Below are 62,828 nucleotides of genomic sequence, written 5' to 3' on the forward strand. Positions count from 1 at the left end.
GCAAGAACAGTGTGAACATTTTTTCGGGAATAGAGCTCAAGAATTGCCTTCAGGACGGTTTCAAGTCAGGATGTCCTTTAGAGCTGACCGTAAATTACTCGGTCTTATTGCAAGAGATTTGAATTCAAAAATTGGGATGATTCGATTCCATTAGCATTCCTCGGTAAGTAAACATAGAGTCGACTGCTAAATGTCTCCGACGTTGGTAACGAGTTGAGTCGACGATTTGAGAAAATTGCATTTTTGACAGACTGAAATCATATTGCATTGGGTAAAAATGCAACTTTCTTCATTACAAACCTTTGTCGCAAATAGAATGTCCAAAACACAAGAACTGATTGACAATGTACATTGGCGACATGTAAACAAAACAAAATCCTGGGAATCAAGTGTCTCGGGGTTGTAACGTGGATGAATTGAATAATTCGATATGGTTTGGCGGTACCCAGTACCTCCTGGAAGACCCCACTTTATGGCCAATTAACACTCACTTCCAGATCTCCCCAGAAGACAAAGCAGTAGAGAAGAAAAACCCTGTCACAGTTTATGTAAATGTGAAAGATAACACAATAATCGACCTGGTCGGAAAATACTCTTCTCATCAAAAGTTGCGATGTCTAATTCCCATTAGTCTTCTTCTTCTTTACTGACGCGGTTATAGCCGAGTTAACAGCACGCCAGTCGTTTCTTCTTTTCGCAAGGTGGCGCCAATTGCAGATTCCAAGCGAAGCCATGTTCTTCTCCACCTGATCCGACCAATGGAGTGGACGTCTTCCTCTTCCTCTGCTTCACCCGAGGGGTACTTCATCGAATACTTTCATAGCTGGAGTGTTTTCGTCCATTCGGACGACATGATCTAGCCAGCGTAGCGGTCTTTTAATTCGCTGAACTATGCCGTCGCATATCTCACGCCCGGAACAGACTGCAAGCGGCATCTGTCAAATATTAAAATACACACGTTCTTACGGACACAGTTATGCAGTAGCACCGGTTAGCAAGAGATATTCAGCGTTGGATTCTGAGGCTGATGGTGTTGATACTGGTTTCAAAATAGTCGAAATTATCTACAACTTCGAAGTTATGACTGTCAACAGTGACGTGGGTTCCTAATCGCGAGTGGGACGAATGTTTGTTTGTTGACAGGAGATATTTCGTCTTGCCTTGTTTCACCACCAGACCCATTTGCTTCACTGCCTTAGCCATTTTGGAGAAAGCAGAACTAACGGCTCGGTTGTTAAGGCCAATGATATCAACATCATCAGCATACGCCAGCAGCTGGGAGGCGGCAGAATATCTGGTCGATTGCGCACTCGGCAACGCTCTACTCACAACAGAAGAGTTCTCAAGGGCGAAGTGAAGGCCATTTTGAATTCGCGGCCCCTTGCACCGTTGAGTCAGGACCCCAACGACGAGAAGCGCTAACTCCAGCGCGTTATTTTTTCGTCGCAATTTTCGGCAAGTTTAATTATTCTCGTATAGGTAATAATTGGTTAACCAGTGAATTTGTGAAATCTCGCACCCCAACTAATAATTTTACAATCTCAAAAAAGCTTGAGAACTTTCAGTGAGCAAGCAAAGGAAATCGAGTTCTATATACTGTTACGAATTTACTCTTGCTAGTTTACTTTGTTAGGTTCGTATCTCTGGATTGACAAATAAAATCAACACTGTTTAATTTAATTCAACAACTCTTTATTTCACAACTCGTCTACACTATAACAGTTTACTCTTAGCACTGATTGATTACGTTGGCGCTGCCACGGCTTATATAGCCACGCACTTCTCGCTGATGCCGACGTGTCCTTCTAGAATATCGCGTCTGGAAATTACCAGAACATACGGCTATAGCCACGCACTTCTCGCTGATGCCGACGTGTCCTTCTAGAATATCGCGTCTGGAAATTACCAGAACATACGGCTATACGGCGCCAGACGCAAGCAGACAGTCGCGGCGCCAGACTCAGCAATTGTTTAACTAGACGAGCAGACAGTGTGGCGCCAGATGTCTACAACAAGACAAATGCTATTCCATATACCTACAGCTATTGTTCATAATCAGGGATGCATATAGTAATACAAATACAACTTAATACTACTTTTTGTAACAATACAATATAATAACATCGAATGTACTTTCTCAGGAATAAAGAATTTGATTGATTTTTTGTTTGATTTAAAAAATCTTTTGTATCGTTCTTATTGAAAAACCCGTTAAAAATCAAAACTTATAGGCCCTTTTTAAATATTCACCTTTTTATGAGCAATGACTGAATTGGATTGCTTATATTTATTCAATTATCTGTCAAATCTTCAATGAAATTGCCACTAAAAATAGTAGAAAAAAAGGGTTGGGTTGACTTCATAATTACTAATAGGTATTTATGTTTGAAGACAATAATCATTGTTTGTAACCACTAACGTAGTTAACTTTCCATGTTTAAAATAACCTCATTTGAAATTTGTTCTTGTTGTCTTTGATTGGGTATATATCCAGCTTTGATTAATAGACAGATGGCAGAGTTAATCTGGATTAACTTCATTAAGTGAAGTGAAGAAAGCTCCATTGCAAACTCCCATTTAATCCTCAAAATTTTAGAGAGTGAGCTGCATTTTCGTTGGCAACATTGTTAAACATAGTCAATTTTAATCCAATGTACATGAAAAACCAGCAAAACTGACAGCTGTTTTTTCAAATTTTCGATAACAAAACAGGAAGTTTTATTTTATGATGCAGTTTTAAAAATAACGTTTTGATATGTTTTTATAATAAAAAATGGTTTCATTTAAGCGACAAACAACCACAATGCTTATATTCTATCAATTTTCATTGAAAATATTATAAAAATGACAATCAGCTGTTTACGAGAGTTTCAAACTCGCTTAGCTGCCGTCTGTCACCTACAAATGTGGATATCGCACTTGTTACGTTAAAGTGTAACAACTCAAAATTTGAACATTTTCAGTAGAGACGAAAAACTGTTTCCGTAAATATTAATAATATATTACAAAGAAAAAACAATGTAATTGCACGAAAATATCATTAAAAATAATATAACCGTTGTTTCATTTTTATTTGTTTAGTATTTGCACGAAAATAACAAATTTTTGAGTTATTACTCTTTTCCTGAAATTTTTTTATATACATAGTGGTATTAATTTGAGTTGTCTCTGTTTAACAATTCAAAATGTTACACTTTATGTGATACACTAACGAAGCAATTTGATAAAACACTTGGAGGCAACTAAAAATGTAACTCTTTAGTTGACTCTGAAAACAAAGAGAGAGTCATAACGGTTTTTTAACGAAAGACTAGACAAATCACTGAACGATTTTTACAGTAGGTAGAGATGGCCACTGCACATTATTTTCTTGCAAAAAACTAAATTTTGGAAATTTTGAGTTGTTACACTTTAACGTAACAAGTGCGATATGATTAAGTGCGCAGTTAATCTGGATTAACGCTGCCGGTGGTCAAGGCAATTAGCCAGCTCTCAAGTAAATGCTCAAGAAAAAAATTCCTTATTTCTTGAGCTATATCAAGTAATTTTGACAGCAGGTTACGCATTGTGAATGATGCACATTACAAGATCAAGAGAAAATAAACGAAGAAAATATACTTACGCGTGTAAGTCATTGCTGCTAAATTTGGATTACGATTAGTAATCAATTAGATTAAATTTGAAAAGGAATGGTATTGATTACATAATTCTCTTTTTAACAATTCCTGATTATTAATTAATTATGATTATACATAATCCAAAAATAATTAATTAGTTGGGATTACGAGAAAATAATCAAAAGTAATCAAAAAAGTAATTAGCTACTTTCAAGGATTATTTTCGATTATTTTTAAAAAATTTGAAAGCTCATCATTTTATACTTACATTTCGTTTTGAAAAATTTGCATTGAAAACATTCTGAACAAATAAAACAAAATTAGATAGTTTTTGTATACAAAATAAAGGTGTAATAACTTCAATAACAAAACAACCAATAACATTTTATTACTTCCTAAATCAAAAAAAAGGGAAAAATACGTGGAAAAATAATAAAGACAAGAAATACATTCAAGTTACAAAAAAAAAAACAGTTTTATAATTTACATATCGTCACCTGAAATGCAAAATAACGTATCATCAAAAAATTCGAAATTGAGTGTCTTATTGATTACGCTTCACTACTTCAAATTATATACATAATATTAAATATGTTCAACATTTTCTGGTTCTGCGGTCATATATAAACCAGTTTTAACCAATATTAATATTTTGTTTCACTCATGTTCCATTTTATTCCGTGTTTCATTCATGCCACTGTAAATTTCTGAAAATGTTGTTACGTTAATTTGCATTTCAGGTGACGATATATTTACAATTGGCCTTCATTACAACTAATTTTTCAAAAGAAAAATCAGACAATGATTACCGCCTTGGACTGTTGACAATCTCGGCAAATGAAAACAGTCGTTCAACTGGAGCCGAAGACGTTAAGGGCGTGTTAAAAAAAATAAATGCCTCCCTTAATAATTCATATCTGCATAGCTTATGCAGTGTCACAATTTTTTTTCACGATACAATTTTCTGGATAAATTTTTATAAAAATGTAGTTCATCCTCTAAAAGATGTCATATGAATTACAGTTTAAAACTGTATACAAAATTTATGACAACTTACAAAATTTTCCTACAAATTTCAAAGACTTTAATAAGAGCGTTTATAATATTTTTGGGTATGCAGTTTTATAGTCCATTCAATGCTAGCATAATAAAGAATCAACATCAAACTTTCAAAAAACCTGTCGAAAAAAATGTATCATGAAAATCAAGAAAGCAAATATGTTCTCGGTTTTGCTCCCCACTGTAAGTACATTCAAGCAAAAGAGTTACAAAACAAAGTAGCAAAATTCTAATGAGCATTTATGCTAGCAAAGGTACATACATATGTTACATACATACATATGTATGTGCGATATCTTTAGCTCATAAGGAAAAGCTGAGCCGACGATACGTAAGCATGCATAAGTTAAGTGTTAGTTTGTAAGTTTGTTTGTAAAATTGAACTAATGTTACTAAATTGGAGTTATTGTAATGCAATATTTAAGTGAGTACTATTTTTGGAATTGTCAATCGATGGCAAAGAAAATCTCACTGACCGTACTTTTGAAATGTTGGTATTAAAGAAAGCAAATAAAAAATAAATTATGTTTGCCTAATTTTAGTGCGGCATAATTAGAAGTCTCTACTCAAATATATGGTTTATTTTGAATACATTTCCTCATACTGCTTCAGCTTATACATGTACATATGTACATTAGGGTGTCCGTTATTTACCAAATTGATTATTTTTGACGAGACGCCCCCTAAACTTTTAGTTTTCCATCTAAAAAAAAATATCAGACCATAAAAAGCCCTTAATTTTCATAATAAACCTTGCCCCAAACACGATACATTTCCCATGGAAATTACATGGGATTTTGCCACTTTTTACAAATATTTTTTTTTCTCTGGAACTTTCTCGTTTGTAGGAATAAAAAAGTCATATTCTTATACAGAATTGAATGCTCTACAAAAAACGTCCGAACAATTTTTCGATATACTCACCCCTTTAAAAGTTATTCAAGGTTAAACTTCTGGGTAATTTCTGGAATTTTCGAACTTTTCCGGAAAATTGAAATTTTTTTTTGTAAAATTCAATTGTTTTGTTCGACGTTTTTTGTTGAGCATTCAATTCTGTATAAGAATATGACTTTTTTATTCCTACATACGAGAAAGTTCCAGAGAAAAAAAAAATATTTGTAAAAAGTGGCAAAATCCCATGTAATTTCCATGGGAAATATATCGTGTTTGGGGCAAGGTTTATTATGAAAATTAAGGGCTTTTTATGGTCTGATATTTTTTTTAGATGGAAAACTAAAAGTTTAAGGGGCGTCTCGTCAAAAATAATCAATTTGGTAAATAACGGACACCCTAATGAACATACGTAGTATTATTTTTATTCTTTAAGAAACATGTTATGTTACTGAAAAATGTTCATTGTAACTAAAGGTGTTCACTATTACTAAACCTTTAATGGGAGTACAATTTGTTTTTCAATATAAATAAAGGTTTAGTGATAATGACATTTTTTCCACTATAACTAAATTTTCAGTGATAATGGATTTTGCTGTTTAACTACCACTGAAGAAATAGAAACCTTATTGTACTTTTTTTTAGTTTACTATGCCCAACCTTGATAACAAGTATGTAAAGTGTAACATAACACTCACAAAAAAATATATGCAAAAGAAATATTTACTTTATACAAAATGCAGAATCAAGAAGAATGCAACAGGTTATCAATTATCAAATCTATGAACATAAGTAGTAATAACAAAAAGTAAAAAAAAAACAACTAACATGAAACACTAGTGCCATAATTTCGCAAAAAAAAATAATAATAATCAAAAACAATCAAAAGTAATCTTCGAAAGTAGTCAAGTTATTTTTCGATTACTTTTTATTATTTTTGATTATTTTTTCGAAATTTTTATTAATCTTGACTATTTTCCGATTATCTGTAATCGTAATCAATTAGAAATGGTCCGAATCTGAAAATAATCGTAATATAATCATTACTTCACCTTTCAAAAAAAAATAATCTAATTACTAATTATTATGATTAGTAATCATCACTTAACAGCTTTGGTGTAAGTATACAAATATTTTCATTGCGACTTTAAGTTTAGTATCCAGCTCTCAAGAAATGTAAAAACTTCATATAAAAAAACGCTTAAGAAACGTTCAAGAAACTTTCCTGCGATAAATTTATTTGTGCTAGTATGCAGCTCTAAAGTAATCTAGAGTACTAATTTTTAATGCTTTTTTTCAATAAAATGCGAATATGGCAAACCTGGTTTTGCGAAGAAACATCAAATCAACAATTGTTTCTTGAATAAACTTTAACAATCATCAACAACATTCCTTAAATCGCAAGAAAAATAATTATGTTACTTCACACATACATACATACATACATATTACGCACAACATTTATTTTCTTTGTTTATTCTCTCTAGCTCTTCTAATGTGGATGCGTAACCAGCTGTCAAAACTACTTGAAGAAATAATGTATTTTTTTTTTCTTGAGCAATTACTTGATAGCTGGACACGGACCTTTACAAAAAGTAAAATACTACGATTTAATTTCAATGCATAACAAAAAATATGGATAATTACGCAGTACATAGATAATACACTCAACTGCAACAATGTTTTTGTTTACATTATTAGCTGAAAATAACGGGAAAATTTCAATTCTCTTTTCATCAAATGTACACTTCTACGCACCACTAGCCAGACTCGTGATAATCATGTTAGGCACAGAAATTGTACCACGAGTCAGGCTCGTGGAAATACGTTAAGGGGTTAATCACTAAAACTGTATCTCAATTTTAGGCTCTTATTGAGAATTGTTAAGAACAAAAACAATATGTGCAACATTATTAGAGTTTGCATAAAAAACGTTTATTTATTATTTCGTTTATAGATAGATACATATTTAATAACGATATTAACATATTATGGCTTATTAAAAAAAAAAATATACATACATACATACATATGCATTTTGTTACAATGACATTAGCATATCAACGTCGTTTTTATTACTGATATGGTGTGAAATATCACCGTCATCTTTCTGCGCAAAAATACTGTTATGTCTGCAAAATATGTGTTTATATTTAGCGGATAGCAGAGATTTAGCATATTCAAATAATGCATTGGTATCTTGGTCCACAAATTCGTTAAATATTATTCCTCGAGGAGACAAAATTTTCTTATTGCTAAGAAACAAATCCTTCATTTTTTGTGTTTTAAATTTTACAACTATGTTGACTTTGTCGTTATAATTTTGAGTCCTTAGAAAAAACTTTCGATCAAAAATAAACACTGTTTCAATATCGGAGCGCTCACATGGTATTTTCATAATATTAGCAAACATTAAAATTGTTTCGATGAGAGGAGTTTTAATATCCGATTTAGAAACTCCTTTCATTATTATACCTTTCAATTCAAAGGGCGAATTCAATACTTCACTTATCATTTGACAACTCAAGTTAGAACTTTTTTCCTCAGTTTGAACAGTTTTATTCATTTCCTGCAACTTTAATTCCGCCAGCATAAGTTGAGCTTTTAGTTGTTCTACATCCTCCTCAGTTTTTGGCTGTTCCAAATTTAAATATATCTTGTGGGATTTTGGATTGAGTTTGCGACATTGAGGACAGGCAAAAGAAGACGTGCTGAAAAATAATAGAAAAGTACAGAAATTTTATTATACCAAAATAGCACAGCTGACGATGCATAAACGTAAAGAATGGTTCATGGTATCAACAAGAAAGTGTTAAACAGTTAAGTTAAATATGGAATTAAATATATTTTCGCACTATTTAATACAAGATAACTATGTAGAGCCGAATTAGTGAAGTGTTAGTGGATATAAAAGTTACAAATATTAGTGTAAAATGCATAATAGGAGAAAACGCATTTTAAAAAGTTGAATTTGAAACTTTAAAAGCAAGTAAAACAAACAGAATAAGTCAGGGGCAACTATATACTATACATATTTTCTTCATCTGGAGGAGCATCTCTATCCGTACATACCCATTTTAACCACGAAATCGGAGGATGCTATTCTAAAATTTACATTCTCAGCCTTCTGTTATCTCGGTGTTACAAATACAATCAAAGTTTGCCTTATTATTATCACACTAGTTCAAACTACTAAATGCTTCTTGATGTCTCATAAAAATTACAATTCAATTTACATAAGTATGTATGCTTTTGGAACATTTAAATTCATAAGCAAATATCTTAAAAATTATAAACCTGCGCCAGCATTAAATTTTATTATTAATATTGAGTTACTATTATCTACCATCTATTCACCATTAGAATAACCCGGGGGTTCCTAATCTAAATCACAGTCCTAAAGTGTAAACCGTGGGATTATCCTAAGGCAATTAATATTTCTATAATATAATAACAAAATCAAAGTGTATATTTGAATACCCTTTGATCCAGAACATTTTAATTCTATAACTTTAATATGTTCACTCTATAACAAAGTTCTAAAACACACTTACTTGCTTTTGCAGCGATCTAAACATTCCTTGTGGAAAATATGGCCGCAATCAGTACTATGCACATCCAAGGAGTTTTTGAAATCTTCCAAACATATACTGCATTCTAAAGACATTTTTCAAATCAGAATTAGTAAAATAACAAAATGACTGCCTTAATCAAGGGATACTGGTAGAAAAATTGCAAAATTAGTAATGTGATTCCGTTATACCATTGTAGGTTTATACGATGCGTTATACTGTGTTCAAACGGAGACTCTTTTATCGCCATTATCGGCAAATTCTCTTTTGGTGCGGCTCAGTGCGTACAAACAACCAACACGACCGCGAGTTTTCATAAAATTAAATGGTATAAAATAATTAAATTCAGTATTTTTAAGTATATTATATTTAACCTTTTTCACCATTTTCCAGAAATATTCCAATTATACTCTTCGTACATATTTGCATATTTCAAACAAAAAATAAATAAATATAATTCAAATTGCCGCATACCGCATATATTCATAAAAACCCAGCGCTATCGCAACCATAAAAAGAATTTCAAACTGAAAACGAATGCTGAATTGTGTAGCAGCGAAATATTACGAACAATAACACAAACAGCTTATGTTGCTGGAACTATTCCTTTACTTTCTGTTGGATTTATTAAAAGTGTATTCGAATTAATTCAGTTGTTTCTTTCAAATATACTGTTACAAAAAGTAGTATTAAGTTGTATTTGTATTACTATATGCATCCCTGATTATGAACAATAGCTGTAAGTATATGGAATAGCATTTGTAGACATCTGGCGCCACACTGTCTGCTCGTCTAGTTAAACAATTGCCGCGACTGTCTGCTTGCGTCTGGCGCCGTATAGCCGTATGTTCTGGTAATTTCCAGACGCGATATTCTAGAAGGGCACGTCGGCATCAGCGAGAAATGCGTGGCTATAGCCGTATGTTCTGGTAATTTCCAGACGCGATATTCTAGAAGTACACGTCGGCATCAGCGAAACGTGCGTGGCTATATAAGCCGTGGCAGCGCCAACGTAATCAATCAGTGCTAAGAGTAAACTGCTATAGTGTAGACGAGTTGTGAAATAAAGAGTTGTTGAATTAAATTAAACAGTGTTGATTTTATTTGTCAATCCAGAGATACGAACCTAACAAAGTAAACTAGCAAGAGTAAATTCGTAACAATTGGTGTCAGAAGTGGGATTGTCAAATAATCCAAATTCAAGATGGTTAAATTCGGAGAATTGAGAATTCAGCAATTAAAAAAGGAACTGGAGGAGCGTAATTTGCCGATAAGCGGGCAAAAGGCGGATCTGCAGGCACGACTACGTGAAGCAATGGAAGCGGATGGAATTAATGTGGACGAGTTCGAATTTGATGGGCCAGGAACTTCTACAAAGGTAGAAGAAAAATTAGAAGAACAACGAACATCATCAAGCGTAGACACTAACATGCTATTAGTGGCTATTAGGCAAATAGCAGAAAATGCAGTGCAAACAGAAAATCGTCTGGCACAGCAAATAGCAGAAAATGCAGTGCATACAGAAAATCGTCTAGCACAGCAAATAGCTGAAAATATATCACGAATAACAGAAAATGTAGTGCAAACAGAAAATCGTCTGGCACAGCAAATGACGCAAATAGCTGAAAACACATCACAGTTAGAGTCTCGCCTTACACAACAGATTACAGAGAATAATACACAAGTGCAAGAGAAATTTTCAAAATTTGAAGACGAATTAAGCACTTTAAAAAATGACGAAGAAAATTTAAAATCAGAAGTTCTTCAATTAAGTAATCGTGTGCGAGAACTGCAACTGTATGGCCCTGCACCATCAACAAATATCCAAAGATTGAAGGCACCCACATTCGATGGAAGTATTCCATTTCAAATTTTCAAACTTCAGTTTGAAAAGACAGCAATGGCCAATAATTGGAATGCAGCGGACAAAGTGGCGTCCTTGTTTGTATCATTGAAAGGACCTGCGGCAGAAATCCTTCAGACTATTCCAGACTGTGAACGGGACAACTATGAGGCATTGATGAGTGCGATAGAAAGACGATATGGTAGTGAGCACCGGAAACAAATATACCAGATCGAACTGCAAAATAGGGGTCAGAAGATGAACGAGTCATTGCAAGAGTTCGCAACTGAAATCGAACGACTGGCTCATTTGGCAAATGCAGATGCACCTGTGGATTACATTGAGAGGGTAAAAATTCAATGTTTCATAAATGGAATTCGTGATGTGGACACCAAACGCGCCACATATGCATTGCCAAAAAGAACGTTTGCTGAAACGGTTTCGCACGCCCTCACACAGGAAACAGCTTCCCTACTAAGTAAACCAGCACACAAAGTACAAAGGGTTGAAATGGAACAACCGGCGCTGATGGAAGAAATATTGAAGACTCTGAAGACAATTGCTGCACCGCGAGTAAATACAACAGGAAGATGTTTCAACTGTGGAAAAGCGGGTCACTTTGCCCGAAATTGCAATATAAAAGTAAACCCATCAAAACGGAAACAACCAACAGATAACGAGGACGGAGCATCCACATCTCACAAGTCGTTAAACTAAAACGGAACAGTTCAAAGGGGCGTGAGCTGGTTCCCACAACTATTTGCCCCGCCATCTCGATATCACAAATAGGTCGCCATGACAACAATCTTACTATCAACGGCATCGTAAATGGACGACTGTCAACGCTTACTTTGGATACTGGTGCCACACATTCAATTATCCGACCGGATGTGGTAAGAGGAACGGTTGAACCATTAGTCGGTTGCAAGCTTCGAACGGCCACCGGAGAGGAAGCAGCTGTCGCGGGAAAAGTGTTTTGCAAAGTGATGATTGGTACCCTGGAAGTTAATCACACCTTCATCGTAGCAGAAATCACGGATGAAATTATAATGGGAGTAGATTTCATGATTGATCACGGGGTTACTTTGGATTTAAACAAGCAAATGCTGTTTTGCCAGAACATGGAGATGCCTATAAACACCGGATATGTGACCAACGTTGAAAGTAAGAGGGTGATTGTTGATGATAATCAGAGTATTCCACCAAAATCTGAGGCGATTGTATGGGCTAAAGTGAATGGAGGAGGTGGGACTGAAGAGTTGTGGATTGTGGAACCAACAAAAATAGATACACCCATATTGGTAGGAAGAACGCTTGTGAAAACTAGAGAAGACGCCACCATTCCGGTGAGAGTAGTGAATGAATTCAACACGCCTATAAGGCTGAAGAAAGGAGCAGTAATTGGACAGTGCCAGAATATAAGTGCAATAGCACGATGCGAACGGTCACAACAGAAGCCTACTATTGAGCCACAGCAGATAAGTCCTACACTCCTAAATAATTTGCTGAACGAACTGCATGGAAATGAAAAATTAAAAGCAGAAAAACTATTAGAAAAATACGCATCCATATTTGCAAACGAAGGAAACACAGGAAGAACCGGCATTGTCAAACATCGCATAAATACTGGAGACGCTAAACCAATCCGACAAGCTCCGCGTAGGGTTCCACTAGCAAAACGTGAGGATGCTAACAAAATTATTGAAGACATGCACAAAAACGGTGTAATCGAACCTTCAATAAGTCCATGGAGCTCACCTATCGTCTTAGTTAAAAAGAAAGATGGTAGCACCCGTTTCTGCGTAGATTATAGGAAGTTGAATGATGTCACAAAGAAAGACAGTTATCCTCTACCAAGAATCGACGATACATTAGACACCTTGTCTGGAGCGAAATGGTTTTCTACATTAGATCTACAAAGTGGATATTGGCAAGTCGAGATTGATGAATGTGACCGTGAAAAGACCGCTTTCAGTATGGGCGACGGGTTATGGGAATTCTCTGTGATGCCATTTGGGTTATGTAATGCGCCTGCAACGTTCGAGCGACTGATGGAACATGTGTTAAAAGGACTCAACTGGAAGACATGTTTGGTGTACCTTGATGACATTATCATCATGGGAAAAAGTTTTGATGATCATCTAAAAAATCTAGAGGAAGTCTTTCAGCGAATAGCATCAGCCGGATTACGCTTGAATCCCAAAAAGTGTTCATTATGGAAGAAGCAGGTCACATATCTCGGACATAAAGTGTCAACTGAGGGAATTCACACCGAGGAAGGAAAAATAAAAGCAGTGAAAGATTGGCCTCGACCCACCAACATTCATGAACTCCGCAGCTTCCTCGGCTTATGCACGTATTACCGCCGTTTTGTACCTGGATTTGCGAACGTGGCTAGAAGTTTACATGATTTAACAAAGAAGAATCGCCCGTTTGTATGGCAGTTGGAACAAGAAAAAGCGTTTGAGCAGCTTAAGGAACTACTTTGTACGGCGCCGATGTTGGCTTATCCAATACCTGGAAAGAAATTCATCCTGGATACAGATGCGAGCGCTTATGGAATTGGAGGTGTCCTGTCTCAGCTCATCGACGGACAAGAAAGAGTAATTGGGTATTACAGCAGAGTGCTCGGGAAACCAGAGAAAAACTACTGTGTGACGCGAAAAGAACTACTAGCTGTGGTGGAATGTGTAAAACATTTCCACAAGTATTTGTATGGACAACGATTCTTGCTGAGGACTGATCATGCAGCATTAAAATGGTTATTACAGTTTAAGAATCCGGAAGGCCAAATTGCACGATGGATCGAAAGATTACAGAATTACGACTTCGAAACGGAACATCGAAAGGGGATTCACCACAAAAATGCGGATGCATTATCACGTCGCCCTTGTCCACTGGAATGTAAACATTGCTCCAAATCGGAAGGAAAAGAAGGTATAATCGATGTGCGATTACTGAATATAGAACCTGAAGATGATTGGACTCCTCACCGCATCAGAATCAATCAGCTGGAGGACCCTGATCTTGCAAAGCTGGTAATGGCCAAAGAAAATGGGGTACGACCACCAAAGGAACAAATAAGTAGCGAGAGTCCAACTGCAAAAGCATATTGGGCCCAATGGAACAGCATAAACCTCGTTAATGGATACCTTCATCGTACCTGGGAAAGCGAAGATGGCAAACATTCTCGTCTGCTGATCATAGTACCGAAGTCCATGATCCCAAAAGTATTGAAAGAATATCACAATGGACCTAGTGGAGGGCACCTTGGAATAACAAAAACTATAGAGAAGATTAAACAACGGTTCTACTGGATCGGTTGTCGAGATTCCATAGCAGAATGGATAAGTAATTGCGTAGAGTGCATGGCAGCTAAAGGTCCTAAAGCCAAAAGTCGCGGTAGGCTACAACAGTACAACGTGGGATCACCATTTGAACGAGTCGCAATGGATATTGCAGGTCCGTTCCCAACCAGTACGGCCGGAAACAAATATCTACTGGTTGTCATGGACTATTTCAGTAAATGGCCAGAAGTATATGCCTTACCAAACCAGGAAGCGAAGACAGTAGCCGAAGCGTTTGTAGAAAATTGGATAACAAGATTCGGAGTGCCCGTCGAATTACACTCAGATCAAGGCAGGAATTTCGAATCTTCCATTTTTCAAGAAGTCTGTACATTATTGGGCATCCACAAGACACGGACAACAGCGTTACACCCACAATCAGATGGGATGGTAGAGAGATTCAACCGAACGCTCGAAGAACATCTGCGGAAAATCGTTGATAAAGACCAACGGAATTGGGACAAGTGCATCCAGATGTTCCTGCTGGCGTATCGTTCAGCGAAGCACGAGACAACTGGTTACACGCCAGCAAAGATTATTTTCGGATCTGATCTGCGACTCCCTGCTGATCTTAAGTTTGGTACGAATCCTACAGCTGTAAGAAATGATGGAGATTATTGTTCTGCCTTAAAGGAAGAAATGAATGAATTGCATCTAATGGTAAGACAGCATACGCATCTGATGAGCAATAAGATGAAGGACCGGTTCGATCAAGCGGCAAATTCAAAAGGTTTTGAAGAAGGTGATCTGGTCCTGTTGTACAATCCACTTCGAAAGAAAGGCTTGTCCCCGAAATTGCAGACAGCCTGGGAAGGACCCTATATGGTGATGAAACGACTTAATGACGTGGTATACCGCATACAAAGAAATGGGAAAGCACGATGTAAAATGAAAGTAGTACATTTGGAGAGGCTCGCTCCATTTGGTTCAAGAGGATTTGTGCCTAATCGGGACGATTCGGCTTTAGTGGAGGGCAGTGTTACAAAAAGTAGTATTAAGTTTTATTTGTATTACTATATGCATCCCTGATTATGAACAATAGCTGTAAGTATATGGAATAGCATTTGTAGACATCTGGCGCCACACTGTCTGCTCGTCTAGTTAAACAATTGCCGCGACTGTCTGCTTGCGTCTGGCGCCGTATAGCCGTATGTTCTGGTAATTTCCAGACGCGATATTCTAGAAGGGCACGTCGGCATCAGCGAGAAATGCGTGGCTATAGCCGTATGTTCTGGTAATTTCCAGACGCGATATTCTAGAAGGACACGTCGGCATCAGCGAGACGTGCGTGGCTATATAAGCCGTGGCAGCGCCAACGTAATCAATCAGTGCTAAGAGTAAACTGCTATAGTGTAGACGAGTTGTGAAATAAAGAGTTGTTGAATTAAATTAAACAGTGTTGATTTTATTTGTCAATCCAGAGATACGAACCTAACAAAGTAAACTAGCAAGAGTAAATTCGTAACAATACGTATACTAATAGCGGGATTCTGTAACCAGTCTCTAGTCTCTATTTGAGACATTTTGAGGCAAAGTCTCAATTTGAGACTAGTTACTATTCACTAAACAGTCTCTAGCGTTAGTCTCAAAATATTGAGACCTGGTAGTTACGGGCCGTCTCGACAGGATAAAATCTATGTCTTACTAACTGGTTTTCGCTGCCTATTGCCTGTGGAGACTCCATATTGCTTATTTCTTACAATATATGGCAAACTAATTAGTTTACCATATATTGTAAGCAATAAGCTGTCACTTCAGCAGTTTCACAGCGCAGTTTTCATTTCCATGAAAATTTCGAAGAGGCAACCTATCCCATTTACACATATGCCGACGGCATTTTCATTTCGGTAATATGAAATTTAGAAGATCGAATATTAAGACGATTGTGTTATGTTATAAAAATATAGTACATGTTCAAAATAACATTTTTTCAAAAAATTAATATTTAGTTTAATATTGTTAATTTACAGAAAAATTATGGAATGAGCGAAATCTTAAATTTAATAAACTTATACAAGCATAAATAATCATTTCTCAATTTAAATTTATTATTTTATTTGGTATATAAAATTTATGCCAGAATTATTATATAGTAGTCCAAAAATATGAATTCTTATTTTCCCAGAAATACATTTGTAAAAAAGGGATCTTTATCCTTTGTTATTATTGTATTTTTCCCAGAAATACATTTGTAAACAAAAGGATCGTAATCCTTTTTTTATTTTCCTCATAAAAGATTTAAAACAGTTCAAGAGCTCAAATCATGTGCTACATCAGCTACCTACCCGACGGCATATAGCAAAATGTTTTTCAAGAGCTCAAATAAGGCGCTACCTCAGCTCGAACCTACCTCCCGTGCGCCTTTGCGCAAATGATTATGTTATAATTTCAAATGCCCAAATTCAGTTTTGTCAATGGCAATAGCAATAGATTTGACAGTTTGTATGACTTAGATTTTATACTGTCGAGACGGAGCGTTAGCAGGTCACAAAACTAAAAAGAGCTCTTGTCTGTCATTTTGAATATATTGAATAGAGATCATTATAGATATTAATCGATTGTCGTTTCTTTATATTTTGTAAGCAACTCAAACACGAAAACATGAAAAATAAATCAATTTTACATAAATTTCGTAAATATTATGAAACAAAGTCAACATATATTTTTATTTTTATTGATAATTATGTTTTTTGACTATGTTATAGAAAATTTAATATTTGTTATCGACATAAAATATTTTCATTCAAGTGTAAAAACATCTCTGAATAATGAAATGTAATAGATTTTGAGACTGTCACTTACAGAATAGCAATATCATCTCAAGTCTCAAAAATTGTCTCTAACTTGAAATCTCAAATTTAGAGACTTGAGACTGTCTCAAGTTACAGAATCGCACGGTAACATTGCTATTCTGTAAGTGACAGTCACAAAATCTATTACATTTCATTACTCAGAGATGCTTTTACACTTCAATGAAAAAAAATATGTCGATAACAAATTTTAAATTTCCTATAACATAGTCAAAAACATAATTATCAATAAAAATAAAGGTATATGTTGACTTTGTTTCATAATATATAAGAAATTTATGTAAAATTGATTTATTTTTCATCTTTTCGTGTTTGAGTTGCTTGCAAAATATAAAGAAACGACAATCGATTAATATCTATGATGATCTTTATTCAGTATATTCAAAATGGCAGACTACCAAGTCTCAATATTTTGAGACTAACGTTAGCTAGAGACTGTTTAGTGAATAGTAACTAGTCTCAAATTGATACTTTGCCTAAAAATGTCTCCAATAGAGACTAGAGACTGGTTACAGAATCCCGCTATAAGTTGATTATTATAATCAATTGGACTTCGACGTACCGTTATAATTCACACATAATTATGTTAACGCAATACATCAATTGTTTATAAATGTTAGTAATGTTTATGTTATAAAAAGTCGGCTCGTTTTACATATTTGCCATGTAATAGAAATAAAGGTAACATTTTTTTAATTTGGAAAGTCAATTGCCAGGTTAATACAGATGTTTTGCTTTTAATTTATTTATTTGTTTACATATTGTTTTTTGCTTGTTTACAATTTTGTCTCTGCAGTGTCTAAATCAGCTGAGACATTGTAATAGATTTCCGAACTGATAAGCAGATGGTACTATATCAGAGTAGCAGAGGTAGCTTTCGAGTAGATTAGCTTCAAATTTCGTCTTGGACGATATTAAAAAGTGTCATTTTGGTGAGATAATCTACTCAACAGCTTGAGTCTTATGATAAAATGACGACCGAAACATGGTATTATGATTTATATGCAACATACACCGCTGAAATAGCAGATCTTGGTCCGACAAAGCATAAAGGTGTTGTTTAAATTCAACGACGAATCGGTTAGATTCTACCACTGGATTGATAAAACTCATCAAATCTTATAGCAAATCTTCTTAGTTGCAGACAATTTTCTTATTCAATTCACTTAAAGTATCCATAGGCGACACACATGAATGTTCGGTTTGTATGAAATCGCTTCGCCATACACAACAAACAAACCCATTTTGCGTTCGTACTTCAAACAGTTCGACAGCGATCTTTCCTATTCGGCGATACGAGAAAAATAAGATTTCTGCGCACAAGCGCCAAACACGACATACATGTGTGCACACCGATAGTAAAATATCAAACATTTTCGCCAATATGGATTGGTATACGCGAGTAAACCGCAAATTGAACACATACCGATCGAACGCACATGTTTGTCGGGTATGGCCACTTTTGAATGCAATGCTCTTCATTTTACTGCCAGTATTTTAAAAACTAGAACTTCCTATGACGTGTGAACTCGTCCTTATATACTTCGGTATATCAAGTGTCACACTTTGGCAAACTGTTATCGAAAATTAACGAATTTTTGAATTGCGGTCTCTAGAAGATACCACTGTGGTTGTCTCTTTTTTTTACATTAAATTCGTATTTGTCATTCGCTGTACTATACTTTCAGTGGAAGTCCTTTGATCTCATATCTTATCAGCAACAATTTAGATAAATACATCGGGGACTCCCACTAAACTGAAGTGCACTTATGCGTGTTAACAAAGAAGTGAATTTTAGTTGAATGCAGTCTCAATAGCCAATCTCAACAAGCCAATTTACAATGCCGGGTTTATCGTGCGTTATTTGTTCGGAAGTTTATAGAAGTAGTGACGTCATATGTAGCACATCTTGTGGGCATGTATTTCATTTTCAGTGTTTGCAACAATGGCAATCGCGGTATGTAGATATATATGTTTAAAGTTTTGTTTAAGCGGATAATCAAATAAATAATATATATGATATAACAAATATTTGCATGCATGTCGTTTATCGAAATTCCGAGAAAGAATGTTTGTGAAGTAAATTCAAAGTGCGATAATGGTTAGCATTATTGGCAGCCACATTTGTGCTCATACTTGTGTATGTTTGTCATACGTATTCGTTTGTTCGCTTGCTCCCACAGAATGAAAACATTGGGATCTAATGGAAGGCATACATGCAACAATAAGTTGGTTGATTGAGTTGGGCTAGAAATTGCCCTTGTCGCAACATACGACACAACTTTGGGGAATGTTTAGTATCGCGCCGGTTAAGTATCGTTTATGGAGAAAAACAGGGGGGCTACCCCCTTCACGCCCCCTTATTGGAAAGAGGAAGGATCGAACTTTTTAATAAACTCCCCCTCGACCTCCTAGAGCCCCTATAGACCCGTAGGGAGCCCTTTGAAAATGACCAAAAATCAGTGTTTTTGCTCATTTTTCCATACAAACTGAAACCAATGCAACCCAGCCAACATTTTTGTATGGACAAGAAATCAAAATAAAGAAAACCAAAATGTGTAGTACTACTTTTTGCGATGGCGGCCTTCGGCCGCGCTCTAAAAAAAATAACCTTGGTCAAGCGAATACCCTGGGTGACCGATGTACTTTCGTGTAGTACTCCTTTCTGCGTTGGCGGCCTTCGGCCGCGCTCTAAAAAAATAACCCTGGTCGAGCGAATACCCGGGGTGACCGATGTACTTTCGTGTAGTACTCCTTTCCGCGTTGGCGGCCTTCGGTCGCGCTTTAAAAAAATAACCCTGGTCGAGCGAATACCCGGGGTGACCGATGTACTTTCGTGTAGTACTCCTTTCCGCGTTGGCGGCCTTCGGCCGCGCTTTAAAAAAATAACCCTGGTCGAGCGAATACCCGGGGTGACCGATGTACTTTCGTGTAGTACTCCTTTCAGCGTTGGCGGCCTTCGGCTGCGCTCTAAAAAAATAACCCTGGTCGAGCGAATACCCGGGGTGACCGATGTACTTTCGTGTAGTACTCCTTTCCGCGTTGGCGGCCTTCGGCCGCGCTTTAAAAAAATAACCCTGGTCGAGCGAATACCCGGGGTGACCGATGTACTTTCGTGTAGTACTTCTTTCCGCGTTGGCGGCCTTCGGCCGCTCTTCAAAAAAAATAACCCTGGTCGGTCCAACACCGGCTACGCCATCCACAGTATTTTAGCATTGAACACCTTTTCGCGTTCACTTCATACATTTATTGCTAACTGGGTTTAATTTATTCCCTTTTGTTCGTGCTTTCTCGGCAATTTGACAGTTCAAATTAGGCAGTCATTTTGGTTTTTCGCATTATTGAACTCAATGCAGAAAAAGGTGTATTTTATTTAAAGATTTACAAGGAAATTAACAATCAAAAGTAATTAAAAACATTACTAGTGGTTTTTATAATTCATAAGTAATATATGTGCGTGAAAATGTATCCATAATTGGTTTGGTACAATGCACAACAGATGAAAATACACTAGCATATATTGAGAAATTTGCAAAAAATAGCATTTTTTAAAGTGAATTTTTGGAAAAACTTGTGAACCGATTTTTATAAAATATGTTTTAAAATAAAGTTCGATAATTTAAGCATACATGCGTGTTTAAAATTTTCAATTTGGTTATCTCGTTTAGGTACAACCCGTTGTTGCTTTACTTATTATAAATGACGCGCTCTCTTTGACAGCCGAAATATAATTTTGATTTTCATCCAATCAGTTGGTACAACTCATACAACTGCCCCATATACATACGTAACAATCAGTTGTATATACAATTCGATGAAATTGGTACAATAGTTGTTGCGTGTATGCCTTCCATAACAATCAGTTGTACAATTCGATGAAATTGGTACAATAATTTTTGAGTTAATTTTTACTAGAAGTAAACATGAGTCAAAAGAATATATTTTTGAGCTGCACCGAAATGTGTACTCTTTATTTATACTCTTAAAACTAACTTATTACATGGTTCTTACTTCTATTTATACTAACTAGTATGTTTACTTATTACTAGTTGTTAGTTTGTTTAGATACATATATTATTTGTTTAGGTTTGTTTACATATATGTCTATTATTACACGAGGCGACAAAAGTTGCTAATTCTCGGGCGATTCTCTTTTGCTGTCGCCCATTACCTTCACACGAGCAACTTGTGTTGCGCAACTCTGTTCGAGTTTTTTCTCATTCTCTTTCACTTTACTTTAACCCATTGTCGTTTCTTTTTACTTATAGGTATTTGGGCCACACTATCACATATATTAATAAGTTCTGACAATTAAGAAATAAATTTTATTTATAATTAAAAATTAAAACAAAGATTATAAGACAGACTTTCACATACATATGTCACCCTTTACACTATCGTCTGAGTCAATTTGTATGGCTTTCTCCATACATTTCACAATATCTTTATTTAATTTGATTTTTTCGTCATACTCCATTTTCTAAAATATTTAAATTATATTATGTATATTTGTATACATATTTGCAAATTACTTGCCAAAAGATGAAATTAAATTTTTTAAATATATTCAAAATATTAATTTCAAAAAATATACTCAAATGCAACTATGTACTACGAAAGAAAGAACACGAATGCCGAAAAACGTCGCAGCCAACTGCTACGAATAAGAACACAAAGCGAGTTGCTGAACACTGGGAACTCGGCGCGATTCTCCTCTCCTCGTCGCCCCCTCGCCTATAAACCAAGAGTTGCCGAAACAAAAGTTGCTGCGTGTAATAAGCGAGTATGTATATTGTTCGCTTAGTACATTTGTTTTGTTTTACGATAAGGTTGTTGGGGTATTCAAACTCAATGTTGTTTTGATACTTGTTTGTTTAGGATTGTTTGTTGTAGTGATATTGCATTTCAATTGTTCCAACTCAAGGTTGTTGGCATTCTGTTTACGGAAACAAAAGGTTGTTTTGATGTTTGTTACTATTATAAGGAATTCGTTCCTTAACTCGTGTATGCCTTCCATAACGATGGTTTTAAATGAAGGGTGGATTTTATAATAGCATTACTGATTTCGTGAGTAAAATGGATATGCACGGATATAGGAGTTTTTCCAGATTAAGAAAATAAACTTGGATTTAGAGTAGAATTCCCCAATATCGGGGTTAAAATGGGCATTTTCGTAAGGAGATGGTTCTCAAGATTACGAAAAATAGGGTAAATTTTAGAATAGCATCCCCCGGCACAATTCCAATTTTTTGGCGTAATGGATATTTGCATATTGCATATGGATATTTTTCTTTTTTAAATTTATTAAGCAAATAAGTAATATAATATACATGAATTAGTAATATTACATAATAATATTATATATACATATGTATGTATAAGTAATATTATATAATAATGTTACGAATTTACTCTTGCTAGTTTACTTTGTTAGGTTCGTATCTCTGGATTGACAAATAAAATCAACACTGTTTAATTTAATTCAACAACTCTTTATTTCACAACTCGTCTACACTATAGCAGTTTACTCTTAGCACTGATTGATTACGTTGGCACTGCCACGGCTTATATAGCCACGCACTTCTCGCTGATGCCGACGTGTCCTTCTAGAATATCGCGTCTGGAAATTACCAGAACATACGGCTATACGGCGCCAGACGCAAGCAGACAGTCGCGGCGCCAGACTCAGCAATTGTTTAACTAGACGAGCAGACAGTGTGGCGCCAGATGTCTACAACAAGACAAATGCTATTCCATATACCTACAGCTATTGTTCATAATCAGGGATGCATATAGTAATACAAATACAACTTAATACTACTTTTTGTAACACTGCCCTCCACTAAAGCCTAATCGTCCCGATTAGGCACAAATCCTCTTGAACCAAATGGGGCGAGCCTCTCCAAATGTACTACTTTCATTTTACATCGTGCTTTCCCATTTCTTTGTATGCGGTATACCACGTCATTAAGTCGTTTCATCACCATATAGGGTCCTTCCCAGGCTGTCTGCAATTTCGGGGACAAGCCTTTCTTTCGAAGTGGATTGTACAACAGGACCAGATCACCTTCTTCAAAACCTTTTGAATTTGCCGCTTGATCGAACCGGTCCTTCATCTTATTGCTCATCAGATGCGTATGCTGTCTTACCATTAGATGCAATTCATTCATTTCTTCCTTTAAGGCAGAACAATAATCTCCATCATTTCTTACAGCTGTAGGATTCGTACCAAACTTAAGATCAGCAGGGAGTCGCAGATCAGATCCGAAAATAATCTTTGCTGGCGTGTAACCAGTTGTCTCGTGCTTCGCTGAACGATACGCCAGCAGGAACATCTGGATGCACTTGTCCCAATTCCGTTGGTCTTTATCAACGATTTTCCGCAGATGTTCTTCGAGCGTTCGGTTGAATCTCTCTACCATCCCATCTGATTGTGGGTGTAACGCTGTTGTCCGTGTCTTGTGGATGCCCAATAATGTACAGACTTCTTGGAAAATGGAAGATTCGAAATTCCTGCCTTGATCTGAGTGTAATTCGACGGGCACTCCGAACCTTGTTATCCAATTTTCTACAAACGCTTCGGCTACTGTCTTCGCTTCCTGGTTTGGTAAGGCATATACTTCTGGCCATTTACTGAAATAGTCCATGACAACCAGTAGATATTTGTTTCCGGCCGTACTGGTTGGGAACGGACCTGCAATATCCATTGCGACTCGTTCAAATGGTGATCCCACGTTGTACTGTTGTAGCCTACCGCGACTTTTGGCTTTAGGACCTTTAGCTGCCATGCACTCTACGCAATTACTTATCCATTCTGCTATGGAATCTCGACAACCGATCCAGTAGAACCGTTGTTTAATCTTCTCTATAGTTTTTGTTATTCCAAGGTGCCCTCCACTAGGTCCATTGTGATATTCTTTCAATACTTTTGGGATCATGGACTTCGGTACTATGATCAGCAGACGAGAATGTTTGCCATCTTCGCTTTCCCAGGTACGATGAAGGTATCCATTAACGAGGTTTATGCTGTTCCATTGGGCCCAATATGCTTTTGCAGTTGGACTCTCGCTACTTATTTGTTCCTTTGGTGGTCGTACCCCATTTTCTTTGGCCATTACCAGCTTTGCAAGATCAGGGTCCTCCAGCTGATTGATTCTGATGCGGTGAGGAATCCAATCATCTTCAGGTTCTATATTCAGTAATCGCACGTCGATTATACCTTCTTTTCCTTCTGATTTGGAGCAATGTTTACATTCCAGTGGACAAGGGCGACGTGATAATGCATCCGCATTTTTGTGGTGAATCCCCTTTCGATGTTCCGTTTCGAAGTCGTAATTCTGTAATCTTTCGATCCATCGTGCAATTTGGCCTTCCGGATTCTTAAACTGTAATAACCATTTTAATGCTGCATGATCAGTCCTCAGCAAGAATCGTTGTCCATACAAATACTTGTGGAAATGTTTTACACATTCCACCACAGCTAGTAGTTCTTTTCGCGTCACACAGTAGTTTTTCTCTGGTTTCCCGAGCACTCTGCTGTAATACCCAATTACTCTTTCTTGTCCGTCGATGAGCTGAGACAGGACACCTCCAATTCCATAAGCGCTCGCATCTGTATCCAGGATGAATTTCTTTCCAGGTATTGGATAAGCTAACATCGGCGCCGTACAAAGTAGTTCTTTCAGCTGCTCAAATGCTTTTTCTTGTTCCAACTGCCATACAAACGGGCGATTCTTCTTGGTTAAATCATGTAAACTTCTAGCCACGTTCGCAAATCCAGGTACAAAACGGCGGTAATACGTGCATAAGCCAAGGAAGCTGCGGAGTTCATGTAAGTTGGTGGGTCGAGGCCAATCTTTGACTGCTTTTATTTTTCCTTCCTCGGTGTGAATCCCCTCAGTTGACACTTTATGTCCGAGATATGTGACCTGCTTCTTCCATAATGAACACTTTTTGGGATTCAAGCGTAATCCGGCTGCTGCTATTCGCTGAAAGACTTCCTCTAGATTTTTCAGATGATCATCAAAACTTTTTCCCATGATGATAATGTCATCAAGATACACTAAACATGTCTTCCAGTTGAGTCCTTTTAACACATGTTCCATCAGTCGCTCGAACGTTGCAGGCGCATTACATAACCCAAATGGCATCACAGAGAATTCCCATAACCCGTCGCCCATACTGAAAGCGGTCTTTTCACGGTCACATTCATCAATCTCGACTTGCCAATATCCACTTTGTAGATCTAATGTAGAAAACCATTTCGCTCCAGACAAGGTGTCTAATGTATCGTCGATTCTTGGTAGAGGATAACTGTCTTTCTTTGTGACATCATTCAACTTCCTATAATCTACGCAGAAACGGGTGCTACCATCTTTCTTTTTAACTAAGACGATAGGTGAGCTCCATGGACTTATTGAAGGTTCGATTACACCGTTTTTGTGCATGTCTTCAATAATTTTGTTAGCATCCTCTCGTTTTGCTAGTGGAACCCTACGCGGAGCTTGTCGGATTGGTTTAGCGTCTCCAGTATTTATGCGATGTTTGACAATGCCGGTTCTTCCTGTGTTTCCTTCGTTTGCAAATATGGATGCGTATTTTTCTAATAGTTTTTTTTGCTTTTAATTTTTCATTTCCATGCAGTTCGTTCAGCAAATTATTTAGGAGTGTAGGACTTATCTGCTGAGGCTCAATCGTAGGCTTCTGTTGTGACCGTTCGCATCGTGCTATTGCACTTATATTCTGGCACTGTCCAATTACTGCTCCTTTCTTCAGACTTATAGGCGTGTTGAATTCATTCACTACTCTCACCGGAATGGTGGCGTCTTCTCTAGTTTTCACAAGCGTTCTTCCTACCAATATGGGTGTATCTATTTTTGTTGGTTCCACAATCCACAACTCTTCAGTCCCACCTCCTCCATTCACTTTAGCCCATACAATCGCCTCAGATTTTGGTGGAATGCTCTGATTATCATCAACAATCACCCTCTTACTTTCAACGTTGGTCACATATCCGGTGTTTATAGGCATCTCCATGTTCTGGCAAAACAGCATTTGCTTGTTTAAATCCAAAGTAACCCCGTGATCAATCATGAAATCTACTCCCATTATAATTTCATCCGTGATTTCTGCTACGATGAAGGTGTGATTAGCTTCCAGGGTACCAATCATCACTTCGCAAAACACTTTTCCCGCGACAGCTGCTTCCTCCCCGGTGGCCGTTCGAAGCTTGCAACCGACTAATGGTTCAACCGTCCCTCTTACCACATCCGGTCGGATAATTGAATGTGTGGCACCAGTATCCAAAGTAAGCGTTGACAGTCGTCCATTTACGATGCCGTTGATAGTAAGATTGTTGTCATGGCGACCTATTTGTGATATCGAGATGGCGGGGCAAATAGTTGTGGGAACCAGCTCACGCCCCTTTGAACTGTTCCGTTTTAGTTTAACGACTTGTGAGATGTGGATGCTTCGTCCTCGTTATCTGTTGGTTGTTTCCGTTTTGATGGGTTTACTTTTATATTGCAATTTCGGGCAAAGTGACCCGCTTTTCCACAGTTGAAACATCTGCCTGTTGTATTTACTCGCGGTGCAGCAATTGTCTTCAGAGTCTTCAATATTTCTTCCATCAGCGCCGGTTGTTCCATTTCAACCCTTTGTACCTTGTGTGCTGGTTTACTTAGTAGGGAAGCCGTTTCCTGTGTGAGGGCGTGCGAAACCGTTTCAGCAAACGTTCTTTTTGGCAATGCATATGTGGCGCGTTTGGTGTCCACATCACGAATTCCATTTATGAAACATTGAATTTTTACCCTCTCAATGTAATCCACAGGTGCATCTGCATTTGCCAAATGAGCCAGTCGTTCTATTTCAGTTGCGAACTCTTGCAATGACTCGTTCATTTTCTGACCCCTATTTTGCAGTTCGATCTGGTATATTTGTTTCCGGTGCTCACTACCATATCGTCTTTCTATCGCACTCATCAATGCCTCATAGTTGTCCCGTTCACAGTCTGGAATAGTCTGAAGGATTTCTGCCGCAGGTCCTTTCAATGATACAAACAAGGACGCCACTTTGTCCGCTGCATTCCAGTTATTGGCCAATGCTGTCTTTTCAAACTGAAGTTTGAAAATTTGAAATGGAATACTTCCATCGAATGTGGGTGCCTTCAATCTTGGATTATTTGTTGATGGTGCAGGGCCATGCAGTTGCAGTTCTCGCATCCGATTACTCAAATGAAGAACTTCTGATTTCAAATTTTCTTCGTCATTTTTTAAAGTGCTTAATTCGTCTTCAAATTTTGAAAATTTCTCTTGCACTTGTTTTTGTAGTTGTGTAGTATTTTCCGTAATCTGTTGTACCAAACGATTTTCTAACTGCGTATTATTTTCAGTCATTTGTTGTGTAAGGCGAGACTCTAACTGTGATGTATTTTCAGCTATTTGCGTCATTTGCTGTGCCAGACGATTTTCTGTTTGCACTGCATTTTCTGTATTTTCAGCTATTTGCTGTGCCAGACGATTTTCTATTTGCTTAATAGCCACTAACAGCATGTTCATGTCCACACTCGATGATGTTCGTTGTTCTTCTACCTTTGTAGAAGTTTCTGGCCCAACAAATTCGAACTCGTCCACATTAATTCCATCCGCTTCCATTGCTTCACGTAATCGTGCCTGCAGATCCGCCTTTTGCCCACTTATCGGCAAATTACGCTCCTCCAGTTCCTTTTTTAATTGCTGAATTCTCAATTCTCCGAATTTAACCATCTTGAATTTGGATTATTTGACAATCCCACTTCTGACACCAATTGTTACGAATTTACTCTTGCTAGTTTACTTTGTTAGGTTCGTATCTCTGGATTGACAAATAAAATCAACACTGTTTAATTTAATTCAACAACTCTTTATTTCACAACTCGTCTACACTATAGCAGTTTACTCTTAGCACTGATTGATTACGTTGGCACTGCCACGGCTTATATAGCCACGCACTTCTCGCTGATGCCGACGTGTCCTTCTAGAATATCGCGTCTGGAAATTACCAGAACATACGGCTATACGGCGCCAGACGCAAGCAGACAGTCGCGGCGCCAGACTCAGCAATTGTTTAACTAGACGAGCAGACAGTGTGGCGCCAGATGTCTACAACAAGACAAATGCTATTCCATATACCTACAGCTATTGTTCATAATCAGGGATGCATATAGTAATACAAATACAACTTAATACTACTTTTTGTAACAATAATATTACGTAATAAAGTGTAAAGTATACAGTACAGTACGAAAACTCAAATTTTTTTTCAATATGAGTGCATGATAACCGATAAATATAACCACCGGTTATTTTTTTTCCGAGCGCGAAAAAAATTAATGCTAAAGCTTAAAATGCGCATAATTCATATCAAAAAAGTTTACGTACACCAATGATTATTTAAATAAATCAAAAATAATTAGATTGTTAATTAGTTGTTTTAGCGGTTTTTGGCCTACATTTTATTGCTATTATTGTCCCTAGACGTCGACGCATGCTACCCATTCGATTTCGAGTATTATTTCCGGATATTTTGACTCACTAAGTCGAGGATCCACGTTTTTGGACTTATTTTAATGAAATTCGATGTTTTCGAATACGATTTTCCAAAGAGTTCTAGATATTTTGACTAGGATTAATGTCTAGTGAGTGCGGGACCTATGAAGTTATTTTTATTTCCATAACAAACATTCACGTACAAGATAAGACGTGTGTTTTGGGTCGTTATCCTGTTGGAAATTGATTATGCTGCTATTAACACCCGATTTAAGCGCACTTAAAATTAAATTTTTTTTTCTTAAAATGTTCACTTATGGACCAAAAACCATATCTCAGGAACTACTAATCTAATTAATTATACATCTAAATAAAAAAATATGTAAATGACGGATAATGAAATCTCGATTATCACTTTATCATGCGAGAGTATAAAATGTTCGGTGACACTCGAATTTAGCCCTTACTTGTTTTATATTAAATAGTACAAAAATAACTTTTATTCAATATTTAACTTTTGTTCATTTATTTTTGTTCATGCAATAACAAAAGGGTTGCATTCTAATTAATAATCAGTGCTACCTTACGTCCATATTTTACAGAAGAACCAAAAGAAATAAAGAAAACAAATAATACCCACTGACAGGAAATATATAACACATTAGTTATCCGCATAGAATTCCTTTCTTCATTGGCGGCCTTCGGTCGCGCTTCAAAAAAATTATCCTCGGTCGGACCAACACCTGGGCGTGCTCAGTTTTTTTGCGTTGAACTCCTTCCTGTGTTGGACCTCAGTCGGACCAACACCTGGGTGTGCTCAGTTTTTTTGCGTTGGCGGCTTTCGGCCGCTCTTCAAAAAAAATAACCCTCAGTCGGACCAACACCTGGGCGTGCTCAGATTTTTTTGCGTTGAAGTCTTTTTTGCCCGATCCAACATCGGGATTTATTAAGATAATGCAAATTCTGAAAGATTTTACATTATACGATAATGAATTTAGTTATGACGTCATAATCTTTCTTTTTTCTTATTTTTATTCCATTACAAAATATGCTAACACTAATTTTTTGCTTGTTTACAACCATTTTCTTATTTTATGTATAAATGGGTTTTAACTAAAGTTTGATATGAAATTAAAGTTATTTTTGCACTATTTAATATAAAATAAATGATTAGAAGCGAATTAGAGAAGTGTTAGTGGATATAAAAGTGTAAAATATAAGTGTAATATGAATTATAAAACGGAGAAACACGTATTTTAAACACCTGATTTTAACCCCGAAGTCGGGGGATGCTATTCTAAATCGCAGCCGAAAAATATATACTTGTACAGTGACACACACGTCTAACCGGATGCGTGCATTGTCAATCTTCAATCATAAAGTGAACATCTTAAAATCATCATCAAATTAAAGGAAAAATCTTTATTTAGAGAAATAACTCGCGGCACATAAAATTCGTTCCACACAACTACTTCTGATAGTTGTGGAATTCCACTTGAACAAACACTGAATATTCTTTTCTGCATATTAGTAGTTACCGATAAGTCTGCGAGTAAGCAACACGACAATATGACGCCCCACGTACTCATACTTGTACGTTTCAACTGTTTTCGATAATTTAAAAAAAGTTTGAAAATAGGATTAATAATATTAGTAGAGCTGGTCAAGAAGTTAACACAAGCCGAAGAAAAGTTACTGTTAAGTTACTGAAAATTGTTGAAAAATCCCTTTTCCTCGGCGGAAAATGTATGAAACAGAAAATGAAAAAGGGAAGAAGGTTCCTGCTGAAACAATTCGCCGCACACTTATAACCTTCGATTTACATGGTAGAGCAGTTGTAAAACGCCGTACATATCCGAAAAAATAGAAAGAAAAGACTGGAATTTGCGAAATTGCATTTAAAAAAGACCGATGAGTTTTGGCAAAGGGCATAATTTTGATTTGGTGATCATAAAACAGTATTATTTCTTTTTTTTCAAAGTTCTTTTCACAGACGAAAGCAAGTTTAACTTGCAGTGATCTGATGGAAGAAGTTTTGTATAGCGGCGTCCTAACGAAGCCTACTTGCCAAAACATACTAGAGCAACGCTTAAGGGGGTATTCTGGTTTAGAAATTCAGAAAAATCGATTTTTTTTGCATATTTTTATATCTCTAGTTGTACTCAACCGATTCACATGAAATTTTACAAAAAAAACAGGGAAAATACGAAACTTTTTTTTCAAACCTCCACCATTTTGTAAAAAAAAAATTATTTCAAAAACGTTTCGTAGTGCGATAACTACACTTTTACTCTTCACGGATTTCGCATAAATTTTCATTTTAGGTCACGGAAAGGATTTATATCCTGCACACCAGGACAAGCCATTGTTTCATCAGTCTCTACTTCGCCGACCTGCAGTTTTTTTAATTTAATTTTTTTCTTATATTATTTATGTTTTGTATTCTTAGAATATCAATAAAAAGCATGTACAAAAATTGATAATCAAAATAATTTTTGATTTTGTTTTTATCGCGTCAAAAAAAATACCTAAAATTCGGGCTTCTAAACCAGAATACCCCCTTAATCAGGGTGGTGGATCAGTAATGGTTTGGGGATGTATATCGGCGAAAGGGACGGGCAACCTGCATTATGTGCAAGGTATTATGGATCGTTTCCAATATGTCGACATTTTTGTCAAAAACTTGTCGCCTCTATACCAATGCGACTAAGAAGCAGTTTTATCTGCAAAAGAATATGCTACGAAATAAAGGGTGATTTTTTAAGAGCTTGATAACTTTTTTAAAAAAAAAAAACGCATAAAATTTGCAAAATCTCATCGGTTCTTTATTTGAAACGTTAGATTGGTTCATGACATTTACTTTTTGAAGATAATTTCATTTAAATGTTGACCGCGGCTGCGTCTTAGGTGGTCCATTCGGAAAGTCCAATTTTGGGCAACTTTTTCGAGCATTTCGGCCGGAATTTCCCGAATTTCTTCGGAAATGTTGTCTTCCAAAGCTGGAATAGTTGCTGGCTTATTTCTGTAGACTTTAGACTTGACGTAGCCCCACAAAAAATAGTCTAAAGGCGTTAAATCGCATGATCTTGGTGGCCAACTTACGGGTCCATTTCTTGAGATGAATTGTTGTCCGAAGTTTTCCCTCAAAATGGCCATAGAATCGCGAGCTGTGTGGCATGTAGCGCCATCTTGTTGAAACCACATGTCAACCAAGTTCAGTTCTTCCATTTTTGGCAACAAAAAGTTTGTTAGCATCGAACGATAGCGATCGCCATTCACCGTAACGTTGCGTCCAACAGCATCTTTGAAAAAATACGGTCCAATGATTCCACCAGCGTACAAACCACACCAAACAGTGCATTTTTCGGGATGCATGGGCAGTTCTTGAACGGCTTCTGGTTGCTCTTCACCCCAAATGCGGCAATTTTGCTTATTTACGTAGCCATTCAACCAGAAATGAGCCTCATCGCTGAACAAAACACGCGCGCGAAACACATTTCGAACCGAACACTGATTTTGGTAATAAAATTCAATGATTTGCAAGCGTTGCTCGTTAGTAAGTCTATTCATGATGAAATGTCAAAGCATACTGAGCATCTTTCTCTTTGACACCATGTCTGAAATCCCACGTGATCTGTCAAATACTAATGCATGAAAATCCTAACCTCAAAAAAATCACCCGTTATTAGTAATCATTGGCTTGTTAAAAAAATAAGGTTAGTTGTGTGGAACGAATTTTGCATATTGAGAGTTTTATGCTGTGCATTATTTTATTATTACTTTTAAGTTTCCAAAAATAAAATAGAAGATTTTTCCTTTATTTTTATGTATCCTATGTACAATTTTTAAGATTTTTACTTTATGATTGGATGGTGCCATCATTGGTAATGCACTGTTACTAGTGTAAAAAAACGGTTTTCATACATTTTCATGACTCACGCGACCAACCGGATGAACTCAGCTTTAGCTTTGCATATCAGTTAATCCTATTGAATTGATAAGTTAGTTTAACATATTGTATATTATTGAAAATGAAATTTTATGCACTTTTTATTTTCTACATAACACAAAGGGCTAAGTTCGGGTGCAGCCGAACATTTTATACTCTTGCAACTTACGAATCATAACCATCAACCTGAGGATCGAAATCCAAGCATTTTTAAATATACACTTAACTCCTAAGTATGATTCCGATTACTTTGGCGGTCGGGTACTGAAAACGAATTTCGGTATAAATGGGGTATGTACTGATAGAGGAGTTTCTCCAGAGGAGGAATATGCAAAAATAATATGGCTGTTATATTTTTTAAAATATTCTCGATTAAAAATTCAAAAATTTGTATTAATAACACTTATGTAGTATTTCACAATGTTTCACTAAACTTTTTCACTTTGTATATTTAAATATTAACGTTAAAATAAGTTCACATTTCACTTTTATTTTGTACTTTTTTAACTAAATTTATTAATTTAAAATTCACTTAGCACTCTCGTCGTTAAAAGTTAGGAAAAGGTTAGATTGTCTACAATTATGAGGAAAACGATCGTTGCCACATCCTAAACACCAAATATAAAGGATTGTTTAACCCTGGTCGAGACCAATGGTGCTTGGCTAGACCCCTATGTGTTTACATACATTTGTATGGAAATACGTGTTGTATTTACGCTACATATATGTACAATATAGATACATTTTTGAAATTTCTTACAATGGCAATAGCGTTCACAAAAAATGTAACATTTTGAGTGTCGCAAGTCGTTTGCTACACTCTAAATATATTTAAATAACATTTAAAAACAAAATATGCCTGGCCAGACCCGTTGGTCTCGACGAGGGTTAACGACAACGTTTTTTGTTTGTATTTTCGCGGTATTCTTTTTTCTTTATTAAGTATAAATAATTCTTTCCAAAATTTTTTAAGCTATATATCTATGAAGTACTTTCGCGTAGTAATTCTTTCTGCGTTGCAGCCTTCAGCCGCGCTTCAAAAAAATAACTCTAGTCGAGTCAATACCCACGGGGACTGAAGTACTTTCGCGTAGTACTGCATTCTGTGTAGGTGGCCTTCGGCCTGATCCTGATCGAGCAAATACCCGGGTAACCTAAGTATTTTATTATTTTATTACATAATATTAGTATATAATATTACTTAGTTTATTAAATTTAAATAAGAAAAAATCAAAATAAATGGAAAAAGAGTTTATACTAATTTAAATTTGAATAATTTATAGACGCTTGTTTTTATTAGAACTAACATTGCTAGATAAAGAAAGAGGAATTATAGCGAAAAAGAGAAATTTCAGGGAATTGCTCATATTTGCTTATTATCATATGACAGCGCTCCATTTCCTCATAATTGTTAGGACATAAATGATCCTCACTACGAGTGTAAAAAGTAATTTTTTAAATGTAATTTTCTTACTTATAAAACCCGCAAAAGGTGTGAATTGTGAATTTTCTTAAATATTTACAGTTTAGTTAAATAAATTTGAAGTGAAAAGTGTGCATAAAGTGTGTTAAATTTAGTGAATTAGCTTGTTGAAATGTTCGAATTTTGGCAATTTGGAACTTTAAAGTCGAATATCTTGTAAAGTAGCCATTTGGGGTAACTATAACCCTATTATTTTTTTAATCAGGAAGACTTCCTCTTTCCAACTTACCTTCAGATCGTGGCGCCTAAGTAATCGGAATTGTGCCTGATCCGTGTATTTCAATTCTCAGACATTGACTGATATTTTCGAACAAAAGTCAACTATAGGTATATTCGGTACCTAGGGGCTTGAACAGGTTTTGTTTGATTTGAACAGTTTTTTGTCATAAGGTGACATACACTAAAGGCATTATTCTTATAAAGCTTAATACCGTTAAATTAATTGCTTTATGATGTGTGTACTGTTAAAATTATATGAGAAGTAGACGTGGTTATTTCCGATTTCACATATGAATATGAAAAGATTTTCATGTACCAAATTTTCTCGAAATCGGTCAGTCGGGTCCCGATATATGGTATTTTATCAAAAAGTAGGCGGTGCCATGCCCATCGCCAAATTTTTACCCCGGCCCCTATAAAGCGTTGCCGTACCATCCCGGCGCAAATTTTTACGTTTCTGGGGCATTTATTTATTGATTTATTGCGCTTTAGTAGTTTTGAACGGTACGGTTATATTGGGAGTGAACGGGGTTTACATCCGATTTCATATTTTCACACGATCGGTAGGAGATCTTGTAATATTCGTGCTGAGTGAATTTGAATGTTTTAGCTTTATTGGTTTAGGAGGTATACATATATATTAAATTTATTAGAGCGAGGGGTCACGCTCACTTTTTCTAAATTTTTTGCCCACAGGTGCCTCTGGCTACTATCTCGTCACCCTGATCATTTATAAATAAATAAAAAAAATTTAAATAAATAAATAAAATTCAATAAAAATGCCGCAAGACTTTTTTGACAACCCAATATATATATATCCCTATATCTATCTCACTTAGTTTTAGGTCATGCATACAACCGTTGGGTGAACAAAATTATAATCCTCTGCAGTAACTGGTTGCAAGAGTATAAAAATTTCATATTTAACATAAACACAGTCCAATACACTCTTGAAATTCAATAGTACCAATAGTAGTATATGCTAAAGTAACGGCACTTTTAATTCATTTAAAATTCTGTTATAATATGTAGTGCTTATTCTCACATTGAACCAGTTGGTAATTGCATTGCTTTATGTGTAGTTAAACCAATTACAGTTCCGTCACGTACTCAGACATCTATTGACATTAGAAAATTAATAATATAACTTCGAGAAGACGAAAAAACAATAAAAGAAATATCATATATAGTTAGCGAATTACTTCCCCTATGCACAGCACTGAAAGAAAGCTTCGGAAGAAAAATAGAGTGTGTAAGGTATCTGAAAAGGCCATGGTAAAATATTAACACAAAATGATGAACGTTTCATATTGCGAAATATTAAAAACAATCCGGATTTCCTCTCCAGGCAGTTCCGTATGCTCCTCTCCAAGCAGTTCCTGCTGGGGTGCTTTCGCATAAATCATCATTGCAGTCAACTGCGCAACCGCCTCTTAGGAGCATCAAGAGACGCAACTAACTTCCGACAAGCACTGACCGCCATTCACAGTGGAGCTATCAATGGCATACTCGGAGTCAAACCACCACCCATTGCATACGAAAAGCCCTGGTGTCCCGAGAAATGAGAGTGACCCTTGCGCTGCGCGTTCGTTTTAGATACTGTAGCAAGTTAAACTCCCTATCTATCCAGAATAGACTCGACATATCCAAAATATGTCCTGCGTGCAATGAGTCTCCGCATGACACTGGCCACCTCTTTGCATGGCCCACCAAGTCCACTCATCTGACACCCTTTGGTACGACCCCGTCGAAACAGCACGTTCCTTGGGCCTCATGTTAGATGACGTCGACGACAACTTAGATAATCCTTACCATCCTATCAGGGATTAACTAACCGTTAAAACAACAACAACAACCAATATGTGAGTTATCTTAGTGAGAACGAGATGTAACTTTATGCCTTAAATGGATAAAATCGGGTGAAAGCTTTGCCCCGGTCCCCATATAACTAATCCGGCTGACTTTGCTCCATATAAATTGAATTAATGCACCTTAAGAAGCATTTAATTATTATGCAGCATGTTTATAGTGAGGTATTGCCAAAATAGATAAAATTGCAATACAACCCCATGAACTAATATACAATTTTCACCGTTCCCACGACATTTGGGACTTAATTTGAATCGATTTGGATTTTTTTCTGTCCAAGGACTATCAACTCAGCAGAATTTAGCCGCTTCATCAACAACAACAAATTTCAAAACATATACACGAATTACTTCCAGCCCATATAGTAACCATGATGATTTTCGATTTTATAACAAAACTTATAACGGCACGATTCCGATTACTTTGGCGGAGGGGTAAAAAACCGAATTTCCGTATAAATGGGGTATGTGCGGATAGGGGAGCTTTTCCAGAGAAGGAATATCCAAAAATAATATAAAAATTACTTTTATTTTTAAAAATATTCACGATGAAAAAATCAAAAATTTGTACTAATAACAAATGGTATTTCTCCATGTTTCACTAAATTTTTTCACGTTTTTTACTCTGTATATTTAAATATACACTCAAAACATTGAAATAAGTTCACATTTCACTTTTATTTTGCTATATTTTCCCCAAATTTATTAATTTTAAAATCACTTAGCACACTCATCGTTGAAAAGGTTAGATTGTTTACAATTATGAGGAAAACGAGCGTTGCCACATCTTAAAGAGCAAATAAGGATTTTTAACGATTTTTCTTTGTTTGTTTTTTCGAGTGATTCTTTTTTCTATATTAACTATAATAAAAAATACTTTCTACAAATGTATATGTGTAATATGTGATTTATGTGACTGAAGTACTTTCGCGTAGTATTCCTTTCTGTGTTAAAAATAAAAAAATATATTGAGTTTTCGTTATAAAGTGGTTAAAGTGGCTATTTTTTTGGTTATCTTGAACTAATAATAAAACAAAATTTGATTTTCCGTTATAAAGTGGTTAAATTTTTTTATTATATCTGTCAGCGATTTCCATTTATTTTTGCTAACATGTTGTTTTGTATATTAGGTGACAAAATATATAAGGAGTATTCTCTTGCTCTTGCAAAACCCTTGCACGGTGCAAGAATTGCATATATTTCCTCTTGCTGCACCGACACAACAACAAATACACGCAGAAAAATATTTGCAAGGGCTATGAAATATGTCAGACCAAAATCCATGTATATTAGCGTGCAATGTCACGCAAAAATATAATTGCAACCCTGTTTTAGCTGTCATTTTACACAAAGACATATTACGTCTTTAAATTATTGAGGAAGGTAAATTTTAAATAGATTTTATAATTTCTATTAAATTGTATGCAGAAGGTGCGCCAATTCACAATAGCCATGCATAATAGTCATTCACAATAAATTGACCGAATCAGCCGTTTATATATCACTAGATTCTGCAATGGGTGCTCTCGTGCCCTTGTATATTTCGGTATAGTATTTTTGCAATCTGCAATCAATATTATTATATAATATTAGTTTTAAGTTAATTTTCTAATGATGTTAAGTCTGATCTGGCAATACTGTTTTATCTAAGCTTTCTATTTCTCATCTCCCTTTTATCATACATTTCTGTTTGTTATTATTAATACATATAATATTACTTATTTGCTTATTAAATTAAATAAAGAACATATACATATGCATGGATAGAGGAATTTTTGGGAAAAAGGAGTTTCAGCGAATTTTCTTATTATCACATGGCAGCGCTCCATTTCGTCGTAATTTTTAGAACACACATGATGTTCACTACCAGTGTAACATTTAACTTTTTAAAATAAAGATTTCTTAGATAGAAAAACTGTTAAAAGTAAAATGTGGATTTATTTAAAAGTTTATTGTTTAATTTAACCCTCTATAACTCAAAACCTCCAAATTAACTATTTTTAGTGGAATCGGTTAGTTTTATGGGAAAAAATATACAGAAATTATTTTGTTCTTTTGAAACTTTATTTATAACACATATAACACAAAAAAAGGGAGTGTAGCTTACAGGCAACAATGAGTAAAAGTGATAAAGAAAATTGGCAAAATTATGAGTAAAATGGAAATCCTTCAGGACAAATGAAAGTTCTTGAAACAATTTTAACCCGCACTTTTCACACACCGTGTGAGTGGACTCGGCACATTTCGGGAACTTGCATCGAATTTTTTTCCGCCCATTGAGGCCAGTGCCCGACTTGATCTTGGCGGACTGCTTGTGGAGGCACATGTTGTGCAGGTCCCCTATGTTTCTTCGCTAGAAGCTCACCTTCTATTGATCGTCGGGTTATCAAGCCTTGTTTTGTCCCCATTTTGCATAAAGTTTCGGCAATTTCCAGACGAAAATCTGCGGATGCAATGATGGTCTTATCAGTAGGATTTTTATATTTGCAGACCCTCTTATAAAGTAGCCATGAGTTAGCCATAGTTAGATCTAAGTAGTGATAGAACAGGCGCATCTGCCAACGTTTACTCCTCAGTCGTATCTTGTAGATGCCCATAATGCTGTCGATAAGATCCACACCGCCCATATGTCGGTTATACTCGCCAACAACATTCGGCCGTGAGATGTTTATATACCTCGAGTTCTTTTTGTCGTATCTTCGGACTTCGGATATAGGATTTTGGCCAGCAAAGGTGGAAGCCAATGTAACAAGTTTGTTATCCTTCCAAGCAACTGTTGATATATCGACACCGTTAATAGTAGACACATATTCTTCTGAATATCCTCGATCTTTCTTCACTATGGCTTTCTCTGTCGACAGTTTGCAGTCAGGAATTCTATTTAGTGCCTAACGCAAGAATACCTTCTTTTGCTAAATATTCCAACAAAGGCAAAGATGTAAAGTAGTTATGGAAATATATCCTGTGGTTTTGTTGTCGTGGAATCATACGCGATAATCATACTACGACGTTTGAAGATGCTCCTAAATCTGGCTCGTCGGCTCCGACAACATTCTCTTTACCTGTTTCTATCGCTGTCTTATAAGCGAAACCGGAAACACCACTCAAAACAAATAATTTGTATCCCCACTTATGAGGTTTCTTAGAGTTATACCGTTTTAGCATATTTCGCGCTTTTGTAGAGCATATTTGCTCATCTACACAAACACGTATTTCTAGCGGAACTTTGGCGTATGCCTTGTTCAAGGCATCAACGACTGGACGAATTTTGAAGATTCTATCGGCGACAGGATGGCTTCTTGGGAGACACTTTGAGTTGTCGTTGAAATGAAGATGCTGCCTAATCTTTTCAAATTTACTAGAAGGCATAGTGTCTTGAATTACGTTTGTACCCAGGATGGAGCCCCAATGGTTAGTCACCCGAGGTAGGTGAATTAGTGACATGAGATAAACGACACCAATAAATTGTCGTATTTCTATCTCAGATACATGAAAAGTATTGTTCGCATCTTTCTGTATCAAATAGAGGTTTGTCTCTTCAGAAATTTTCCTTATTAGTTCAGGTGGAAATAGATACAAGAAATAGTCTATAGGAGCCTCGAGATCCAAGATATCAGAACGCAATGACTCGAACTTGAAGAAAGAAGTTTTATAGTAAACTTTGAACACTTACCTTTTTGATTTTCATAAAAAGAAGCACAAATAAACGCAAAAACTATTTTTTATTAATTTCTGTACTTCACCACGTGCTGACTGTTTGAAACATTTGACTTCACTGAAGAAAAAGTTTCATTGGACAAAAGTAACGGCACTTAGTTTGTTTTGCTTATGCTTGATTAGAGGAATGGAGTGTAGACTACATTCTACATTGCTTGACAAGACGAAAAAAATTACTACGAGTAGAACCTACCATACGTTATAGAGGGTTAATTAATTTGTAGTGAAAAATGTGAGTAAAGTGTGTTTAATGTGGTAAAATAGCTTGTTGAAATGTTCGAATTTTGGGAATTTTTTAACTTTAAGGTCGAATATCTCGTAAACTTAGCGTTTGCGGTATCTATATGTTTTAATCAGGAGGACTTCCTCTTTGCAACGTTACCTTCAAATCGCGGCTCCAAAGAAATCGGAATTGTGCCCTTATAACGAATATGTTATTCAGTGAGTGAGTTATATATTTATAAAATTGCTTGAAAAAATTTTTGTACTCAAGTAACCTGATCAAATTAATGCAATCAGATCTTCTCTTTCTCTGCCCCATTGGGGGCATAAATAATGAGTTCCGACTTTCTATCTGTCTAAATCGTACAGGTTGGTCAAAATTTATTTATTTATTTAATAAACTATACGCCAATCGGCTTTATACATCGAATAGTTAGTAAAATATACAAAATGATATAGAGATAAGGATGTGGAAAGTGTTATATGTACACAATCGGTTGAATGTAAGTAAAGAGTTAGTGGTAGATAAACAGTAAATTTTTGGTTTGCGAGATGAAAGCTTGATATGTCCCTCCATAAAAATCAATGTCTGCGAGATTAGCAATCCTATTATTTGGTCCGTGGTATACGTAGTTTCGTTGAGTCTTCGTTGTTTTTAACAGTCTGTTATGCCTGAGCGAGAGGCTAGTAGGAGCAAGCTTCTGAGGAGTCAATCAGACCGTTGACAATTTTGTAGAAAAATGCCGCATCAGAAACCTTCCGACGCGAGGTTAAGCTGTTGAGTCTGAAACGGGAGCGGATGTCCTCAGAGGAGAGTCCCTGCATCCTTAACGGCTGATGGAACAACAATGTCTTGCAGAATTTGTTTTGTATTCTCTCAACTCTGTTGATGAGTGTATCATCCCTTCCTGTTCTGATGATGAGTCCAAGCACTTTAAAAGATTGCACAGTTATTTTGTCAATATGCTTTGCAAATGTGAGTTTGTTGTCTATAATAATTCCTAGATCTTTGATTTCGGTTAATTCCTGTAGATACTCGTTGAGCTTGTAGTTGGTGACTATGTTGTTATGAGAGCGTGAGAAGGATACGACAGCGCATTTTTTCGCATTGAAATTATTTTTAAGACACCAGCTTGTTAGGCAGTCGATATCTTGTTGCAGTTGTGTGACATCGGAATCATTAGAAATAATTCTGAAGATTTTCAAATCATCGGCATATAGCAGACATTCAGACTGTATATTGTTTACAATGTCATTGATAAAAATATTAAAGAGTAGTAGTCCTAAATGCGATCCCTGAGGAACTCAAGATGTGACCTCAGGTCAAACAGCACGAAAAAAGGCATGTTTTTGTGATTTTTTTTTCTAACGACACAGTTAAAATATATTTATTTAACGAAAAGTACATTAAAGTATGACATTTGAGGAATGTCTCATCAAATTTTTATAAAGAAATATTGAAAACTATGGCAATGGTAGCAATTGTTCGGACGTGTCTCGCAAAAAAGTTGAATTGCGGTGCCCCTGGATCATCTGAAATCAAAAAACCCAAGTTCATTCGCTAGATAATAGTTTGCCCCAGATAACGCTGTCGAGTTTTTTTTTTTTTTAATTTCAATTTTTGAATTTTTTCGAAGACTCTGAAGTGAAAACACACAATTTTTTGAGAAAAAATCGGCTAATTTGTCATTGTAAAATCAAAATTATGAACTAAAAAAAAACTCGACAGCGTTGCCTCGTAAAATATGTACAGCAATAGTGTTTAAAATTTCAAAAGGATTGATGCAGTTTTTGAAGTTATGAGGGGCACCGACTTTAAAAACAAGAGTTGTGGGAAAAAAGCTTTGCATGCCGAGTAACAATAGCGCGGTCGGGTCGGGTCAGGTATATGTACGAAAATCGGGCAGGTATACAAATGCTCATAACTTCGTCAATTTTGCTTTAATTGACTTGAAATTTTAACACAATATTCTTCAGATATCATACATTCAATTTAAAAAATAAAAAAAAACGTGAAAAAAAAATTAAATACCCTAAATTTTAAATACCTGTAAAATTCCGCACTGAGTCTTTTGCAGTCCCTCCTTAGAGTACTAAAACGGTTGTAATTGTGTCGGTTTTCCTTTTTCTTGTATTGAGTGTGTGCTGATTTTTTGAGTTTAATCTTGTTTATGAGTTCATAGGAGAACCAGCAGTGATAGGTACTGATAGATTTTTTGTGAACAGGTATTGTGATATTCCTACTTCAAGAGTATTGTATAACCAATTGACTTTACTTTCAATAGTGTCCAGTGCGTACAGTACCGCCCAATTGACTCGGTGAAAGAAAACGTTGAGGCTGACGTAATCAGTTTTCTTGAATGAGTAAGTGGCTGGATTAAAATGTTCTAAGTTGAGTTGAAATTTTAAATTTATGATGAAGGCACGATGATATTTGTCCTCAAGAATGAGATGTAGAGTTTTATCCACGGAACCCTCAACATTGCTGAAATATAGGTCCAGAAGATTGTTCTGGAGGTTGTTTATTTTGATTATTTGGATTCATTCCAGTAAAGCAAATCCATCGTATACAAATTTTTCGCAATCGGCTCTGGGGGTGCTGCTTGACAAGTTGAAGTCTCCTACGATTATTAGCTTTGCGTTATTGTATTTCACATTGATATAGTTTAGAGTTGTAAGTAGTTTACGATAAGTATACACATCCAACAATAATATCAAGTACAGTACCTTTGATTTTTCCGAATACCAATTCCAAATCTCTTTCATCTGTGGTAATTAAATCAGCATGGATATGACGTTTGACGGCGATGAAGACGCCGCCACCACGATCTAGGCCAGTGCATATAGGATCTCTATCTCTTCTAAAAATGGTATAAGTGCTATCAGTCACCTAGCCATCGTTAATTGACGAGTTTAACCACGACTCAGTGATACCACTAGCCGCTGATACTGTCATAAACTTAGACAGCTTTGTCCGAAGGCCTCTGGTGTTTTGGTATAAATCTGAAGGGTCTTCAGGTTTCTTTTTTTTACTGATCGAACGAAAATTCTTGTTCACTATCTGCGGTACTCCTCGAATGTATTTGATGGTTTTGCCTGTGTCACCATTTTTTCCAAGAGTATCGAGTTCGGATCGTAGTTCACTGAGAATGTATTTGATGGTTTTGCCTGTGTCACCATTTTTTCCAAGAGTATCGAGTTCGGATCGTAGTTCACTGAGAAGAGATTGCTGTGCTGGAGTCTGATCAGATTTGAAAGTAGCTGTCATTCCATCACGTTGGTTAAGCTTGAAAATCTCCCTAGCATCGGTCGCTGAACGAGTCTCGATGAGCAGGGGACGTGTACGGCCGGTTGCCGGACGACCTAGTCTTCGAACTTTGAATTGAGGAATCTTGGCAGAGATTTCAGGGGGTACGATTGCCGAGAGCAAAATTTCATCGGCTTCCATTCTGTCATTACCAGCAGCATTAGTAGATTCGGTGATGCCAAGGGCAATGACATTACTCTCTCACCTTTTTCGATCGTTCATCTCCCTTATGATGTCTTCCGGAGATGATACATTCCTGTAGGAGTTGAGCTTATTTTCTACAGAGGAGATCCTGTCACTCAAGTTAGAATATTTTTTTTCAATGGCAACGCTCTGCTTGGAAAGCTTGTATACTTCTTTCTTGAGTTCAGCGATACTCTCCCCGATGGTTTGTTTAAAATTATCAAATTTATTATTGAATGTTTGGGAAAACTGTTCGAATTGCTTCTTGAGAATTGTTTCGAATTTATCAATTCTGTCATCTCCACTAACAACAGGCTCCTCGTCAGATGCAATATCGATGTCTCTAACACTAACCTCAAATTCCTTGCATACGGTGCATCTCCACTGTATATCATGTTTTTTGATATTAGTAGCAATGAGCAATCAGTTTCAGACATTCAACGTGGTACCATTTCTGACATAATGCACATCTTAGACCTTTTGTATCTTTCGTACTGGTTCTGAACAGCTACCGCATGCGCTAGTATCAACTTGCTTCTTAAGTGGCATGTTGAATATTAATGTATTCGCACTTATAAATGTTAAACAGACGTGAGTAGATCACTATTGTTGTGCAACAAGGGCAGGAGTAAATAAATTATACTTATGAGTTTACTTATTGATTTTCACTTATGATTTAATATTTTTTTTTACTAATTTTTGTATAATAATATATGTGATATCTTAAAAATTTGATTGTAATCCATTCTCGATCATTGCAATAATGAATGTCGTCATTTTCCATTATGTTTCATTTTAAGATTTATATCACAAATTTAAACTCAGAGTTGTTATCTAACTGTAAAAATCTCCTTCTGTAACCACTAACTAAAATCATTAGCAAATAACGATAAGACAAATATATATTATATGCACTACTCGTAAGTTTATGGGGACAAGGAAGATTTTTAATATTTTGGATTCTTTTATTTATTTTTAGGGAGACAAGCTGCCCACAATGTAGATTTCGCAATCCACAGACCCATAAGTTATACATCGATTTCGACGAAACTGCAACTGATATAAAATTAAATGAAACCAAGGCGCAATTAGATTTAACCGAGAAATCAAGAAGTGAACTACAATTACAACTAGATGTGACTGAAAGCAATATTTCTGGTATTCAAATACTTCTTTCTCAGGCAGAGGACAAAATATTGGATCTCGAATACAAAAATGATTATTTGAAAGCCCAAAACGATAGCAGAGAGCAAGCAATTGCAAAAGCTGCGGAAGAATCTGAAGACTTCTTGGTTAAAATAGCTAGTTTGGAGGACAATTTTAAAGAAGTTCTATTAGAAAAAGAAAAATTAGCATTAGAAATGGAAAAAAGAGTTTCAGAATGTACAATTTTAAAAGATGCAAATAATAAACTGGAGACGTTGGTTAAACGTAATGAAAACTTTCTTAGCAACACTCGCAAACAGTATGAAGCAGTAGAAAGCGCACTTAAAGTAAAAGTAGAGCAGTTAAAAGACGAACTGATTACCAAAAGTGCATTAATACAACAGCTAGAGAATAGAATAAGAGAGATCGGAAGTAATAAGCAGAATTCCCAACAATATTCAGATCAGCGAGAAATCCAACGACACAATACTACTGAAATAATTATACAAAAACTAAAATTGGAAAAAGAATTAGAACAAACTTTAGACAAAATTGTCGAGTTGGAAAACAACCACATCAGAGATATAGAGTTTTTAAATTTGGAAATTGATAGTTTAAAAGCAGATAATGAGAGAAAGGATAACGAGATTGCAAATAGAAAAGAAGAGCATGCGAAGATGATGACCAGACTTACTTCACTGGGCTCAAAAGCAACAGAAATGGCCCTTCGTAAGCGAATTGAACTTTTAAATACTAAATTAGAAGAGACGCGTAGTGAACTCGAGAGCTCACTTAAAAATTCTGCTGAATTGAACCGCGTTATCTCAAAGATAAAAGCCGAGAGTAAAGTTGTAGAGGGTGCTAACTCCAGTGTGGTAAAGTATTCTTCTGCAATCCAACCCCAAAACACCACTGCCTCCTCAACGAACCAAATCGCAGAGAAGTGTGAAGAAAATACAAGTGTTGTTATTAGAGGTGTTTGTGACAGCGATATTAAAAATCCCTTGGCTGATACAGTGCTAATGCTTACAGAGATTATGAATTTGCCGTGCACGGCTGCAGATATTAAAGATGTATTCAAACTCAATAACACATTTAAATTGAGAAATAATATACAGAAAGATAAAACAACTTTAGTTGTAGCTTTCACAACTCTTAACATGAAAATAAAATTTTTGGAGAACAAATCAAAGTTAAGAAACAAAGCTCTAGTAGTTTCAGCATTCGTTGACAATGAAACAAACAAACTTTTTCATTATGCAAAATCATTAAAATCCTTGGGTTACCATGTTTTTTGTAAAAATAATTCTGTATTTGCCAGAGTCGGGGACAATTCTCAAATATTAAAAATTAACAGTAAATTAGAAGTTGACAATATTACCAAAAATTCAAATCAGCAAATAAGCGAGAAACATAAAATGTCATTAACGGGAGCTAAACATAAAAGTGTAATACATAAAAAGAAAGAAGATGAAAATGCACAACTCTCTGCTGAAGAATGTGATGAAGAATTTTACCGCAAATGATATATAGTTTATAAATACGGAGGTATTTATTTAAATACTCCTCGTATTGCACACGCATATATGATTAAACGTGCCAAATTGCCCAGAGGGCGTTAATTTTAGTATGACCATTGTCAAATTACAATTAATATCATATACATATAATATGTAAATTTTGTTCACTAAAGTTACAAATAAATTTTATATAAATATATAAACTGTTATATTGTTATATTGCACTCCCGTCAGAGAGTTTAATGTATGTTTTTGAGCAATGTGGGAAATGGGGAACAGGCTAAAAATACGACGGCTGTCCGATAAATAACCGACCTCAACGTGAAGCTAGCGGCACATTTGAAAAAAAAGTTTCTACTTCAAATTGTGCATATTATAATAGCTACTCGCCAAAATTTCAGAAATTTATCTTGCGCAATTATCTGTTGACAGTCGTTTTTGTGAGTCTATTTCGGTGATTTCCCCAAAATGGAAAAAATTGAATATCGAACTGTAATTAAATTTTTATTTTTGAAAGGCAATACGCCTTCACAAATCAAAGATGAGTTGGACTCTGTGTATGGTGACTCTGCACCATCGTTTACCACCGTAAAATTTTGGGCAGCTGAATTTAAACGTGGTCGCAGGAGCTTGGAAGATGATGAACGTCCTGGGCGTCCAAAAACTGTAACCACTAACGATAACATCGCTAAAGTTCATCAACTCATGGTACTAGACGACCGCCGGATTAAAGTTAGGGAAATAGCTGAGATTATGAAGATGTCAAAAGAAACTGTTTGTCACATATTAAACCAAGATTTGGGCATGAGAAAGCTGTCCGCGCGTTGGGTGCCGCGTTTGCTTACGCTAGACCACAAACGTGCGCGCATGAACATTTCCAGCGCTCTGTTGGCTCAGTTTAGAGGCAATAAGACCGAGTTTTGGCGCCGATTGATAAGTGTTGACGAAACTTGGATTCATCATTATACGCCCGAAACAAAAAACCAATCTAAACAGTGGATTGAAAAGGAGGAACCAGCCCCAAAAAATCCTAAAGCTGTGTATTCGGCTGGGAAAGTGATGGCGAGTGTTTTTTGGGACATCCATGGAATTATTTTTATCGACTATCTTGAAAAAGGAAAAACTATAACAGGAGCATCATTATTAGACAAGCTAAAGGAAGAAATTTCGAAAAATCGGCCACATTTGCAAAAAAAAAGAAAGTCTTGTTCCACCAAGACAACGCACCATCTCACACCTCAACAGTCGCCATGGCGAAAATCCACGAATTGCGGTTCGAACTGCTTGACCATCCACCTTATTCACCGGATCTAGCACCAAGCGACTATTTTTTGTTTCCTCAACTTAAATGAGGAGGCAATCTCTTTCGTGAACTCGTATTTTGCAGACAAAGACGCCAAGTACTATTTGGAAGGGTTGCAGAGATGGGAGCATCGCTGGGAGAAGTGTGTGGAGTTACAAGGAGACTATGTAGGAAAATAAAAAAAAAATTTTTGAAAAAGTCGCGTGCATCATGGTTAGGTCGGTTATTTATCGGACAGCCCTCGTAGACAACAAATGTTCATAAATATATTTAGAATTTTTTTTTTGTTTTATTTTATTAAAGCTTACATAATAAACAAATTATTACATAAACTATAGTACGCAGCACTAGCATCATAGGCTTTCGGCTGACTGGTGGGATAATAGTTGGGTTCATTAAAAGCTGAGCAGGATCATCATTGTTGATAGAGATTATATAAGCTGTCTTCCATATTGTCTTTTTAAAAAGCAGTCCAGATTCAGGCAATATGTTTTTTTTATCGGAGATGTTGGTAACAAATAGCCTTTATCTTACATATTGACAATGTTGCTTAAATGAATACTTAGAGTCTAATATTAAGACTAGGAACTTAAAACTATCTGTACAGATTAAATTTATCTTATTAACGGTAAGTGTGGGTGTATTACAATGATGTTTCTTACAAATATGTAATAACTTAGATTTAGAGGAAGAAATTGACGTGCCCGAAGAACCGGACCAATGGAATTAGGGAAGTCTGATAAAATTTTACTGATTTTGAAGCGCAAATTCTAAGGCTATATCTTGCGGATATAGTAGATTGCCACGAGGAGAATTGAGGAGAGAAATCGGAAAAAATGAGGTTAAACTAGTGAACTAGTGAGTAAGGGAATAGGCACAAATAGTGATGAGTTTATAAAAGTTCGAGTTCGATGTAATTATTTAAGTATCCGTTGATATTCCACAGAAGGATGGATAACATGGATAGAAAAATAAAGAAAAAAATAATAATGTGAGGTTATGGGAATTTATTGTTCCATCAACGAGGGTGACGGAGATGAAAGGGAGGAGGAAGTTGGATAGGTGTTATGAGCAAGAGGGGAGATGGCAAAAGATGCCAGGGGAGATAAGGTGTGTGAGGAGGGCGATGAGATGTGGGAAAGTGGAGAGAAAGATGGGGAGGGGGAAGAATCCAAGGATGGAGGGTATAGAAGAGGGGAGTTCTTTGAAGTTTCTGGAAGTTCTATGTGATGCAATGGATTGTTGGTGGAGGATGAATCGTTGTTAGTTTTTGTTGTTGTTGCGTTATTATTGAGGTTAGAGTTTTTTGATATTGAAGTATTATCTTTGTTATTAGGATTTTTTGAATTTGTATTTATATCACTGTTAGTTTGCATTTTTGCCACGTTGGCGAAGGAGGAGGGGGATGGGGTGGAAGGAAGTTGATTTTTATACATGGTAATGGCGTCACGCATGGTGCATTTGTGTATAGTTTTAATTTTTAATATTTCTTTCGATTGAATAAATTTAGGGCAAGCATTTGAGGACGAGGGGTGTTCACCTGCGCAGTTAGCGCAGTAAACTCTGGTGCAATCAGAAGGAGGAGAGTGGTTAGGAGGAAGGTTGCAAATGACACAGGAAGGAGTTTTTACGCAGTGTTTAGCGGTGTGTCCTAATAGCTGACAAGTTTTGCAGCGCATAGGATTAGGGTAGTACGGACGGACATCTAGGGTTCTCCAGGCTACATCAATTCTGTTAGGAAGTGTATATTTATTGAATGTTAATAATACGGCACCAGTAGGTACACGAACGCCTTTAACTATTTTGTTAAACTTGTGGACTGCAGAGACACCTTGTTCCTTGAGACCTTCAATTATTTCATCGTCGCTAAGTTGGCAAATAAAGGGGGCATAAATTGTGCCCTTGACTGAGTTAAGGGTGCTGTGAAGAGCAACTTCAACAGCACCTGCACCGGGTAGATTCTTAGTGAAAAGGAATTTATCAGCAATTTCGATTTTTTACAAGGAGGAGTAGGCTGCCATCGCGAAGTGACGAGACGTTGTTAATATCTTTACTGATAGATTGAATACCTTTATAAATCGCGAAGCAGGAGATGGAAGTAATAGGTTTACTGGCATCCCGCGACTTAATGACGAGGTATTTGGGGTCATCCTTCTTTGTTATGGGGAGTTCCGGAAATGGGTCCAACGTTGTTTGTTCAGGCTTTTTTTTTTTAGTCTTCTGGGCTGAGGATAATAGGGCAAACCTATTATCACCCAGATTGTTGGCCCCAGGGGGCATTGTGAAAATATTACTTCTTATGTATGCAAAAATGTATGAATGTAGCACAAGTTAATAATAAGAAATAAACACAACGAGAAATTAACAGTAAAAAAGTTATTTGTGCACAACTGTAAAGTAGCGTTATAACACAGACACCGCTAGAATGACCGCGAGAGAAAAAGAAAAATGCGACCGTACGGTTTGACAACTCGGTTGCGACTGAGAATTAAATATATTATTGAAATTTCATTCAACCACACATACACATTTACTCGGTAAATCTAATACTTTCTGTGGCTGTGTTTGTATAATTGCGAAAGCCTCCAGCCTGATGGAACCAATTGTAGAAGCCTTCAGATAACTTAACTCAAATCTGCCACCAACACTAACAGATTCACAGGCTAGTTCACTAAGAAAAATCTTAAAGTTGCAGTTAATAGCGTTATTAAAAACCGCGGATTGGCACAATTTCGATTTTTTTGGCGCCGCGATCTGAAGGGCTATAACCCTAAAAAACGCTTAGTTTACGAGATATTCGACTTTAAAGTTCAAAAAATCACAAAATTCGAACATTCCAACAAGCTTTTTCACTACATTTAACACACTTTTTATCTCAAATTCATTTAACTGAACTGTAAACATTTAAACAAATTCACAATTTACACTTTTTGCAGGTTTTATAAGCAAGAAATCTATATTAGCAATCTTAGAGCTATAAAAACAATTGTCTATAAGTCATATTTCAAATTAAAATGAATATAAACGATCTTATCTTAAACATGCATATTAATGTATAAATATAATAAACAATTAAGTAATATTAAATAATAATATAACGTAATAAATACTTAGGTTTTAGGCCGCCAACGCAGAAAGGAGTACTACGCGAAAGTGCTTCAGTCACCTCGATATAATATAAATTCTATAACATTATCATTATTCTATAATATTATCATAGAGCTTTACATAACTCGATTATGGCTTGAAAATGTTGGAAAATATTTTTTTATTATTATTAATATAGAAAAATAATCGAATTTGCAAACAAAGAAAAATCGTTGAGAATCCTATATATTTGGTGTAAGATGTGGCATCGTTTTACTCATAATTGTAAACAATCTAACCTTTTCAACGATAAGTGTGCTAAGTGATTTTTAAATTAATAAATTTAGCCAAAATATACATAAGAAAATAAAAGTGAAATATGAACTTATTTCAATGTTTAGTGTGTATATTTATGTAAATATACAAAGTGAAAAATGTGAGAAAATTTAGTGAAACATTGTGAAGTACTTGTGTTATTATCGTTCAGCGAAGCACGAGACAACTGGTTACACGCCAGCAAAGATTATTTTCGGATCTGATCTGCGACTCCCTGCTGATCTTAAGTTTGGAACGAATCCTACAGCTGTAAGAAATGGTGGAGATTATTGTTCTGCCTTAAAGGAAGAAATAAATGAATTGCATCTATTGGTAAAACAGCATACGCATCTGATGAGCAATAAGATGAAGGACCGGTTCGATCAAGCGGCAAATTCAAAAGGTTTTGAAGAAGGTGATCTGGTCTTGTTGTACAATCCACTTCGAGAGAAAGGCTTGTCCCCGAAACTGCAGACAGCCTGGGAAGGACCCTATATGGTGATGAAACGACTTAATGACGTGGTATACCGCATACAAAGAAATGGAAAAGCACGATGTAAAATGAAAGTAGTACATTGGGAGTGGCTCGCCCCATTTGGTTCAAGAGGATTTGTGCCTAATCGGGACGATTAGGCTTTAGTGGAGGGCAGTGTTACAAAAGTAGTATTAAGTTGTATTTGTATTGCTATATGCATCCCTTATTATGAACAATAGCTGTAGATATATGGAATAGCATTTGTCTTGTTGTAGACATCTGGCGCAGCGGCTGTCTGCTTGTCGAAACAACAGACATCTGGCGCCGCACTGTCTGCTTGTCTACTTAAACAATTGCTGAGTCTGGCGCCGCGGCTGTCTGCTTGCGTCTGGCGCCGTATAGCATTATGTTCTGGTAATTTCCAGACGCAATATTCTAGAAGGACCCGTCGGCATCAGCGAGAAGTGCGTGGCTATATAAGCCGTGGCAGCGCCAACGTAATCAATCAGTGCTAAGAGTAAACTGCTATAGTGTAGACGAGTTGTGAAATAAAGAGTTGTTGAATTAAATTAAACAGTTTTGGTTTTATTTGTCAATCCAGAGATACGAACCTAACAAAGTGAACTAGCAAGCAGTAAAAATCGTAACAGTATGAAAGCAAACCTCACAATACAAAATCGGTTGTATTTGTTTTGACAATTTCAATATTTTTAAAGAAATTTGCAATTATTTTGTTGAAATAGAATGGAGGTACTATTCTTACAAAGGCGTTATTTGTATGGAAAACTATGTTAACATGTGAACAAAATCACTGGCACGAAGAGTTTTATACTTGAATCATATTTATTGTGTAATATATGATTTTTAGATACATAGTTAAGTTAAAAATGTTTAAATATCATTCATGGTACATCATTTACCCAATGTATATGTTGTGGTATGTGTGTCACATACAGGTTTTTTACACCAACTGCAAATCTTGCGTGTGGTTTTACGTTTTCCAGCTTCACAATTTTGACAACGAGCAGGGTGCATAGGTTGAAAGTCGTTAGAAATATCAGGTAAGTGGTTCGCAATAGTGCCGGAAACAGGAGAACTACCGAGTGCCATTTCAATAGTCAGTCGTGTTGGAGCATGGCCTAATACTCTTGGATTTTTAGAGCGCTGTTCAATTGCTGGCATGAAAAGCTGTTTTGCAAGGCATCGCAGGAATTTTCGTCGTTTGTCTGTTTGTTGGATATGGTCGTTGTTTTTCGAATATATAATGAATCCGGCTAGAGCGCTTATATCTAGCATGTTAAAAAACATTGCTAAAGGCCAACGCAAAGTTTTCCGTTTAGTGGAATATGCAGCAATCTTTTTATCCATTGCATCGACGTCTCCTTTGGTAGCGTTGTAGTCAAGGATAAACTGTGGCTTTTGTTTTCTTCTCAGGTACAATAGCATTTGTCAAGGGCGTACTGGAAAGTAGTATAATAGCTTTTCCCTTTTTTGGCACGTAGGATACCAACGTAAATTTTGATTCGAGAAAGCCAAAAATTGTTGACTGTTGTTGTTTGCGGTCTGCTTTCATTTCATTTGGCGCAAATGTTTGTTTTGACGAACAGTACCAAGAAGACAGAGCCCTTTAGACATCAAATGCCTAGCAAGATTCAATGAAGTAAAAAAGTTATCACAGGTTATGGTTCTTCCGGTGTTTTGCCCAGTCTTTGCACGACATTCTCTCCTACATTAGTTGCACGACTAGAATTTGATTCATTTCCTGTGTAAATCTCGCATTTGGGAGGATAGAAAGATTTTCCATCGCATGCGAACCAGACTTTTATGCCATACTTTGCAGGCTTTGATAGTATGTACTGCGTGAATCTGGTTTTTCCGCGATATTGAAATAGTTGTTCGTCAACTGTTATCTCTCCTTATGGTTGATGGTAGCGGCGAAGATTGTTGTTCATTAGAGCCCATAATGCAGAAATTAGAGCAGCTTTATCGTTTGCTAGTCGAGCAGCTCTAGTACGATCATTATCAAACTGAATGAACCGCAAAATTTCCTTGAACCGAGATTTCGGCATTACAGCACGGTAGTAACAAACTGCTTCTGTATTCCACAATACATCAATGTCATCATCGTTAGACTTATTAACACCTGCCAAAAATAAGACCCTAATGAATGCTCTCAATTCAACAATTGTCACTTTATTCCACATTCTCTTCTTTCCGTTGAGGTTTTGTTCATTCCACTTTTGAAACGTTATTTCGGCTTTCACATTACTATCAATTAGAACTTGTTCGAACATCGATGGGGTGAAAATCAAATCAAATACACTTGAGTCGATGAGTCCTTTGATAGCACGAGATGGGCCAACAATAGTGCCACGAAACACATTATGAACACTCAATCGAATTGCTTGATTAGGTACAGTGACTCACACGTCTAACCGGACGCGCGCATTGCCAATGATGGAACCCTCCAATTATATAGTGAACATCTTAAAAATGATACATATGATACATCAAATTAAAGGAAAAATCTTCTATTTTATTTTAAGAAACTTAAAAATAGTAATAAATTTATTCACTGCGTAAAATTTAGAGAAATAGCTCGCAACATATAAAATTCGTTCCACACAACTAACAGATAAAACTGCTTCTAGTCGCCTTGGTATAGAGGCGACAAGTTTTTGACAAAATTCTGGTGGTATTGTGTTCCAAGCCTCCAAAATAGACCTTTTGAGCCCAGCAACATTGGAATACTGTCTTTAGTACACTTTTCGACTGACTTCTTGTCATACGTGCTCAATAACGTTCAGATCTGGGGATTGGGCAGGTGTCCCCAGTACATGAGGGCAATTGTATATTAACCAAATACGAGCAATCTCCGATTTGTGCTTCGGATCGTTGTCTTGGTAAATTGTAAAATTGTCTTTAATTCCCAATGTGACACATGACTGCTTTAAAATTTCCTTTAAAATGTCGACATATTGGAAACCATACATAATACCTTGCACAAAATGCAGGATGCCCCTTCCTTTAGCCGATATGCATCCTAAAACCATTACTGGCCCACCACCGTGCTTAAGTGTTGCCCTAGTATGTTTTGGCAAGTAAGCTTCGTTGGGACGCCGCCATACAAAACTTCAGCCATCAGATCCCTGCAACTTAAACTTGCTTTCGTGTATGAAAAGAACCTTGAAAAGGAAGTAATAATACGGTTTTATGATTACTAAATCAAAATTATGCCATTTGCCCTTTGTCAAAACTCATCAAGCCTTTTTAAATACAATTTCGCAAATTCTAGCCTATTCATTCTATTTTTTTCATGTATGTACGGCTTTTTTACAACTGCTGTACCATGTAAATCGAAGCTTCTAAGTGTGCGGCGAATTGTTTCAGCTGAAACCTTCTTCCCTTTTTCAGTTTCCAATATCTTTCTTACATTTTCCGCCGAGGAAAATGAATTTTTTTCAACAATTTTCAGTGTAAACTTTTCTTCGGCTTGTGTTAGCTTCTTTCCTTGACCAGCTCTACTAATATTATTGATCCTATTTTCCTTCTCAAACTTTTTTATAATATCGAAGACAGTTGAATTAATTCTTTTCACAATCTCCGAAATATCTTTAATGGTTTTTCTTTCTTCCCATAACTGAATAATTAGCTTCAGAATTTCGATACAAGAATGAGCACGTGGGGGTGTCATATTGTTGTGTGGCTTACTCACAGACTTACCGGTAACTACTAATATGCTGAAAATAATATTCAGTGTTTATTCCAGTGGAATTCCACAACGATCAGAAGTATCGTTACTTGTAGAAGGTTACTTCTTGTAATTTTCCGGTTAGTTGTGTGGAACAAATTTTATATGTTGCGAGCTATTTCTCTAAATTTTACGCAGTGAATAAATTTATTACTATTTTTAAGTTTCTAAAAATAAAATAGAAGATTTTTCCTTTAATTTGATGTATCATATGTATCATTTTTAAAATGTTCACTATATGATTGGAGGGTGCCATCATTGGCAATGCACGCGTCCGGTTAGACGTGTGAGTCACTGTAGATTGGAAAGCCAGGTAGCGTTGTCTTTTGAAATCAGCGAACCAAGACTCTGTTCATCTGCCTCCTCCTCCTCGAAATCCATCTCTTCCTCGTAATCTGCTTCAGATTCTTCGGGATTTATACCAGGTGATACGTAATCATCAGTAGAGTCATCCAAATCTAGGCCTTCTTCTGTTTCTTCATCAACCTCACTCAATAGATTCTCAATATGGTTTTAAAGCTCTTCGTACTCTAGCCTGTGTTTACAATTGTCTTTTATATCATCCATATCATGGAAAAAGATACACTTACTTACTTTATTGTTGTTTTTTTTTCAAATATTTAAAATTATTATGCACCTAGAAATGCTTGAGAAGCAATGCAAAACTGATCACCACAATATGAATATTGAATATAAGTCACTGCAAAAACAATTATTGCTAATGCGAAATACGCTGAAAAGTCAGGAACGCAAGCACAGCCCACTTATTCAAAAATCGCATTCAAAAAATTAGATTTGAGTGGAAGAGTGATGTGAATTTTTATACATTTTATATGGTGTCTACATTTGTAGACTAACCGCCAGGAGATGGTCATTTTAATTTGGAAAAGTAGGGTCTGGGGGTGCAGTAAACTTTTTTTTACGTGTTAGTGGCCAAAGCTGCTTAGAATTGATTTTTAGGAAGCTACTGAAAATTTCGGACCATGTTGCTATGAAATTTTTTTTTTCACTCAACTTTTTCTGCAAAAATGCTACAAATGTAGTCTAACGAGCACATAAAGGTTAAAGGAGGAGCAATTTGTGTGTAAAGTAGCATCAAAATGCAAAGTAAGCCATATGACCGCGTACACTTTGAAAAATGCGGTAACACGCGCGACTACTCTTAAAGTGCTAAATATCGATGCAGGTGAATGGACGACGGGCCGTTCATTAAAAAAAAATAGTCTTAAAACATTTGAAAAGAAAAATGAACTATGTTGATAAAAAGGTACGTACGGCTACGTCCGATTTTGTTGCAAAATATGAGTATTGGACTGAAGGAGATGGGATATGGTAAGTTTAAATCAATTTTGTTTTATTATAAAAATATTTACTTTATTTTTTATTTTCAAAGTAATATTGGCCGATGAGACAAAAATAAGTCGTTATCAATCTGATGGACGTTCATGGTACTATACACGAGGCCAAATACGATTTAACCAAACCACGTTTCCCAAACTCTAAACCATGGTGGCTGGTCAACCAGTTTTGGGGGTGTATCACCAGAAACTGTGGAGGTCCACTGGTACGCATTAATGGGATCATGCGTAGGGAGCAGTATATGAACATTTTACTTGTACAACAAAATTTACCGACGGACGTCGAAGATTTGTGTCTTCCAGCTGAAAGAGTTATCTTTAAGCAAGACAATGACCCGAAGCACACTTCTTGCCTTGTATATAGCTGGGTAAAACGACAAAATTTTTTGGTCCTTGTATGGCCCCACAATTATCAGATATAAATCCGATCGAAAATTTGTGGAGTCATGTCAAGGCGCAACTGGCGAAGTACTCTTATCCTCTTAGTGGGTTAAATGAGTTATGGGAGCGGACTCAAGAAGTTTGGAACGCAATATTCCCCGATTTTGATAGAAATATACAAAAAATGGAGTTTGTGTGAGGCAGTCAATAATATAATTTTTAGATATTTGATTTAAAAGAGATATTCGAACAGTCGAAATCTGTAATAGATGGTCCTACATACCGTATGCATATTTTATTTTTTTGAAATGACCAGCTAATTTGAAAAAATTTACATAAAATGACGAATAGTGGATCATCCGAAAATTGTCGGCTCAAAAATTCGCTGAGGAAGTAAAACAAGGTAAAGAAACATTTTTTTATTCGGGTTCTCCTGAGGCAAACTGAATGCCGAAATGTGTTGGAAAACGAACTTTTTGATTTCCCTGCTGATTTACATGGGCATGAATGGATTTTCTATGCATCCATGTAGCGAAGAAGAAAGACCATTATTAAAAAATTCAATTTTATTTGATTCAAAAGTAAAAAGATATGTACTTGTATTAAAATAATTTTTTGCACATATTTATTATTTTCAATTGAAAAAAATTTTTTAATATAATTTTATTGATTAATGTTTAGATCTTTTAATTATAAAAAAATTCATACTCTTTCATTGCAACTTTTAAAAATAATTAAAGTTGAACTTTAGCACATTGACAGGGGTACTATAGAAAAATCGAAAAAAAATCCAAATAAGCTCGTGCTTACAGGTTTCAAATTTTTCATCTACAAGTAGTTTGATTGTGCCTCAATAAATCTTAAGTCAGCATGCTATCCACCAAAACCTACGATTGGGATAATGTATGTTTCTGATTATTTCTAAATTAGATTTACAAAATAGAAAAAAGGACTTAAAGACTGCGAAGATAGACGACTTTCGTAGACGATTCCCACAGCAACCGGTTATACGAGGGCTGTCTGATAAATAACCGACCTCAACGTGAAGCTAGCGGCACATCTGAAAAAAAAGTTTCTACTTCAAATTGTGCATATTATAATAGCTACTCGCCAAAATTTCAGAAATTTATCTTGCGCAATTATCTGTTGACAGTCGTTTTTGTGAGTCTATTTCGGTGATTTCCCCAAAATGGAAAAAATTTAATATCGAGCTGTAATTAAATTTTTATTTTTGAAAGGCAATACGCCTTCACAAATCAAAGATGAGTTGGACTCTGTGTATGGTGACTCTGCACCATCGTTTACCACCGTAAAATTTTGGGCAGCTGAATTTAAACGTGGTCGCAGGAGCTTGGAAGATGATGAACGTCCTGGGCGTCCAAAAACTGTAACCACTAACGATAACATCGCTAAAGTTCATCAATTGGTACTAGACGACCGCCGGATTAAAGTTAGGGAAATAGCTGAGATTATGAAGATGTCAAAAGAAACTGTTTGTCACATATTAAACCATGATTTGGGCATGAGAAAGCTGCCCGCGCGTTGGGTGCCGCGTTTGCTTACGCTAGACCACAAACGTGTGCGCATGAACATTTCCAGCGCTAGGGGACTATGTAGAAAAAGTCGCGTGCATCATGGTTAGGTCGGTTATTTATCGGACAGATTTGGATTTTATCTGGACAAGAGCTGTTACTTTGCCGATCTAACACTGTTTGGTTTATTACCCAAAACGTAAAGTCATGATATGGTACCCGAGTTGTACTTAAAATCCAATTTTCAAGGAAAATATAATACTTTAGCTTAGCTGGTATAATACGTTTAGAGTTACCATATTCCTTGATTTGTCAGGGAATTTCCTGATTTTGACCTTGGGCACTGATTCCCTGGTTTCCTCCTGAATCGCCGATTTTTTTAAATTACTATATTATTATTTTTTGAGTGAGTGCGTGAAAAAAGCATCACAGCGTTTTACCCTACTTGGTCGTTTTGAATTTGCGCGCCACGGGTAGAATGCATTTACATGAATCATATCATCATGGTTGCACATATGCAACGGGACTGATTTTGACTGAGACCGATATGGTAGCCCTAAATATATTCGCTTTGAATTCCCTACCGTTTTACGAAACGAACACAGCTTGTTGTTAAATAATTGTTATCGCATGAATAAGTATATTTCAAGGAAGACCTGTTATTCTTGAAATAAAATCGCCACATTTTTAAAAGGATATTGTGCATAAACATACCCAGAACATATTAAAATTATGGAGGGAATACTTCTCTAGCCTGCTAAATGGCAGTGAGAGCATAACGCCAGGAAAAGGCGAACCCAATTCTTCAATCGGTAACGATAGAGCAGTTCGCCGACCATGAAGAAGTTCGACCGACCAGATATTCACCATGGCCCAAATCTTGGAAAAGATCCGGAGCTGCCTTTATGCCGCTATCTCTGAATTTGGTATCCCCTCAAAACTAAAACGGCGGTGTAAACTGACATTGAGCAGCACCAAAAGCTCCGTCCGAATCGGGAAGGACCTCTCCGAGTCGTTCGATACTAAATGAGGTTTCAGAAAAGGGACTCCCTATCGTGCGACTTGTTCAACCTGCTGCTGGAGAAAATAATTCGAGCTGCAGAACTTAATCGAACAGGTACAATCTTTTATAAGAGTGTTGACGTGTAGCGATGATATTGATGTAATTGGCTTCAATACCCGCGCCGTTAGTTCTGCTTTCTCAAGACTGGATAATGAAGCAAAGCAAAGGGGTCTGGCAATGAACGAGGGCAAGACGAAATATCTTCTGTCATCAAACAAACGCACTCCCGATTAGGCCTCCACGTCACTGTTGACAGTCATAACTTCGAAGTTTGTAGATAATTTCGTCAATCTTTGAACCAGCATCAACAGCAACAACAACGTCAGCCTCGAGATCCAACGCAGAAAAACCAAACTCTACAATTCACTTATTATTCCCGTCCAGCTATATGGTGCAGAGGCATGGACGATGACAGCATCCGATGAGTCGACTTTACCAGTTTTCGACAGAAAGGTTCTGCGAAAGATTTATGGTCCTTTGAGCGATGTCGATGGATACGACGACATTGACATAGTTCAGCGAATTAAGAGACAGCGGCTGCGCTGGCTAAGTCATGTCGTGCATATGGACGAAAACACTCCAACTTTTAGTTAACTCGGCTATAATCGCGTTAGCGATGTCTACGCCAGTAAAGAAGAAGAACTGTTATTCTTGAAATAAAATCGCAAAATTTTTAAGAGGATACATTATCATGTATTTTAATAAATCTGCTTCAATATGAGTCAATATATTTGGCAATAATAGTAACCCACGGAGTTGCAGGATAAATAGCTCGATATTACAAGCATTAAAATTATTGGACCGGACTTATTTCAAGCTAACTTGCAAAAAGGCGAAGAAAGCAAGTTACAGATTTAATCGATAGATACTAATACTATGTTCAGACCGACACTTAATCACACGATTTCGGCCGTTGAATGGATTATCCCACTAATCTTAATAAATAATCAAGATTTCGCCATACACAAATGACAGGTCCAACTCACTTCATTGAAATGATTTGAAACTGATCCACGCTAAATCTGTCCGTGCGACTCTGTTTTTTGCGCAATCTACTTGTCAGCACTGGAAAAATACTAGTCAGCACAGGAAAACTGTTACATTATCACAGCTGATTTAGACACTACAAAGGGAAAAAAATGTAAACAAACAAATTTTTTTTAAAGCAATGAATCTAATTTCACCTGAAAATCGACCAAGCTAATGAAAAAATGCATCCATTATTTCTATTATATGGAAAATATTAAAAAAGACGGCTTTTATTTCAAAATACTATATGACAATCTTTTCTTTTGATAAATATTAAGCGATGTGAATTCTTGAATGACAATAACAGCTGTTTCTTGATCTTTCTAACGGCAGTGAGAACACTATTGGATTATGAAATGCTTAAGTGTAATCTAATCTTTGAAATTTTCGGTCTGAACATAGTATAACAAAAGTATACAACTAACGGTACGATAATTTCGTTCCGTTATGCAAGGCATACACACACCAATTAGTTGATTGATTGAGTTGGGCTAGAAATTGCCCTTGTTGCTACATACCACACAACTTTTAACACAATTTTGAGGCCAACTTCATTTTGAATATTCACTTCGTTGCTTAAACATGAGTTCGGAAGTTGTTGCTTTACTTATTATATATGACGCGCTCTCTTCGACAGCCGAAATAGGGTTGTCGAAAAAATATCGATCAATCATCAATATAATTTTTTCAATGTAACAATATTTTTGAGCGATATTTATTGTTTCGATATATCGAGGTATCGATATAATATTATACGTATTGAAAAATATAAAAACGATATTTTTATGATCAAAAAATTCTAAATCCTTTTCTATACTAACTGTTTAATCCAAATGATCCATTGATGTCCTCGTGAAAATAAAGGCTGACATCACCGCCCTCCAAGAAATGCGATGGACGGGACAAGGACAGAGACGAGTAGGTCCTTGTGACATCTACTACAGTGGCCATATAAAGGAGCGCAAGTTTGGTGTTGGATTCGTGGTGGGAGAGAGACTCCGTCGCCGAGTACTATCATTCACTCCGGAGAATGAACGTCTAGCCACAATCCGCATCAAAGCGAGGTTCTTCAACATATCGCTGATTTGCGCCCACGCCCCGACGGAAGAGAAGGACGATGTGACCAAAGATGCCTTTTATGAGTGCTTGGAGCGCACTTATGAGAGATGCCCCCGCCACGATGTCAAAATCGTGCTTGGCGACTTCAACGCCAGGGTGGGCAAAGAAGGTATCTTTGGCACTACGGTCGGTAAATTCAGCCTCCACGAGGAAACATCCCCAAATGGGTTGAGGCTGATCGACTTCGCCGGGGCCCGAAATATGGTTATCTGTAGTACTAGATTCCAGCATAAGAAGATACATCAAGCTACCTGGCTGTCTCCGGATCGAAAAACCTCCAACCAGATCGATCATGTTGTGATAGACGGAAGACACGTTTCCAGTGTTTTAGATGTGCGGGCGCTCCGAGGTCCTAACATCGACTCGGACCACTATATTGTTGCAGCCAAAATTCGCACCCGCCTCTGTGCAGCAAAAAACGAACGCCAACAAACACAAGGAAGGTTCGACGTCGAGAAGCTGCAATCACAACAGACAGCCGAACGATTTTCTACTCGGCTTGCACTCCTGCTCTCTGAGAGCACTCGTCAACAACTCGGTATAAGGGAACTGTGGAATGGCATTTCAAACTCCTTACGTACAGCTGCAACCGAAACCATTTGTTTTCGTAAAGTGCAAAAGAACAGCTGGTACGACGAGGAGTGCCGTGTCGCAGCGGAGAGAAAACAGGCTGCCTACCTCGCAACGTTACGATCGACCACAACACGTGCGGGATGGGATAGATACCGAGAGTTGAAGAGGGAAGCGAGACGCATTTGCAGACAGAAGAAGAAAGAGGCCGAAATGCGTGAGTACGAACAGCTCGATAAGCTGGCCGACAGGGGTAATGCTCGAAAATTCTACGAAAAGATGCGGCGACTTACAGAAGGTTTCAAGACCGGAGCATACTCTTGTAGAACCCCCCAAGGTGATCTAGCCACCGATGCCCAGAGCATACTTAAATTATGGAGGGAACACTTCTCCAGCCTGCTGAATGGCAGTGTACGCACAACACCAGGAGAAGGCGAACCCGATACCCCAATCGATGACGATGGAGCAGGCGTTCCATTACCCGACCATGATGAAGTTCAAATAGCACCCGTCTGAAGAACAACAAAGCGGCGGGGATTGATGGATTGCGGCTCAGCTATTCAAATA

General features: G+C 36.5%; 2 protein-coding genes and 2 long non-coding RNA genes across 4 annotated transcripts; 3 read left to right on the top strand and 1 right to left on the bottom strand.

Moving 5' to 3' along the window:
• Positions 1–7,477: 7,477 nt before the first annotated feature.
• LOC105233334 (uncharacterized) lies at positions 7,478–9,356 on the bottom strand. Its single transcript, XM_011215388.4, has 2 exons — positions 9,122–9,356; positions 7,478–8,278 (listed from the first exon to the last, which is right to left on the bottom strand). Exons 1-2 carry the CDS (start codon positions 9,232–9,234, stop codon positions 7,609–7,611), a joined length of 783 nt encoding a protein of 260 aa, XP_011213690.2. The 5' UTR covers positions 9,235–9,356; the 3' UTR covers positions 7,478–7,608.
• Positions 9,357–18,797: 9,441 nt separating this feature from the next.
• On the top strand, positions 18,798–46,482 carry LOC105221770 (E3 ubiquitin-protein ligase TRAIP). Its single transcript, XM_049456679.1, has 2 exons — positions 18,798–19,096; positions 44,592–46,482. The coding sequence occupies exons 1-2, from the start codon at positions 18,981–18,983 to the stop codon at positions 46,282–46,284; spliced, it is 1,809 nt and encodes a 602-aa protein (XP_049312636.1). The 5' UTR covers positions 18,798–18,980; the 3' UTR covers positions 46,285–46,482.
• On the top strand, positions 30,907–32,484 carry LOC125778507 (uncharacterized). Its single transcript, XR_007422757.1, has 2 exons — positions 30,907–31,416; positions 32,354–32,484. It is a non-coding gene; the product is annotated as an uncharacterized LOC125778507 (long non-coding RNA).
• LOC125778510 (uncharacterized) lies at positions 41,918–44,266 on the top strand. The gene is made up of 2 exons (XR_007422760.1): positions 41,918–43,273; positions 43,346–44,266. It is a non-coding gene; the product is annotated as an uncharacterized LOC125778510 (long non-coding RNA).
• Positions 46,483–62,828: the final 16,346 nt, after the last annotated feature.

This window comes from Bactrocera dorsalis, chromosome 4 (genome assembly GCF_023373825.1).
Source record: "Bactrocera dorsalis isolate Fly_Bdor chromosome 4, ASM2337382v1, whole genome shotgun sequence".
NCBI lineage: Eukaryota > Metazoa > Arthropoda > Insecta > Diptera > Tephritidae > Bactrocera > Bactrocera dorsalis.

Excerpts from the sequence above, each read along its gene's own strand:
- LOC105233334 (XM_011215388.4), bottom strand. The coding sequence starts at position 9,234 with ATGTCTTTAGAATGCAGTATATGTTTGGAAGATTTCAAAAACTCCTTG. Across the intron at positions 8,279-9,121 it reads TTAGATCGCTGCAAAAGCAA|CACGTCTTCTTTTGCCTGTC; the intron begins GTAAGTGTGTTT and ends ATTATTTTTCAG.
- LOC105221770 (XM_049456679.1), top strand. The coding sequence starts at position 18,981 with ATGCCGGGTTTATCGTGCGTTATTTGTTCGGAAGTTTATAGAAGTAGT. Across the intron at positions 19,097-44,591 it reads TTGCAACAATGGCAATCGCG|GGAGACAAGCTGCCCACAAT; the intron begins GTATGTAGATAT and ends ATTTATTTTTAG.